Below are 72,089 nucleotides of genomic sequence, written 5' to 3'. Positions count from 1 at the left end.
CCAACATATCCAATTTCTATTTTAGGGGATATGCCCAAATCTTATGCAAATAATCATCAATGAAAGTCGCAAAATACTTCGTGACACCTAACAAAAAAATGAACAAGAGCCAAAGGCTCACTCATGTATGTAATGCCAGACTTCTTATGAGAAATGTGTTTGCTTGCCATAAAGACAGTGATCACATGAATCAAAACATTTGTAGTCAATGGGTGAAAGATACTACAAATGAGAAAGCATTTTCATTTCTTTTAAGGACGTGTCTAAGGGGACGATGCCATAAAGATACATAAGGTATGTGAATGCATAGCCAAAATATGGTCAATAAACCTAGATCGAAGCAAGGGATAGAGGATATCAACCTTGACACCTCAAGCAAAGACAACATTTCCACATGTAATAATTCATGCAGAACCACCAAAAGATACATGATATCCTACATCATCCAACTATCAAGCACGAGCAAAGAGTTGAAGAGAGTAGGCTTTTGGTCAAAGCTAAAACATGGCATACATCATGCAAAACAAAAGTGCAATATGACATCACCAATGCCAATAATATCCAATACCAAGCCATTTCCTAGTGGAATGAAACCAATCCCTATGCAAGGTACATGAGCAGCCCCCAAATCAAGTAGCCAGCACTGAGAAAATGTGGGTGAGGGATCAATCAACTCACTAGCATCAAGAGAAGAAGCTACTAAGATGTAATTATCATCTAACTCAAGCTATAGTGCATTTATCTCTTCAATCTTTACATTGGACTTAGTAGGGACAACATTGCAATCATCTGACGTATCCTACATTTTATCCATGCCTTTCTCCTTGTACCTATCATCACACATCTCATGGCACTATGGCCTAATATGACCCTACTTCCCACAGTAATGATATGTAAGAAAGGCCTTACAACCATTGGACTTCTTGTGAGATTGCCAATGAGATTGAGACCTCTGTGAGTCTCTATCAAAATGGTCATTACTACTCATACCATCATGTCTACCATTCAATGCATGAGAAGAATGGGCTCCATCCACATTTTTTAAAAAATATCCTTTGTGAGTAAGGTACTCTCAACATCATGGAGTTTCAAACCATCCTTAGCTATATTAGTACACATGGCAATACATTAAAGTTTTCCATGACCCCGACATTGTCACAAGCAAGAACAAGGAAGGGAGATTATCAAGATTATCCTTAAACTCAATGTCTTGCAAAGTTAACTGGCAAAAAATAGAATGAAATTCATTCAAATTTACGGATACACTAGTCCCTTCCTTCCTGCAACGATCCATAAGTTGTTTCAACAAGTATATCTATAAAGTGTGACTTTGCTTGTCATAAAGATTGCATATCTTTTTCCATAACTTCCAAGCATTATCCTCAAGTACCACAATATTGAAATGAACATGTATTGACAATCATAGGATAAGAGTGGATTTACATAGCTTATCCAATTCATCTCAAGTGTCTTGATCAATGCCTTTGGGCTTTATGCTCTTGTTTTCAAAGGACTTTTGAACCAATACCTACCATATCTATATCATCCAATAGGTGAAATTTGTGCCATCAAGCTTTCCAATATTAAAAATAGTACTATCATTTGAAGAACCATCCATAATGATAGTATACCAATGTAAAATCCAAGAGAATGCGTTGCCGTAAATGATTGTAGATCAACCCATAAAACCCAATCAAAACAAGGGAAAAATAGGAGGGAATACCAACCAACACAATATTAGTGACTTTGGGAATCTTCCAATTTCCATTTTTTGAATACTAAAAAGGTGACACTCGAATAACATGCCCATAAGTTTCTCAAAACCATATGATGTGACCTATCATTGGAAAGCGCTAGAAAAATGGAATCTATTGAGCTATAGAGCGCTCAATTTGGAGTTATACTATTCAAGTTATGACAAATCAAAAGATTTGTCCACGTGTCCCAAACTTATGGGAAATGCCCATATTTCCCAATATGGTGTTAACATATAGAACTATCCACCAACTACTATAAGCAATAGATTGCCAAAGTACAATGTCTGCTCTCCAATAGAATAGTGAAAAATGTAATCATAACAATGCTAAAATAAAGACAACAATATATGTAAATCCAAAGTACAATGTCTGCTCTCCAATAGAATGGTGAAAAATGTAATTATAACAATGCTAAAATAAAGACAACAATATATGTAAATCCGACTAGGGGCAACCGACTAGGGGCAAATAGTCAAGAAAACAAGCTCCCACTACCAGGGATATCCAAGTAGCAACCACGATACAAAGAATGCAACTAGCAGTGACTAAGCATAGACCATTGGTACCAAAGACTATCACAAACTCAAAGTGTCAATAAACCATACATCCCGTAAGCACATACATCACTAAAAAACTGCAAATAGGGGTAAGTGCCGATGTCCAAAGCATACAGAATCAAATCAGTCCCCCCCACAAGCATATGTAATTGCATCTAATAGCATACAAGAGAGCATATACATGAACCAAGAGTCCCATTTCCTCAAAGAACCAAGCTCAATTGCATAAAGGATCCAAAGCTCTAATGCTAATAGCAAGTAGCTCCCATTGAACCAAATCAAAATTCCAAGTAAGCAATATAGGCTCAAGACATCAAGTACATGACCATTCAAAATCCAAGCTACATCTAGAAACATGAAACCCAACTCTTCAAACCCATATATCAATGAATAAAGCAACTAAAGCATAAAGTCAAAGCTCCAAATCATCCAATGTAGCTCAAATTTGAGTGGTAAAGCCATCTATAATCATATCCAGGTCCAAGTATCAATGCTAGACATCAATGCATGTAAGTAGCATTCCCAAATAGCATCAAGCCTCAATAGGCATAAATTTACTATTAATAACTTTTTGCCCAAACTCTTATTATAGTAATGAAGGTTTACAAATTTAATATAGCCAAGATCTAACCAATCCAAATAGTATCCCAAAGCACAATCATAACATCTGGGTGGCAAAATAGCATCCTCAAGGCATTAAGCATGCATAATGGAGCTTATTGATTGTTGTCCAAACATGAACAATTATGTTCTATGTAAAATAGAGAACTAAAAACTACACGAAATAAAATGTCTGAGTGCTCAAATTGGTAGCTCTTTTCTCACTCTTCATTTCTAGCTATAGAATGCCTAAATCCAATGTCGTATGTAAAAGGTATGGCCAAAATATGAAAGTGTTGTCAAGCTAGCATAGCTATCACCACAACTTTCAAAGCATACCCTGTATCCACTCAAAATGGATAGAATTGTTACTCCTCAACTTGATAAGCACTCAACAAGGCTTAGCTAAGCCTTAGGAAGCTCCTTGGCAAGCTAGGAGAGCAAGTTGAAATAAGCGAGGAGAAGAAAAGACTCAATGCATATCTCAGGAGAAAGAGATAATGGCTAGCATGAAACCTTGAGCTAAAGCTTTGAATACATGCTAAAGTAAGGGATAAAGAAGCTCCTTGAACACCCATTCTATTACTAGTTGAAAGATAGAGCCCAAGTGGAAGCAGACAAGCAAAAGCAAGAGCTATGTTGGATGGAGCAAGAGAGCAAGGGAGAGAGAGACACCATATGTGAGAACTGCAATAGTCACAATGTGTGACCAGACTTCCCTTATTCAATAGTCACTAAAAGAATAAAGTGATAGTGATGGGTACCTGCCACTTGCAATGTACACGTGTGTGATTACTATGTGTGAAGTAAATAGAGGGTGGTGTAGGTATAGGGGGCTTTACCCCCAACAAAATGGAGTATTATCTAATGGCTTTGAGCTTCACAAATCGGTACAAGGATGTTTGCAAGCTTCACTACTTTTTTATGCTACCACAACTAACCCCTCCTAGGAGCTCTCCGAGTTAGAGCTAAGTAAAGTATGATCAAGGGAATTAGGTTGCTAGAGACAACAGCATCTTCATGGTGAAAACATTCACCAATGATAAGACAAACTCAGTGGAGTCTTTTGAAGAATCAACAAGGAATCATTTTGTAGTTTATGATTTTTTTTCTATTGCTTTAGACTATAGTTAGTGAAGCTAAGACCAAGTTAATTCATCTATCTTGGGATCCCCCCCCAACAAGTTGGTTGACTACTATGATGTCGTCGTGTTAAGGGCTGAAGGTCTACCACCAGGGCTTTAGTGCAGAAGAGGAGTTTAGGATTCAAAGTTCAGGAAGGGGAAATAGATTGGGGTTTAATAAGATCTGGGATTTAGAAATGATTTAGGTACGGAAGAAGAATTCAAGCTTTTTTTTTCTCTATGTATTTAGCATACATGAACGGAAGAAATAACTCTATCTTGATTACATCAAATGCCTCTGGATACATACATCATATCATAAAGGATATTTTCAGATTCTCAATTCAATTATGAATATCAAATGCAAGTTCTAATGGCTTTTATTTCAAGTACATAGATGGATTTCAACCCTTTGGAACAAGTATTATATTGATAGACTCAAATACATTCAAGATTTGGGCCAAAGAAACATGAAATGAATTGAAGAAGCATAATTTTAGCTTCAGTCGTGTTTTAAAACAGAAAATTTCCAGCCCATAATCAAGCTCAAAATGAGTGCATAAACTCATGAAGAAGCTCCTCTAATCATTAATGAACAAAGTCCTGATAAAAAGAGGTCATTTCTTTCCATTACAACCACATAAATTTCTTATTTGCTCATAAAAATGGACAATAACAGTGGGGTGCCCTGTTTATGACTGGTTATTTTAGTCCATAACAGCCCATATACCTTCAAAATCCTCACCCTTTTCTTGCCCCAAAGTCACTCAAGTACTTGGGTACAAGTCGGGCTTCATTGGACCAAGAATAAGGTAGAAAAAATGAGAGAAGTCGTGCATAAGAGCAGGCTGAATACTTTTCTCTCAGATTTTCCCCTTTTATAGACTGTTTCAACATGCATTTTTGTCAGACCAAATGGCAGAGAAGTGGAGCTCTCACCGTGTTTACATCTTCAGCTTCTGGGCTTGTTGATCTTTAGTTTGCATACTCCACAGCATGCACCATAGCTTCAGTTTTCTCCAGTTGTGCTCAGACTGTGCATCCCGCATTTTGCGCCGAAAAATGCAGGCTGCTCCCTGCTCAGGCCCAGGTCACTTTTTGACCTACCCAGGTCACTTGCTGGTCGCTTAAGTCTATTACTTCAGGTCCCCTGTGAACTTAGTGGACTTTTGGCATTTTTCTTGAGTTTTGACCATATTTTTGCACCTGAATCAATGTAATTTATCCTGCAGACTGTCAATTACTTCCAGTTGACTAAGTTGTAGATTCCCATAGACTTATTTTTCATCAATATACATGGTATAACTGAAAAGTATATGCTAAATACAAAAGAACTTATGTAACTAAGTTGGTTATTGGATAACAATGTCTGAATTTTGTATGCAAACTCCTCATATAACTCCCAATGAAGTTCTAATGTGTTCATAAGAATCCCATGATTTATATTATGAACAGTAAACTCTTTGACATTCACCCCCTCCTAACATGCACATCCTTCAGCATGTGCCATTTCATAAGATTATAGGTCAAGGAGGGTCTTCTTCTGATATATCTTCATCTTCATTCTCTAAGTCTTTTTCTTCCTGCATGTCTTCAAGTAGAGGGTTCATATCTAAGTCATCAAGTTCATAAGTTGAAGATTCTCTTCGTTTGAAGAGTTTGATTCGTTTCCTAGCTATTGGTATCTTAATCATGGTCCCATCCATTTCAAGCCAAAGAGTAAGTAGCATTATTATGTACTACTTTTACAACATATGGTCCAAACCATCACTTGGTTAACTTCCTATGAGCACTATATTGATTGTCCAGGCTGCTATCATAGACAAGTACCCAATCATTCTCTTGAATAGCTCTTGGACAGAGTCGATGATGCTCATCAAACCTTTTCTTATTCTTTAATCTTGCCATTTTCAGCCTTTCAATGGTTGTTTTGACATCTTCTGGCCTTCTTTCGAGTTGCCTTATGCGCAGAGACAACAACTCTTCTCTATTCATGCCTTCATCCCAAGGTAAGATACTCCATGTGACAATGGATTCCTCAATAGGCATAGCAGGTGGCTATCCATATATAAGTTCAGCCGGTATATATCCTGTTACTGCACTATGGGTAGTTCTATCGGCCCATAATGCGAATGGTAGCATTTTAGGCCATTCCCTCATCTTTCCTTTGCATGATTTTGCTAAAGCTTTAAGAATTAGTTGATGATCTCTTTCACTCTTACCATTGCCTTCAGGGTTGTAGGCTGAAGTAAGAGATAGCTTAATTCCCAATTGAGCAAAGAAATGGCGAGCCTCATCAGCATCCAATTCTCCTCTATCAGCAGTTACTTGAGCAACACATCCATACCTGCAAAATACTTCTTCAAGTAAAAATCTACAAACAGCATAAGTAGACTTTGTTGTCAAGGCTTTTCCTTCCACTTAATTTGTGAGATCTTCTCTAGCAAGTACTAGATATCTCATGTTCCAAATTCCTGTAGGCATGGTTACTAAATCAATAACCCATCTATAGTGAATGGATAAAGGATAGGTAGGCTGAAGCCCATCTCTATGCTTTACCATAGAGTACATTTGACAAACATGACAAGACTCAACAAAATGCTCAATGTCTTTATACATGTTTTGCCACCAAAACTTCTCTTTTATTTTGGCAAAAGTGCCCCATATGCCTCTATGACCAGCCAATAGGCTTTCATGAAATTCTTGCATGACTTGTCTTTGAGTCTTTTTGTCACCTAAGACACGAATAGGCGCCCTTCATTTCTTTTTTGCATGCCTCCAAAGGTAACCATCTTTAAGAAAAAAACCATAAGCTTTTCTCTTAATTATCTTGAACTCTTCATTAGTCCAATCTTCCTTCTTTGTCATAGTGCTCAAAAATTGGCCAATTTTTAGCCAATCATCTGCATAATATTCTTCTTTAAAGTGTGAACAAACCATAACAAAACACTGAACATGTTGTTTACTAGCTGTCCATTGTCCTTCTTTGGTTGTTTCATCCTTCCTTGCTGATGTAAAATTTTTTTTAGCAGTTGAACCTGTTGTACTTGCTGTAATCTTTGTTGTACCTACATTAACAGCATCATTTATAAACTATGATTCTTCTTCATCCATCATTTCTTCTTTATCCCTATATCTGGCACGCGAAAGCATGTCAGCAACTGGATTATCTCTACCTGCAATATGTTTCAAGTCAGGATTTAAGGATTTAATATAGGCTATCCATCTTAGCATGGCTATGTCGAGAGTGGAACAGTTGGCGATCATGCCCAAGAGTGGAAGGCAATCTGTTTCAACTATAACATGTGCACCCATGAAGTACTCCTTGTCACATTTTAATGCAATTACTACTCCCCAAAGTTCTCTTTTAATTTGAGCATACCTTCTTTGTCATTCATTAAGAACCTTCACTCCAAAGTGGATTACATATCTGTTGCCTTCAAGGTCATCTTGACCAACTGCCCATCCTATTCCAATAGGACTTGTGTCTACTGTGAGTATAATGGGCTATCCATTAAAGTAATTAGCCCTCTTTAAAGTGGGGACTGAAATCAGCATTTTCTTGAGTTTCCGAATAGTCTGAGTATGTTCTTTTTCCCATATAAACCTTTGGCCCTTTCTTAGTAGCTGATAAAGACTTTTAGCAAGATGAGCAAAATGTGGTATCCAAATAAGGTAGAAGACACATGCACCAAGAAATCTTCTCACCTCTGAAACATTTGTATATTCTTCCTGTATTTTGCTAATAGCATCTATTTTGGATGGAGAAGGCTTTTGGCCATATGGACCACACATATGTCCGACCACAAGGACTTCTTCAACTCCAAAAATAGATTTAGCTCCTGAGAGAGTAAGATGGAATTCTTCTAATTTAGACAAGATTTGAGCACAATCATTAATATGATCAGAAACAAACTTTCGACATCCAAGTTCATTGAGTTTTTCATTTTTCTCATGAATTTCACATCCTTTGATTGGAACATCATCAAGAAAATGAAGAGTTAATTGAGGAATATAATCCCTCAATACTTTATGTATAGCATTCATCATGTGAGCTACTGAATTCATAGCCCCTTGAGGTAGAGTACAAATGCGGACTAGGCCAAGAGGCATCTTCATTGTGGTAATGTCTCGGCTTTCCAAAGCAAGCTGAAATTGGCTGTATCCTGAATATAAATCTCCCATGGAATAGATTGCCCTACCTGCAAAAGCTTCGGCAAACTCATCAACAATTGGCCCTGATCCAACATTTCTAATAGTGAATTTATTGACAGGTTGTAAATCTTGAATGAATCGCAAAGACCCATTCTTCTTAGGTACGGTAAACCATCGGTTGGAATATGGAGCTAAAGATGGCTCCAATATTCGCATTTTAATCTTTTCATTTAGAAGTTCCAATAACTTAGGCAAATGAGCCCTTGGAACCGGAATTGGTTTAAGATTCCAAGGAACATGTGGGACCGTAAAAATCACCATTGGTGCCACAATGCTTGGATCCACACGGTCAATTTCATGTGGCTGAAATGAAAAGGCTTTGCCATGATTCTTTAACATCTGCATGAAGATTTTCTTTTCAGCCGGCAAGAGGAAAGAATCTTCACCAATTTTCAGCTTTTGTAGACTTTCTGCTGTAAATTGGTGGCCAATTTCTTTAGGATCATGAAGGCTTGGTTGTTTGGATACCCTTTCTGCCAGTCCTTCGCTTTCAGGCAGTAGAGGAGTAGCTATCGGTTTCACATTTTTATCAACTATTTTATACTTTGTTTCTACTCTTACTTCATCCTTGTTTGGTAGTTCAAAAGCTTCATAATCTGCAAATTCTTGAATTATGTCATACATATCCAATGTACATATTGTCATACATATCCAATGTACATACCTGTATGGACTGATTTTCAGCTTGATTTTTTGCATGAACGGCTGTATAAATTTCAGCCATTGTATCATTATAATTCAGCCCATAAAATAGTCCTGAAATTTATTCATCTTTAGGTAAAACATCAATTTGCTTCAACTCTTGTTCCATATGACACAAATACTTTCTTTCAGCCCTGTTCATGGCTGAAAACTGTTTATAACAGCCCACACTATTGGCTATAAAAACCTGCAAATCAGCTTTTGGCCTTGCCTCCTTTATATGTGGAGGCAATTCTTTGTGACATGATGCACTGCCATAGCCTCCACTTATAGCAGCGCTACCTGAAAACCCTTAAATTCTCGGGCATTAGGAGGAACACGATGATCTCTCAATCGATCCCTATTCCGATGGTGATTAACACAGACGGTCAGGAATTGGACAGCTTTGTCATTATCCTTACTTCTTATCCGAGCATATGATGAACCATCATCAAGAGCCTTTGTCTCTAAACGAGACTCAGAAATAAATGGTTGTCCAAGAATGATAGGATAGCTGCAGGAATCTTGAACAAATAAATGAAATTCGTCTTTTACATTACCAATAGTAACTTGTACATAAGGACATGTTGCATAAAGATCACCAGAAGAGTTATTGGCTGCCTTCATGCGCCATCTTGGGTCCACATCAATGGGCCATCTGCCATTCTCATAAAGACTTCTTGACATAACATTAATTTCCGAACCATGGTCTATAAGGGCAATGCATGGAGTTTCTTTTTCACAGATTTTAACAACAGTTTCAGTAGTCGCCCTTGCCCAATGGGTACGGGATTAGTGACTACTAGGAATAAAGTGAGCTTCACTTTCTTCTTGCATGTTGTGAAGAAGAGCCTCTTTCTTACGCATGGGCTGCACTTTAGATTCAGAAATCCCCACCATAATGGTTTCTTCAGTTTCTGCTTCATAAATGTCTTCATCTTTGGCTTCTATGGCTACAATCAATTCTTTGATTGCCTCCAATCGAATCCCTTGAGTTTTCAGCTTCTCTTCATCCTACAAATACACATGAAGTACTTGCAAAAAAGCATGTACAAATTCTTCAGTTTCCTCACCAACATATTGTCTTTTTCGTTTAATTACATCAATTATTACATCATGAAATCCTCGTTTTGCAATACCGAGAATTTCACCTAATGTAAATTCAATTCTACTTCTAAGAATCCTTTCTTCTAGGATCCGTTTAAGATCTGTTGCAGTCTCTATGTCAGACTGCAACTTGTAACTGGGATGTTTACTTTTTCTTTTTTATTCTATCTTCTTTGCTTGAGGGGCATCTCCCATGTCAAACTCTGGCGGTGGTAATAAAATACCTGAAACTTGGGCTCAATTTGAATCCGTCTTTTTAAAAGAATTTCTTCCTGAAAATGAAATGGAAAGAAATTGGGAAGATTGGGATTATGTCAGACAAAAGGGATGACCCCTACTGATATATTTTGAGGAATATCGTGAGGATTTTCAACAGCCTTCTGTTGGTCTGGTTTACTTCTTGTTATGCATTTAGTCGGTCCTAAAGAAGAAGGACCGGCAACATCTTCTTCTATTCTTCTTTTTTCTTCTATCATGGCTTCTTGATTATTAATTTCAGCTAACCGAGCAAAAGTTGAAAATGAATCCACAGGTTCGGTCCAACCGGTTCTTCCTCGAATACATTGACTGGCACTGGTTAAATCATCTTTAGTTGCCTTGCCTTGCTCCATGCGATCCAAGGCCTGCATCCACACTTTAGATTTTGCATTAGTTTTACATGCTTTAACAATTTCATTAGTTGGCTCAATTTGCAGCCCATAGGTTGCTACATCAACAGCTGCATAGGCCGTTCTTGTTGCCAAATCCTACAATATTTTCTTCATGCCACCGTTGCCGAAGTTTGGCTCAAGAGAAAGCCCGGTTTCGGTTGCATGAATTTTACCATCCTTCCAAAATACTAATTTTTGTGCTTCAGCTTCACGGAATGCACCGCACTCCCTCTTGTCATGCTGAAGGCTATCACACCAAATAGAGCGTCTTTTGAAGCCTTCTCGTACAGGCCTTTGGGCAGTTGACCGACCCCTTTCTTCTACTTTTACATCAAGCCTTTCCACTTTAGAATTAATCTCCGTTAGATTAAGATGGAGATCCCGCATGCTTTTAATTAGCTTGTCCATGACATCCTTCTTTGGAGATGGAACAACAGAATTTATTGGTTGCTCGGCCATAGAGACAAAGAGGTCGAGAAACTGGAACAGGCTCCTTCATAGATTCAGTTGTTGCAGGGGTTGATCCCCATCTTAGGCGCATTCGCTCTCTTCGAGCAATCATATTAACTACTTCAGTGACATCACTCCAAGCAGTCTTTAATCCCGTCTCAGAGTCAATGTCTTCAAGTCGATCAGTTAATTTCTCCTGAAGAGAAGAATTTGCAGCCTTTAGAAATAATTCAATTTTTTGACTTTCCATACCTTATTGGTCATCAGGATCTAGTTGGGCAAATTTGCTTTCAAATTCTCGATGAAGAGCAGTGGCGGTTAGACCCTTATTGGGCCTTTCGACCCATTCGATGAAGACTTTCTTTGTCATAAGGCCAGAATCTTCAAGGAAAAATTCTTCTCGAAGAGCCTTCTTGAACACAGTCCATCCTGCACATCTTTTTGGAAAAGACCATGAATTCGGTCCTGGAGACCATGCACAGCCGGACGGGCAAAATAACGGCTCCAGGCATGTTGAGGGACTCCAAAGAAGACCATCTTGTCAGTATAAAGGTGGATAAAAGAGGATACATTTTGCCCATTAAATTGCTTGAGCTCTTGTCCAACTGCTTCTAAGGCTTTAATGGCAGCAGCATCAATCCGCTCTTCTTCTTATCTCCGTTGTTGTTGCAAGTGCAACTGTTGCCGAAATTGCAATTGTTGTTGTTGGCGTTCTTGCATTAGATGAACCAACTGTTGCAAGGCATCTCCTCCCGAACTTGATGATTCTCCCATTGGACTTCTTCTTCCACAGCGGACCTTCACGTCGGGTTCACCACTATCATGGTGTTAAGGGCTGAAGGTCTACCACCGGCGCTTTAGTGCAGAAGAGGAATTTAGGATTCAAAGTTCAAGAAGGGGAAATAGATTGGGGTTTAATAAGATCCGAGATTTAGAAATGATTTAGGTACAGAAGAAGAATTCAAGCTTTTTTTTTCTCTATGTATTTAGCATACATGAACGGAAGAAATAACTCTATCTTGATTACATCAAATGCCTCTGGATACATACATCATATCATAAAAGATATTTTCAGATTCTCAATTCAATTATGAATATCAAATGCAAGTTCTAATGGCTTTTATTTCAAGTATATAGATGGATTTCAACCCTTTGGAACAAGTATTATGTTGATAGACTCAAATACATTCAAGATTTGGGCCAAAGAAACATGAAATGAATTGAAGAAGCATAATTTTAGCTTCAGCCCTGTTTTAAAACAGAAAATTTCCAGCCCATATTTAAGCTCAAAATGAGTGCATAAACTCATGAAGAAGCTCCTCTAATCATTAATGAACAAAGTCCTAATGAAAAGAGGTCATTTCCTTCCATTACAACCACATAAATTTCTTGTTTGCTCATAAAAATGGACAATAATAGTGGGCTGCCCTATTTATGATTGGTTATTTTAGCCCATAACAGCCCATATACCTTCAAAATCCTCACCCTTTTCTTGCCCCAAAGTCACTCAAGTACTTGGGTACAAGTCGGGCTTCATTGGACCAAGAATAAGGTAGAAAAAATGAGAGAAGTCGTGCATAAGAGCAGGCTGAATACTTTTCTCTCAGATTTTCCCCTTTTATAGACTGTTTCAACATGTGTTTTCATCAGACCAAATGGCAGAGAAGTGGAGCTCTCACCGTGTTTACATCTTCAGCTTGTGGGCTTGTTGATCTTTAGTTTGCATGCTCCACAGCATGCACCATAGCTTCAGCTTTCTCCAGTTGTGCTTCGACTGTGCAGCCAGCATTTTGCGCCGAAAAATGCGAGTTGCTCCATGCTCAGGCCCAGGTCACTTTTTGACCTACCCAGGTCACTTGCTGGTCGCTTAAGTCTATTACTTCAGGTCCCCTGTGAACTTAGTGGACTTTTGGCAACTTTTGGCATTTTTCTTGAGTTCTAACCATATTTTTGCACCTGAATCAATGTAATTTATCCTGCAGAGTGTCAATTACTTCTAGTTGACCAAGTTGTAGATTCCCATAGACTTATTTTTTATCAATATACATGGTATAACTGAAAATTATATGCTAAATACAAAAGAACTTATGTAACTAAGTTGGTTATTGGATAACAATGTCTGAATTTTATATGCAAATTCCTCATATAACTCCCAGTGAAGTTCTTCTGTGTTCATAAGAATCCCATGATTTATATTATGAACAGTAAACTCTTGACAACGAGCTTCAAACTCATTCATCCAAGCAAAGTTTTGGCACACCCAGGTTTCCATTTTCATATGGGCATAACCATGGCCCAACGATTTGAGTAGCTATATGGCTTCTTCAACATTGTTAGGTTCAAGCAAGCAATCATTGGAGATAAATGGGCCACCGTTGATGATGCCTAGTTGTTTTGGGCAATAATTAAGGTGTGTCTAATCAGAAGGATTTTGAATATTAGAAATGGTCTTTTGCATGGGGTTGTCAAATTTGGCAAAGATGATATTGATGGTGCTTATGATAGATGTCTCCAAGACATCAATCATTTGTTTTATGCTCTTAAATACAGTGCACATGTCTACAAAGTGGCTATTAGAGCCTTTCAAGGGCACACAAGTTCTCTATTCAAGTTGTACATATTTATAATCAATTAATATAACCACATGTTTGCATTTTGTTTAAAAATGTCATGGTATTCATATTGGTGCATGGAGTACTTTGTGTTATAATTTGTAGCTATGTTCAACTATTTGGTTATACATTTGTGATAGTGTCTCAAATACTTCTATCCTATGAGCTTTCGTGGTTTGTTCTCAAAGATATTATACATAGTATCAACATGTTGAGATGATTTTTCAAAATCAATTGAAAATCACACATGCAACTCAAAAGAAACCAATCAAGTATACACAACAAAAGCATATGAGAACTAGCAAAAATACCAAAATAAATAATTAAAACTAACCACATCACCATGAAAATAGCCATAGACCAAGATGAGCACCACAATATGTACCAATAATATTAATAATAAGACTTTACACATGTGTGCTTGTTACAATTCCACATGCATATGGTGCTTATATATAAGCATGACCTTGTTGCTTGAGAAAAATCAGAGTCATCAAGTATGAGTTGTCTACAGTATACCTTCATCCAAATGAGATCAAACTAGTGAAAATTAGTGCCAATCTTAACCTTGAATTTTGAAAGTAGCTGCTTGCACTCGTACATGAGTTTAAAGACTATTTTTACTAGCATCAGATTTCTTTGAAGCTGAATGTAGTCATAGTGCAGATGTAAAGATAGAAAATGAATCCCCATATGGAAAAATTAGTCAAAGAAGAGCTAGATTGCCGACTCCAAGTGGGACTTATGTAGATCTATGCAAACTACCAAAAGCTTAATGCAAAAATTATTTCAGATCTGTTTTCTTTATTCTATTTAGACAATCTATTGGATGAGGTTGCAGACAATGAAATGTATTCCATATTGGATAGTGATGTTCCGCCAACTTGGTTAGAATTTTGCATAGACTTTTATTAGTAAATTGGACCAATCCATTCACTTGAGAAAATTAAGGGGAGAAACTCCTATGGATCACCATTAAAAAGACATCAAACATTTAATCGCCTTATTAATGAAATGATTTCCTCTGTCACTCATGGGCTCAACTAGATAGCCATATTGAGTCACAATATCCTTTAAGAGACAAGAGGATATGGAATTGGCAGAATTGTCCTTTAACACCCATGCCTCCACTCCACAAATCCCTTTAAGGACCTATCTATAATTTTATATTATACAATGTGACATGGCTAAAGTTCTACCTTAGAATTTAGAAAGTGAAGTTATTTTTGTCTAAATAAAAGAAATATTATAATCAAAATGGAAAATATGTCTAATGAGACTCATAAAGGTAAAGAAATTTAAAAGTTTTATTTTCAAATTAATAATGGTAGAATTTTCTAAACAATAGGATAGCAAAAGCATAGAATGAAAGATAGTTAAACCATGTTACTAAAAAGAAAATAATATGACTAAAGTAAGGTAAATCATGAAATAAAAAATTATCAAAGCACAACCTTGTTGCATAGATTATATATTCATAAGATACATTGCAATATTGACCTATATTTTCAATTGAAGAGCATTTCTATTCATGTTTATTATATACAAAGAACATGTCTCAAGCTTGCCATCTAATTGCACTAGGTACTTTATTATTTTCATCTAGGTTGTTAAAGATGTATTTGGTACTGTTGACCTTGTATTGACATACACATCTTAAAGTTCTTGATGCAAAAATAACTTTTGTGATGAAGAAAACCTCTCAATAATCTAATGCAAAATCGATAAGTGAAAAATGAAGATGAAGACTAAATAAGATAGGCTTTACGATGCATGCAAGGACCTATTAACCTAAACCTATCTCTAAGTTTGTAAATGATTGAGAATGCAAGGCCATCAAGAGCTTGATGAACTCTGATACCATGTAGTGAAAGTGACAGTGAGAGAAAGAGGGAGAGACAATGAGACAATGAGATGGAGAATGAATCGTACACTTGTACTCACTTGGATTGTAATAGCTAAGAGTACACATATATATACAAGAAATTTGTGGATATGGTAGGTTCTCTTATACTAAAGTATCCTACATATGCTCAAGATCCATCTTATCTAGTTCTCCTAAATATCTAGATATTGTCTTCCTAGATATCCTTTTACATGTCCCTATGAGTACATTCCATTATTCTAGCATGTAGTGAAAATGATGGTGAGAGAAAGAGGGAGATACAATAAGACAATGAGATGGAGAATGAATCGCACACTTGTATTGCTCACTTGCATTGCAATAGCTAAGAGTACACATATATGTACAAAAAATTTGTGGATATGGCAGGTTCTCTTATTGAAGTTATCCCCAAGATCCATCTTATCTAGTTCTCTTAAATATCTAGATATTGTCTTCCTAGATATTATCTAAGTACATATTTGTATGAGAACAATCCATTATTCTAACAAAAGGATATACTTACATAATCTGTAACAAAAATACGTTAAATTATTTTTTAAATGTCAAGTCCCAACATCGAAATGTGCATTGGTACAATCTTTGGCATCAACGTATAAGAGTTGAAAATACCATCAAAATTATCATCAAAAGAGTCATCGATTGTATACTAATGCATATTCAAGTATGTATATGAAATAATGTGTTGCCTATATTAACAAATATAAACAAAAAATGTAGCATGGATCTAGCCCTACAACTATCCATATTTGCTATCTTGATAGATATGGACTACATGTTTCCTTGACAAAGATCTTAAAACCTAACAATAGTGCTTTATCCATTTAAAAATATAGAATATGCAAAGAGGATGATTACACTATATGTACAAGTTCTTTTCCCACCATCTAAGTTCTTCAACTTTAGAAAGTAGGCATAACAAGATTACACTTACATATATTGCCAATGTTACATGCACCTTGTAAGTACCCATGAGGCGCTCACTCTCCTAGAAGTGAAAGTCATGTAGCAAGATCCCCTTGCAAAGAGGTACACGTAGTACGTGGAGTCATAGGAGTCCCCTCCAAGTGGAAACGTTTCTCCATCTATCCTCCACCAAGGGGGATTAGCCCAATGATTACATACACTAATAACTACGCCTACATCTACATAGGAAAACACACATGCAACTTCATAATACTAAACTAGATACTAATCATTTAGGATAAGTGTACACTAGCCATACACTCATCATTTGCTAGGCATAGACTACACTAGGTGTAGGCTAAATATCACTACACTAAGGGTATGCTAAGTGCAGACTAAACATACATTAGGCCATGTGTAAGTTAGACTATATTAAGGGTACACTAGGCATAGACTAAGCATACCTTAAGTGTATACTAGGCATAGGCTAGGCTAAAGGCACACTACACTAAGTTATAAGCTAAGCATATGCTAGTAGGCTAAGGGTATGCTACATTAAGGCATAGGCTAAGGGTACATTATAATAAGGGTATGCTAGCCTAAGAATAAACTAAGGCATAGGCTAGGGGTACATCGCAATAAGGGTATCCTAGCCTAAGGATACACCAAGCATGTGTGAGCTAAGGATACACTAAGCTTAGGCTAGTGTATGCTATGCTAAGGCTAAACATATGCTAGTAGGTGTAGGCTAACAAGCATATGCTGGGCACACGTTAAGCACATATTACTTGTAGACTAAGGATATGCTAGGCTTACTAGTATGTCACGTGTAGCCTGAGTGTATGCTACGCTAAGGTACCCTAAGCATAGGTTGAGTGTAAGCCGAGGCTAAGAGTATACTAGGATTACTAATACGCTAAGCATACATTAGGGGTATGTTAGTGTATGCTAGGCTATCACTACAAGATATAGGCCTTATACCGACGTTAAAAGCGACGAAAATGTAAATAACAAAATTTTTCCCCGTCGTCGCAAAAAGCGTCGTTATTGGTGATGCCATAGAACAGTCGGTATTAGCGTCGTTATCAGCATCGCTATTTGCGTCAGTATCAGCATCACATTTGCAACACTAGATAATGATGCTTTACGACGCTAATAACGACGCGTGCACGTAAATTTGCGATGCTAATAGCGACAATAACAAGGAAAAAAAATTTGTGCCTTTATTTGGGCCATACAAAATAGTTTCTACACTGTGTACAATGCTTGTGCAAACAAAAACAAAGTGTACTAAAAACATAACACTGATACATGAAATTAAAACAGGATCGCATAATGAAAGCGACTGGTACAATCATGACAAGATATCACTACTACATAGAAAATGTCTACACAGATTAGGCGACCAAAAAGAAGGGTGTAAAACACTACACATCACTCCACCATACAATAATGCATTCTAATTAACATGGTAACTACGGACAAGAAAGATGAGTGACTTACAGGGCCCTCGCGTCTATACAATCGGTCGATCAATGCAGTGAGCCCGTGCATCTCTGCATATCGAGTCTCAAGGCTTGTCGGATCGCGATTTGTAATGGAGTGCCGCAAAGAAAACAAAATACTAACTGTTAGAAACATGATTGTCAGTACAAAGGATATTGCAAAAAAATAAGCAAGCAAAACAAAAGAAAAACTTACAAAGTCCTCCAGATATGTCCTGTGGCCACCACTCCCAAGATGATGGACCACTCCGGCCTCTAGTCATGCCCTTGCCGCCTCGCGCTGCTGACTCCAACATCCTTGAGAATATGTAGCCTCCTCCCTTAGTCGGTACCAGTCGTCCGCGTCTAGCCCCTCGGGCTTTGCAGCCCCACTCTTAAGTGCCTTGCGTGCGTCCATGGTCTGTGTGACATATATGCATGCATGCAGTCCATCATCCAACCTGTAGAAAATCTATCTGTTGTGACTAGAACTAGAAACTCCTCATGCAAGGATGCTACTATGTAGCCCTTGCTCCCCTCTGGTATGTTTTTCCAATAATCTAAGACGCTGTGCCGAAAAACTTGTTGGCACAACTCTCTCATGCGAGCCATCACCTCCTCCCCTCATCATTCATGATGATGGCTCCTGACCTATCATCGACAAGATAGGCATATCCCTCTGGGATATGCCTAAGATGGGTCCTCTCCCACCTGTGTCCATGCTTCTGGGCATATCTAGGAGACCCTTGTACATCCGATGTACCGACCGGGGTAGTATCTATTAGAGTAGCACCCATAGGGGTGCCACCTGCCAGCCAGCTGAGCAAAAGCCGAAGTAACTAGAGTAGACGTCCCCAAAGGTGTGAAAAATCCTGGAGGCGACACAACTCCAACAGAACGACGAGACGGAGACACCGCATCCGTGCCTCCACAGCATCCACTTGAGTCACGCTCCTTGGAACCGCCACGAGAGCGAGGAGTCGCACCTGTATCCCGTGCCGACCGTGGGCTCACTTCATCCATATCTCTACAACATCCCCCTAACCCTGAAGCACTCCTTCCTCTGATCCAAGTCTGGAGCGTCGACCTTGTCTGCTCGGAGCTGAAGTATCTGATCGCACCGAAGTAGATCTAGTAGAGCGGCCTGACGATGTTCGAGATAGCTCCTGGTCCACCATGTCTCTGAATCTCACCATCTAATCTGGAGACATGCGCCTGAAGATATCTTGCAACTCCTCATCACTCATCCCTCGACTCATCCTAAAAAGGTCACCTACACAGACAAAAAATGATATTAGCATAATCAATTTAAATCATACAAAGCACGGTAATATAAATCCTAAAAAAATGATCTCACTTAAAATACATATCTTATATACCCTTATAAGTGATTAGTCAACGAATTGAGTAAGTGGATGCTCCAAGTATGAAGCATCCTATGGTCCCATGTCAATCTCTTGATACAACTCCGCATATACTGGAAGATCGATAGACATGTCACCACAAAAGGATGAGTCCACCTTGTTCTCAAAGAATTCTTGGACTCATGTATTTCCATCATTGTTAGCCGATGTTGGCTCCTCTACATGCTCCAAGATTTTGATGGCCTCCACCCCTTGCAATATCAACCCCTCTATTTGTATACTGTCCTCATCTATGCTTGGAATATGGCTTTGATCATATACTCTCGCACTTCGGGGAGCTAAAGGTATAACATACCACCATCGAGGTTGTCGAGGGTTTGGATAGAAGATTACCTGTTCACAAACACGTACAAGAGAGGTTAAACTATTGTGACATGTACCATGTCGTAATACAATTAACAAACAAATGAGTTCATACATCTGTTCACAATGAGCCTACAACACAAAGGTGTCACATAAATCCATCTTTTTTTTTTCAGAATCTATTTCGAGAAATCCAAATGGACCTCATCAAACTGTTGTTCCAGCTCCTTCAAGTACCACTTTGAATCATTGCACATTGAATAGTATCATGGAGAAGAAACGGTAATCCACCGTAACAATACTTTGCAAGTTCCCAAAATACTCCATCTCATCTATAACTGTGTTTGGATCCATTGCTCATCGTCGGCTCTCCTACTCGAACCTTGCCATGATACCACAGTCCATTATGGAGCGCATTTTGTCAATACACTCCATGCGAAAATGTCGTCCGCGCGACCACGTTGCACTATATATTTTGTACTGTACATTGAAACACTCAAATTAGTTGTCGCATATAAAATATAGATACGACAAATCCTAAACACATCATCACCTTTGGACTACATCCCCTCAAGAATTCCAACTCCTCCATTGAGACCTCAGTCCCTTCGCGAGACGCTGTGGTTAAAGCTCCATGTAACCATCGCGTTGACATGAACCGCGGCATCTCCTCCATGCCCTCAGGATATCGAAACGGTTGATGGCACGTACTATGTCAAAATTCAGATCGCACTTTCTCTCGATCTTGCCTAGTGATCTGGTACTTGGCGAGCCACGTCTCCATAGAGGCATGGTGCAGCATACAAAAGCGATTCACCTTCTCCTCCATTACAGTATCCATTCTTTTTTTTTGCCCCATTTCCAACCACCACATCTCCGGTCAGTCTATCATCGTCCTTCGGCAACCAAAGCATTTTGTTGTGTGGATCCACCGTTGGTAGCCATTGTGAAATATGCACTAGCGCCTCAGACACCAACCAACCTTCAGCCATGCTACCTTTTGGCCGAGCTCGTTGTCGCACAAAGCCTTTCAGGGTTTTCATGAAGTGCTCCAAGAAGAACATCCATCGTGTATGGACAGGTCCAGCAATCTCCACTACATCTATAAGATGCACAAGAAGGTGGATTTGTATCGTGAGCATGCTGGTAGGCAGGTATTTCTCAAAGAGACAGACCATCTCCACTGCTCCCCGCCTCGCGAATTCAATAGAGGACGTCTTAATCTCCTTCTGTGAGATCCATTGCACCAAAGTCGACAACCTGTAAGTGGCCCCACGTATTTCTAGAGTAAGGTATCCATCGCGATCGTTAGTACAAACCGCCACAAATGAGAAAGCATTATGAAGAACGGCTACACTCCAAATAGCAAAATGCGCACGTCAATTACAATCCATTCATAGTACAAACCTAACATATCTTATGCCAGTCATGGGATTTTAGCCCTGATAATTGGTCGTCTTTAGAAAATGCAGACTTGAGAAAACGCATCATACCCGTCGGAGTGCAGATAGACTTGACTACTTGCTTCACAATGCGCTCTTCTTTAGTAGACAAAACCCAAGAAGCATGAGGTAGCTGCATTTGCGACCATCAGTACTCGACTACAGGGCCAAAGTGCCTCCATCTTGCCTACTTCCTTCAAATCCATTCATACCCCTATAGTGTCTCTCTTTCTTGTGATGTGGTCCCATAGCAAGCTGCCCACATTCTTGAAAATATGCATGGGATCCAACAAGTGGTTGATCTATAAGTGGGTCCAATATGGCAACTCGTAGAAAACTGTGAACCGTCGCATTCCGTTTGGATGTGACTCCGCGTGGACCATGTTCAGCTCGTACCAGCTTGCGGCATTCATACGTGTTGGAGGTCGTCCAAGAAAACCTTCCCTGATTTCATGACCATCTGGCAAGAAAGTGGCGTGTCCTTGATATACCATCTTCTTCATGGTTCGTGACCTTCAGGAGTCTAACTGTGGCCCACGCAATGGATATGCATAATAACCTGAGGTAACCAAACCTACTCCAACACCTCTATCCAGTGAATACAAACTTGAACGAGATAAAATATAGATGTTACCAACGAGAATGGAAGCCTATTTACCTAAGTACTCTCCGAATCTCGGAAAGTCATGCATCATCCACATGAGAATGGCTCAAATATTGGCGGACCGTCGACCATCGCACTTGCTCGTATCTTGCACAGTGACCCCCTCCTCCCACAAAATCTTAAGCTCGTCGACTAATGGATGAAGATACACGTCCATATTTTTGACTTTGTAACGGTCAGGGACGAGTAAGCTAAGGATGAGATGCCCTTTTTTCGTAGAGAGCCATGGAGGGATATTGTAGTTGACAAGGACTATAGGCCACACATTGTAAGAAGTTGAGCACAGACCAAATGGGTTCACGCCATCCATTGCAAGACCGAGCCGAAGATTCCTTGGCTCTCGGGCAAAGCCTGGGAAGGTAGAGTCAATGTAGCTCCGTGTGCGTGAATCCACTGATATTCGTTGAACTCTATCTATGGACTTATTCTGCGCATGCCACATTGTCAAGCTCGCCATGTCGGACGTACGAAAAATGTGGTTTATGCGGGGGATAAGCAGAAAGTAAGAACTTTTTGAGGGATGGTTTGCCCTTGCAAGTCCTGTCGATACCTGTGAGCACCACACTTTGGACATGTCTCCATAGTCTCGTATTCTCCTCGAAACAGTATGCAATCGTTGATACATACATGGATGCTGTTGTAGTCCATGCCAAGCTTTCGTAAAACATATCATGCATCATCACGAGACTCAGACATGGTATTTGCATGTGGTAATATATGATATTTTAATAACCTAAAAAAATCACAAAACACCTTGAAAAAGTATAAATGTTTTTAATAATAGTGCCGAAAATAAATCAACGAAGCGTACGTACAAGGTACTTGAACAATTCGGTCACATTCGCATCACTCCACCCGTATTTTGCTTACACACTTAGGAGTGCAAGCAGTGTCTTCAGGCGAGATACTCGGCACCCATCATATAATGGTATGGATGCTTCCTCTCTAAGCGGATCAGAAGTCTCGACATCCATGGGAATCAATTCATCGATCATTGCCTCCATCTCAGGCTCCAAGATTGTAGGTAGGTCTGGAAGGTTGCATATCTCCTCTAGTATTGACAGTATAGATTGGGTAGTGCCTTCCAAGTGGTGGATTGGCTCATGCACTCCATCCATCGCACGCCCACAAACTCTAGAAAAGAGATAGGGGGAGAGAGAAGGATTTAGGGAGAGCATAGGAAGAGAGAAAGAGGGAAGATTGAGGGAGAGAGAAGGGTTGAGAGAAGAGAGAGGAGAAAGAGAGAGAGATCCGACTAGAGCATTTGACACCCATAGCCAACACACCGTGGAGAACACAAGCACAAATTGACATTGACTTATGGCAAGAAAATCCACCACAAAATGATAGTTATAATACTCGAGGTAGGATTTCAAAGTCTTACTGATTTCAATCGGTCATGGATGCCATACTATGGGTAGGTTGCACTCACTAAGAATAGAATTGTCTTTTCTACCTCATCTTCTCTCCATCATCAATAGAATTCCCCTTTACCATTTACAACTCACCCACCTTCTCTCCACATTATTGCACGCTACAATCTCTATGAGTGCATGAGATTGGGATCTCCACAGATACCAAAGCATAATCTCTAGGTTGATGGTTGCATATATACTACTACTACTCATGGAAGAAACCTTAAAATAGTTATTATGCTCAAATATATGCTTGTTAGAGCAGAAATTTGTTCCTAAGACTATTCTAAGGATTAAGAGGGTTAATGATAAAAGAGTATCCTTCCTTGCAAGTGATATTATATTATATTTTTTAATTAAAATTGATAGTTAAAGATGAATTTCCTAAGAGATCTTGCGGTGATGAACATAAGGAACAATCTAGAAGTTATGTAGAAAAGAACCTTTACTACCTAGGCTACTCATCACCTAATGTACTACCAGGACTAGTAACTTTAAATAATGTAAGATAAATAAAGTACAATGATATACTTGGGATGGAATTGTTTATCTTTAGTACTAGTTATTATTGTACTTAACATAACAAGGGTAAGTTATTGTGGATCGCATCTTCTTTTGTGAAGCATATGAATGATGCTGTTTTAGTTTTTTGTATTTGTCTTTTTAAGAAGAGATTGATTTTTATGGAATATGCAAAGTTATTTTTAGATTTACGTTATAAAAAATGAATGTTTTTCTAACTGATAGGATGATTGCCTTCGTTGTATACTTCTACAAAAGTTCTTGTGCCCTCATAGGTGGATATTTGGTTACACACTAAACCTCCCCCAAGGTTAGTGGCTAGATCCCTTCACCAAGGGGATAGTTTGAGCGTGGTGTAGGCTAGGACAAGCCCCATGTATGAGAGGTCTCTTTGTAGGAAGGACATTATACTAGGAGGCGCAAGTGTGCCAGGGTTCTCTAGCCATATATCCCTTAGGTTTGTTGAGGATCGGCCTAACCCCTATGAGCCTAGGATGAGCTTATTGTAAGGTCTTATTTCATTTTCTCTCTTTCTCTCCCTCTCTCATTTCCTCTCCCTCACCCTCACCCTCTCTTTCTCTCTTTCCCTATTAGGTTTAATGATTTTTCTATCTTTTTCTCTCTCCTCTCCCTCTCTCATTTTTCTCTCTCCTCTCCCTCTCTCATTTCCTCTCCCTCCCTCACCCTCACCCTCTCTTTCTCTCTTTCTCTATTAGGTTTAATTATTTTTCTCTCTTTTTCTCTCTCCTCTCCCTCTCTCATTTCTTTTTCTCTCTCCTCCCTCACCCTCTCCCTCTCTTTCTCTCTTCCCCTATTATGTTTAATGTTTTTTCTCTCTCCTCTCTCTCTCTCATTTTGTTCTCTCTCCTCTCCCTCCCCCTCTCTTTCTCTCTCTCTCCCTCCCTCTCCCTCTCTTTCCCTCTTTCAATGTTTCCCTCTCCCTCCCTCCCTCTCCCTCTCCCTCTCCCTCTCCCTCTCTCTCCTCTCTCGCTCCCTCTTCCTTTCCCATTTCCTCCCTCTCTCATTTCCTCTCCCTCTCTCAATACACACGAATCATACCAAAAACAAGTAAAAGAGAGAGAGAAAACTCCCTCTCCCCCTCTCATTTTCTCTCTTTCTCCCTCCCTCTCCCTCTCTTTCTCTCTCATTTTCTCTCCCTCTCTCAATACACACGAATTATACCAAAAACAAGTAAAAGAGAGAGAGAAAACTCCCTCTCCCTCTCTCATTTTCTCTGTTTCTCTCTCCCTCTCCCTCTCTTTCTCTCTCATTTCCTCTCTCTCTCTCAATACACACAAATTATACCTCATTTCCTCTCCCTCTCTCAATACACACGGATTATACCAAAAACAAGTCAAAGAGAGAGAGAGAAAACTCCATCTCCCTCTCTCATTTTCTCTCCCTCCCCCTCTCCCTCTCCCTCTCTTTCTCTCTCCCTCCCTCTCTCATTTCCTCTCCCTCCCTCTCCCTCTCCCTCTCCCTCTCTCAATACACACGAATTATACCAAAAACAACTAAAAGAGAGAGAGAAAACACAAAAGCAAAGCAAGAATGGACAACGCACTCACCATAAAGACTCGAATAAGGGTTTGGTATCTCCTCTTCGCGACGGCGGCTCCTCTTCGCCCTCCGTACACTAGATCCTCCTCTTCTTCGCGAACGACGGCGGTGGCGGTGAGGAGCCTTCTTTCTCTCTCTCTCAGCAAGATGGTCCCTTTCCCTCTCGTTCTCTCTTTCGTGAATGCGCGAAAAATGGCATGCTTCGGCCCGTGTTTTTTTGCTATGGGTACCGTTGCTATTTGCGACGCTATGACGCAAATAGCGACGCCGCTATTTGTCGTTGCTAACACGTGTCACTATAGCCTCATATCCTTGTAGTGTATGCTAGGCATAGGCTAAGCATTTGTTAACTATGTGTATGTTAGGCAAAGATTAAGCATATTCCTAGCATACTAGTACTTATGCATATCATATGATTATCTTATGCCCAACACACACTAAGCGTATGCCAAGCATATACTACGCATCCTAGTAGGCCTAGCATACCCTTAACCTACACATAGCACACACTTAATGTATGCCTAATATACCCTTAGTGTAATGTATGCATAGTGTACTAGCAAGCCTAGTATACGCCTAGTCAATGTGCATCATACACTTAGTATATGCCTAGCATACCCTTAATGTAGCATGCATCTAGCATACTCAAAATCACACAAAAAACTACCAAAACCTACCTCATTCCATATATCTACAAATGCCCAACACGCACTAAGTGTATGCCAAGCACATACTTAGCATGATAGTAAGTCTACCCCTAGCCTACACACAACACACACACAGTGTATGCCTAGTATACCCTTAGTGTAATGTATGCATAATGTACTAGCAAGTCTAGTATACGCCTAGTCAATGTGTAGCATACACTTAGTGTATGCCCAACTTACCCTTAATGTAGCATGCATCTAGCATACTAGTAAGCCTAACATATCCTTAGCATACGTGTATCATACACTTAGGCTATGCCTAGAATATCCCTAGCTTAGTGCATGTCAAGCATAGGCTAAGTGTACACTAAGCATACACCTAGCATATGCCTATATGCCAAGTGTAGACTGAGCATATGCTAAGGCTCTCTCTCTCTCTCTCTCTCTCTCTCTCTCTCTCTATATATATATATATATATATATATATATATATATATATATATATATATATATATATATATATATGAGAAAAATTAATTTCGTTATTTTTACCAATGTCTATATATTCATTGTGATATTTGTGTTAGAAGTTATTTTTAAATTACATCAATAGTTGCATCAAAATTTCTTTTGTTTTGTACCAATAGTCACATTGAGAGAATGCAAAATTTTTGCATACTGTTTCGGAATTCAACATTGGTACACCCATCATCCCTTATAGTGAGGTGCCTAGAAGCACATGCACAACAACATAGCATGTTGATGTAGGATTGACATTAAGATTTCTCGAAATTGTAGCAATAATATTTATACAATGTATACCTTGAGAGAGTAGGTGCTAGGAGTAGTGCATCTATAATAACACACAACATTTACATAAGATTATGAATAGTGTGTCTAAAAATATCTAGAATCAAGTTTTTAGACCAAGGTAAGGTCTTGGTTTTTAGATCTGTAAGAGATGGTTTAGACTAAAAAATAAACAACACTAAGCTACCATCATAAAAATATTGAGTCAAATAATCTCAAACAACATTCCCAATCTAAATTTTGAATATCATCTAATTGGATTATATGTACTCAACAGTGTAACTCATTCCATCAATATAAATATTAATGAGTTAACTAGCCTAAAGAGCAATGTTAACAATGAATTACCCTTGTATGCTAGGTAATGCCAACCATAATGTTGGTTGTTGTTACTCGAGTAGCCCTATCCACAAGTGTCTGTCAAAGAACTAGCAAAGCAATCAAGATTTCACAATGAAGAGGCCAATGTATAGAATATTTCCTATTAAGTATAATTATTGTAATGAATCTTTGTAAATTTACAAGATCTAAGTCCACCTTGAAAACCACAACAATCTAATGTCATTTTTACTTATCTAGAGGAAGCTTGTGGAGGTAGGTAGAATGGAGGCTTTGATACTAGCAAGGGGGCACAACCTAGGTAGAGCAAGAGCAACCTAGCCAAGTAAGGAAAAGCTCACTACTCTATTATCAAGGATAATTGAAAGGAAGAAGTATACAAAAGATAAGCACACATGCTTCAAATGAAAAATAGTAAGGAACATATAAGCATGAGGGAAAAAACTTCTTAAGGTGGTCCTACATGTGTTTGCACATTACCACCATCATATATGTTTCAATAGATTTGCAAATGGTAGGGTCCACTTTGTTCATACCACAAAGCAGATTGAGTTATAGGCTAGGGGCTGCACAATGTGATAAACCCTAATAATTCATTGATATCCTCTACATAGTGCACTCCCAACTTTTATTTGCTTAGGATTTATGTCCAATGGCTATACTATTGTGGTAAACCCTCACAATACCTTGATAGTTAGCAATATTTGATTAATCCCTAGTTAATTGTATTTGTCTTATGCATAATGCCTCTACAATGCAATCCCAAATTTTCTTTTTGCAATATGTTACGAGCACAAAAGGTTGTAATTGTTTCTTGTTTTTAGATCTAGTTGGCCTTCCTAGGGTTGATACTCCTCTAAAATAGCTATCCTAGTTGGTACTAAATGTCACACTAGTTTGTACTTTCTTACATTTTGTGAGTTTCATGGTTACCTCTACACTTGAACTTACATGAATAGATCAAATCTCTCTAATGTTGACGTTATTAGTAAAAGTGGTTCATGAGTTAGATTGGTTTGGAACATGCTTTTAAAGTGACAAGAAGCTTCATAAAAAGGTGCTTGGTGTTTGTGACATCAAGGAACTCCTTAGTTATGCATGAGGCTTGGGGTATTGGAAGAAAGTCAAAGCCTAAAAGCCGTTAGAGAATGTGCTACTAACAAATGGTGTAGAGGTTCAATGTTACTACTATGCCCTTATATGGTTGGAGTAGGGGAACAGCCAAGAGATAAAGAGATGTTGCCTCTTACAGCCACAATGGCTTGTGAATTGCTTTGAATGTTTGGTGCAATTTTAAAGAGTTTTTTTGAAGTTCGAGATGCTAGCCAAGTGTGGATAGAACCATTGTCATGTGGTCTCTTAGTGAGTGTATGTGCAAGCTCATGATGGCAAACTACATGTTGCTTAGGTCTAGGGATATATTTTGGCCCATGAGAGATATTTTGATTGGCTACTTTAACGTGGGAAGGTTTTCTTAGATGTTTGATTTTTGGGTTTAGCTTAGTGTTGGAGAATAACATTTCAAACATTGACGATTTTCATGTTTTATGTCTTTTGTAGCTTTGGTCCATGTTTACTAATTTTGAAGTTAGAGAAACCATTTTGGTAAAAAATAATTGAAAATTGACAATTTTTTTGACACTAAGCCTTAAGTCTCATTATCATCGTTGCTATCCACTATATAACGAAGTGCCTATCTTGGGTTGATTTTGCTTGGATGGACACCTTGCTATTTAGAGGCACTAGTTGGCTAGGTTTGAAGCGGCATGTTTTGGAGGAATGCTTTGAGAAGGCTTTGATGTGCAATGCCATGCTCAAAGACTTGACTAGACCTTCAAAGTAAAGGAGGCAAAAAGATGATGATGCCACAACATGTTTCTTTACTCATAAGACTCTCACAAAGTCTCGTAAGGCTGGGGGTGGTGACACCCTAATTGGTATGCCACGAGCATTGAGACAATTTTCATGGTGACCATCCTAATCATGGATGCTTTGAAGGAAATGGGTAGAAGTGGGGCTTTAGAGCAGGGTCTCAATCCAGGCAATTGGTTGGGGAGCAAGGCGAGCGGTGTGGGGGATGGGTGGGGCTTCAGGCCGGATACACACCAGGCTGTGGACGGACAAAGGGTGGAAAAAGAGGCGTTCGCTGCCCTATGTGTCAAAAGGCCATTGGGCCCGATTTTTGCGGATGGCGGACACTGCTGGGCGGAGGATCTCCCCCATCCCGAAATTTAGGTGCGCCCAATGTACAAGACCACAACACCTTTCTCCAAAAAGTGGCCTGCGGGACTGACATGAATTGAACCCCCACCAATCCCCTCACACCTCTCAATTGTTACCATTGGGCAGTCCTTTTGGTGAATACATGGGCGCAGTTTAGTGTGTAAACAAAGTAATGGACAACTTGCACCTCCTGTCCGTCCATAGCCCCGGTGTGTAACCGGCCTCAGAGCGGGATCTTGATCTAGGCAATCGGTTGGGGAAGCGGTGTGGGGGAGGGGTGGGTGGTTGGTGTGAACAGGGGCTATGGAGGCCAGGCACAGCCGCCTTTGGAGGGTTGCCATAAAAACCATGAGATGGGGAGCACATAAATGTTTTTTTTTTTTGGAAAAGGTGGCGGCCCATATTTCTTTTTTGAGAGGATTTTAAATGACCGTTAATGACAGCCCCTAAGTAAAGGAGGCTGCTGACACATGTCACGCTCCCATTCGGCAGCTCCTCCGTGGCAGGGAAAGCAATACACACCTGCACGAGAGATCTCGGCTCTGTCAGCATATCATTCTCTTTCTTCTAAATAAATATTAAAACCCGGTTAATTACGGAATAATTAAAATCTCTGAAACTGTCGAATAAGCGCCATCACCCTCTCTCCATACGACGCGATTAGGCGGGTTTTAATCTCCCTCCTTAATCATGCTTATTTTAAAGGGCTCCATTCTTGAGATTTGCCCTAACCGTGTTTTGTCTTTCCCAATGCCGGTAAATAAATATTTATTCAATCCATTGGTGGGTGGGGCTTTTTATATTGCATTGCCAGAGATAGACAGTACCATGGGTTAGGAGATAATTGATTATTGGATGTGTGATGATTGCGCTATTCAATCCTTGCCTAATGATCACCAATATGTCTTCTCAAAATTAGAGCTTTACAAACACATTCATGGTGATTGGTGACCTAATAGATCCCCGTCCTATGAGGATCTACATACATGCTTCCTCATCTATCAACCTTATCACCAACCTTCGAACGTTGCAACAAAGCCCACAACTTGGAAAAGAAGAAATACACAAGGTGTGGAGAGCCACTCCCTCTGCGAGGGTAAACTTGACATCATGGAAGGTGCTGCTACTTAGTAAACTAGCTACTAGAGAAAGACTTCATGAGTATACACGTGTTGCACCAATGTGCCCCTTGGGTCAAAAAGAAACTGAAACTATTAGTCATCTGGTATGGGAATGCAACAATGTGGAAGGAGATTAGCAAGTGGGTTGAAAAATATGGCTTTCACGGCAATCTCAATGAGCAATCGTTGGCAATTTGCAATCTAATCAAGGCAACAATTATTAGGTTCATTTGGAAGCATAGGAATGTAGTGGTTTTAGTAGAAAATCATGTCTTCATTCGCCCAGAATCATAAGTTGTAAGGAAGAAACTCCGGTAGTCTTTGAGGGTCTTTCGAAGAAAAGTTCACTAGTTAAGGGAACATATAAGCTCTTGGCTAAAATAGCATGGCTATGTAATGTCCCCACGCCAATGGGTTGATATAAATACACCCATTATTATTATTATTATTGCAAATCTCGCATTATAAAAAACCTTGCAAATGAATTTACATTTGGTCGTGATAGCTCCTAACATATGGCTAATAACAAGTTCAATAGTTTTTGTGTATATCACATAGGCTAATTGAACAAGTTGAAAATGCCCAAAATTGGAGGATATTCAACTTTGTGAAGTTGGGCTTTAGGAATTCAATTAGAAAACTCAAATATAACTAGTTAAAATGAGAGAAGATATTAAGTTAGAAAGGGTATAAGGCCCACTCTAAGGGGCTTCCAAATTTTAAGGTGCCCACCCAATCTTTAGTGCAATGTATGACTTGAGAAAAGAGGTGCTGTCATCATGTCTTGTGTGATATTTTGGCGTTTGCTGAAGCATGCATTCATCGATCTCTACATGAAATGAAATTTATAGTCCATGCATGCCGCCTCTATTAGTTTTATAAATTCAACAATATTAATGCATTGATGCAGTGACCTTTGTTTTATAGAAACATTGTTAATGCAATGATTGGCTTTTGTGATTTTCTTATGTGACCACAATATTGGCTTCCCTACTTTATATATAGAGAATAATGAAGGGTATTAACCTTATATGATTTGACTCACAACCCTAAACTTGAGTCTCTAGTCAAAGGAGGTATCATTTCTTATTGCAACACTAGATATTTTCAACCTCATCTCCAAGCATATGAAAATGATGGGATATGAACAATCAACAAGTCTCATTTTCTACATGAGAGTTGATACCAATAACGGAATGAGAACAATTACCTCATTTGAGCCACCAAACCAATAGTGGCCATGAGTGGCAAATAGTGTGGGAAGGAATCCCTATAATAGAATAATTAACACCAAGAACGAGTACTTCTAGAAAGGAAGGAAGGATATCCCATGGGTTTCTTTTGCAAGTAATAGATCTCAATTTCAAACCAATTACATGTTTGTTCAACATGCAGAGTGGGGTGCAAGTTTCTCCCCTTTTGCCTAGTTAGCACATGTGAGCATTTATGTTTAATTTCAATCGTGCAACACCTAACTTTGTCTCCCCCCCTTAGTAGCAACTATGTGTAATATGTAAGTGATGAGAAAGAAACTTGCTCCTTAGTAAGGTTGTCCTATAAAAGGAAGCAATTTAGGAATACTATTAGTGAGGAGAGGTTGACACCACCTAAGCAACATACTGTAAATAAGAAAGTCTTTGAATCGGGAATGGTTATGCCTCATCCATCACTTTTTGTGAACTAGAAGTTTGGGAAAAATCAATAGGTATTTCCAATCTTCTTCTATGATGTTTTGATGAAAATGAATAGAAGGATATACTTAAGTGTTTACATGCCAATAGATTGTTGGTCATGAACCATGATATTTTTGTTGAATGTTGCTAGTATTCATATCATTATTCAATTGGATGCTTGCCCTTATGAACAATTGATAGCCATAGTAAAAATCCAAGGCCTTTGGATGCTACCCTAATCCCCTCTCATTAAGTACAACGGTACCCTCCACTAGTTACCTAGCACCTATGACCTCACTTATTAGCACTTATAAAATGGTACTTATAGTCGTAAAAGGGTTATAAAGCTTCCATTGCACGAGTCCCAAATCAACTTTTACTTCAATGGTTGGTTAAAGTCAAACATGGATATGTGTGAAGATAAAATCACAAGTATGTGTTGATCAAATTGGATGAAACATCCCCTCAAATGGCTTGGTCTTTGTTAATGCATTGATGTTTAATGGAGCTAGTAGAACATCCTCAATATATGCATAAAATTTGAGAGGTTACTCATCACATTTCAAAATCAAGGTGTTCACAATATCCTTTAGAAGGGCCAACAAATTTTGATTGCAAAAAAGTGGTCAACAATTATAGTTGTTTGACCTCAAACTTCAGAAATCTTAACTAATTTGTTAATAGGGTTGAGATTTTGATCTTAAAGAGTGATCCAAGAATTACAAGTTGTTTCATCTTAAACTTTGCAAATCTTAGCTAATAGTTTAAATGGCATGAGAGCTAGAGATGAGATATACATTTCTTGCAAAACTTAATTTCTTAGTGTTGCGATTAGATTTGGATCCTATTGCTATAAGGATGCAAGTTGTGTGTTCTCCGTTAGCTTAAACTGTTTGGGATTAGAAAGGATAGGAGAGTTTGGAGACTTTCACTTAAACATGTAGTTCCATGAATAATTGAAGCAGTTTTCTTGCTAAGACTTTCACTATGCAACATATTTGATTGTGTAAAGGGTTACAGACCCCCTTTACTTAGCTTGGACTCCTATACCATGGGGCTCTAAGGTAAGAGGTAGGTTCAACATAAAGGGTATTTTATTATTTAGATTTGAAGCTAGTTTTAGAATTTGAAAGCTAAAGGTTTTTAAACCTAAGTCAATTATATAATCCAAAATTTAAAACAAATCTCTCGGGCATATGTACTTAATCTTTTTTCCACTGGTGTGAACCCCTACTTCCATTCAATCAAATCGCTTGGGCACATGTTGTTGATCCTGTATTCGCCGGGGTGAACCCCTAGTTCCATTTATAGATCACAATTTCTCCTTCTGGTGACCCAACAGGCTCATTAGACAAAATTCTTATGCGAATTCTAAAGAGAACATACACACTCCTTATGGTTACCAAGTATGGGCATAGGAACACTGCACAAACAGTCTCATTATATTATTATTCCAAAAAGAGCATACATAAACTAAGAAAAGAGCACAAATTATATCTCTCATCTGACTAGTGGAATGTTTTCGTTGTACTTTGGGCGTCTTGATGGTCGCCGCTTGTCAGATGAGGGAGGGGATATTAATCATTAGCCACCCCTCTCCTGCCCTACCGATAGAATATAATAATAGTATTAATAATATAGCAGCAGCAAATATAGATAAGTGATAATTATAACGATAATAACATAATGCATGTATGATTTTCATAGCTCATCATCTGCAGCTGCCTCTGATGCAAAATTGATTGCACCCAAAAGGGGAGGACTCTCTCTCTCTCTCTCTCTCTCGTGTCTGTGTTGCGTCGCCGTGTTTTTTCTCTCTCATTATTAGTTATTAAATAATAATAACTTGATTTTCTAATTTAATAATAGAGTGGGTTGTCTTTTTTAAGCCAATCTTGAGGAGCTGGAGCCACAGCCAAGCCGCCACTTTGAGCCCACAACAGAAAAATTTGGCTCGAGATTCTTCCCTTTCTGCCCCTCTTTTTTCTTCAAATTAATAATTAAAAAAACCAGGAAAAATTAATAATAATTAATTCAAAATGTATATTAATTAATTATTTTTTCCCCCCCTTTCACATTTCAATCCCCTTATTTATCTTCTCGAATCTTGGCTTCTCCTGACTCCTCATAATTGAGCAAATCTAACACACGCAATCACCATGAAAGGGAATACATTCTTTACTCTTCAAGTAATTCCTCACATGCACACATCCTTTCCCTTTCTTCTGAACCGCCGCTGGCTATCCCCCATGGTTTGATAGACAGAGAGAGACAGAGTGAAGAAGAATGAACCGATAGATACTCTAATTTCGCTTATTTTCTTTTTGCCTCGATATTGATTTTGCATGGGGAGAGAGGAGACCTCGAATGCCTCACATGTGATCTTTCGTTGTTGCTGCAAAACTAGCAATGGGTAGCAGTGTAGGTTGAGAGAGAGAGATAGAGAGAGTGAGGAGCCTCAGCTTGGGATGGACATGGGTTCCCTTCTGCATTAGGATTATCATGTGCTTCTGCTGCCAAAATGGGTCTCTCTGAAGGTGGTGACGTGGAAGCTGATCAGCACTTGCATGCTCTACACGGATCGCATTGAGGAAAGCAGTTCCATTGCCTGATCTTCTGGAGAGTCTCCATAGCTCACTAATCCAGCTGCAAGAAGAAGAATAAGAATACGAGGAGGAAGAAGAAGAGGGCTTCAGTTATCTGCTCTTCCGCAGAGTTCAATCCATAGTTACTCAAGCTGCAGGTATGAAGGGTGAATCTTTTCTCCCTCTTATTCCCACCTATCTATCAGACTTTTAATCATCCTCGATCATCGTCTCAGGAAGTATAATGCTCTCGTTGCTCAACGGCGCTTCCCTTGACTTAGTTGATGCCTCTTCAGTTAAGCACCTGCACATTGATTCGATTAGACTTGCATTCTCATATCAATTTAGTAGGTGTGATACCCGTATCATGTTTTCCTGCTTTTCAGTGTATTTCTAGCTTTCCATTCTCAACGCAAACTAATGCACCTCTCGGAGTCACTATGTGATCCTCTATATGCTCTTTCCTAGCAGGTTGCTGGGTGAATCAACCCACCATGCTCTCTGTGGGACCACTGTAGGTAACTTATTTGGATAGTGGACCGGAGGCCCCCACAATTCCTGCAATGGTGCAGCCTGGTTCATCAATTCTTCATCTAAACATGAGCTTCTCAGCAGCAATGCCAGCAGCTGGTAGACAGGAGACCCTTCTATCAGCTAACTCAGGTACTGGTCAGTCTCACCGGGCAAAAACTCCTGAGGAACCCATCTTCTTCAGCACTAATCATGTTTCCGTATTGATCAGCTGTCAACAATGAGCTCATGTACTCTGAGTTGTGGCACGCCTGTGCTGGTCCACTTGTTTCCCTGCCCTGCAAGGGAAGTCGAGTGATATACTTCCCACAAGGGCACTTAGAGCAGGTCAGCTCCACCTCTTTTTGATCATACATTCAGTATGCTAAACAAGAAGTTTCAGACAACTCCTACTACAATTCCCACATTGTGAACCGCGACAACATCATGAGCTTCTGTGAGGCGGGGGCCTGCATACCCAGCAGCTCCCTACCCCCAACCACTCCTAGCTAGGTATGTGGTCCCTCCCTCACAGATGCTGATGATGTTGAAGAATATGAGGAGAAACATTGGAAAGGACCCCCCTTTTCCCACATGGAAAATGCCTAAAACTTCTTGTGCTATTGTAGGCATCCAAAGCAAATAAATGGTTGTATGTTAGGCAATGCATAATAACAGAATAAGATGAGGTCCCCATGGTTGATATGAATACAGGTAGCTGCATCCATGAAGCAAGGAGCTGAACAGCAGATGCCCATTTACAACATTCCTTCACAGATCTCATGCCGCGTAGTGGACTTGACACTTCATGTAATTGTTTGGTTTTCATTCCTATTTTGAGTTTCCAAGACTTATTATTATGTATGGAGGCACATGCTTGTCAGTTAACACTAAGTGTTCATTTGAGAACATCAGGCTGATCGAGAAACTGATGAAGTGTATGCTCAGTTCACACTAGTTCCTCTACCTGAGGTATTTGTTATCTGCTCGGCTGTCCATCTTTGCTTCCTTTGCATCAATTAAATGTTGTTTCAGTGGTTTGGTGTATGTGTACTTTGTTCTTGGGCAGCATCTTGAGAAAACTCTGGAAGCTGATCTGCTAGCTCCTCCAAAGCTTTCATCTCACATGTTCTGTAAGACGTTGACGGTATCAGATACAAGCACCCATGGGGGATTCTCAGTACCAAGGCGGGCAGCAGATGAATGCTTTCCTGCATTGGTACACAAACTTTTTTGTGCAGGCGGTTGCCAATGCTTAGTTTGGAGTCTTCTTCAATTCATTTATATCTCCCTCTACTCTAATTTTGAGAATTTCCATGTCTTATGCTTATTTCTAGTGACTGCATTCTCTTTCAACAGGATTATTCTCAGCAACGACCATCCCAAGAGCTAGTAGCCAGGGACCTCCATGGGGTTGAATGGAGATTTCGGCATATCTATCGTGGTATGTAATGCAATAGACAGTGTTTGATATGAAGGCAAATGTCCCATATGATGTAAATGTTGTTGAAACTCAATTGATTGCTTGGATGCCATGTTTCTTACACACTGCAGTTATGAGGTATACTAGTGTCTAACTTTTCGTAAGCCTTACTCATGCAGGTCAGCCTCGCCGGCATCTGCTGACAACTGGATGGAGTGTTTTTGTTAGCACCAAAAAACTTGTTGCTGGCGATTCAGTTTTATTTCTGAGGTAGCAAGTTACCACTGGTTTATTGAACATCTTAACACACACACTTTTTTCAGGCAATTGACCAGTCAAAAATTGGATCATTGGCAGGGGGGTAAATGGAGAGTTGTGGCTAGGTATTCGTCGAGCAGCACGCCCTCTAAGCACCCTGCCTATGTCAGTTCTTCCCAGTCACAGCATGCACATGGGTGTCCTTGCAGCTGCTGCTCATGCTGTGTCCACAAAGAGCATGTTCAATGTGTATTACAACCCACGGTACCCACAAATCTTATTTTCTGATGTGTATTGCATGTATTTTATCTGTCATATAGTTTATTCACAAGAGCTCAAATGTGGCAGATGGTATTGTTATTGTAGGTTCACCTTTTTGTATAATTTCCACTAGAAAGTTTATGGGAGCTTGCCTGTCCTGTTTCTCTTCAATGATGTTTTTGTGCAAGCAAATCTTCACATCCTTTGCAGCCTGGTCTTTCAATCATTGGGATGTGTAAGCTTGGAACACTTGGGCTTCTATGTAATTAATAGAAATGTCCTTTGAAATCGACGATTCTATTATCCGAATCATCAGTTGTAGGACATTGTTTTAAGCATGTCACACTCATTCAATGTATTGGATACTACTGCCCCCCCTCAATAGATTCAATGCACATCATTGATTCCTGGCAGTAAGGGAAGATGCAGTGCTAATTTTATAACAGTGATTTGCAATATCCTAATTATGCCAGGAAGGTCAAGACAAATCAAATGTTAACATTTGGGCCCATTATTTTAAAGATAAGTTGACCCAAGAGGTAGTCGAGGGTCTGCATTGGAACTGTGACCTTAATGTGATGTACTTGGGTCTTAAGAAAGTACATCCCGCTGCTCAGAGTATAGTGCAATCAAGAGCGTCAGTTGAAATGTTGTTAGGATTATTCTGTATGGGCCAATCTTCAAGCTTTATTATGCCTTTGAGAACTTGTAGAGGGATTTAGAGATTTTACATGCAGGACATTTGAATTTTAAAACATCATAATATTCAGTTTCCATGCCAGTGGGAAGGAAACTCTGAGATTCATCACATATTTGACTTTTTGGAGTGAACAGGTAGGCCACTCAGAAACATTAATTAGAATGATGCCTGTGTTCCAAAAGTTGATGGATTGCTTTATGCTCTTACAGATGTTGTGAGAAGTACAAGATTAATAAGAGAACATCTTTGAAGGATCTGTTACAGTTACATCTCAAAGTTATAATCCTGCAATTAGCTTATACGGTTTCCCAAGTAATGATGGCTGTTGCTGAGCTCACTGAACTTGTCTTTGCATGTATGTATTTTAAAGGAGAAACCTGTGTCTTATGAATGTGTTCTTGAGTGGAACTCCTGAAAGATATTTTGAATCACATTAGAACTTAGCTGCCCTAAAGGGTGCTGCAAAGAACACTGCCAGTGACTGATGATAGATGTTGTCAGACTCTTTTGGTCTCATTATCAGTCCTGGGTTTGCTAAGTGGATTGCATCTACCATTGTACAGGCCTGGCTTCAACAAGATGAAGGCAGTACGTTGTAGCTTTTGGCACATTCATGCCTGAGCTGGGCAATGCACATTATCAACCAGTGAACCAGTCTTTGCTGCAAGTTAGTCAGCATCAGGATTGAGCAATGCTGGTTTTTGGCATTAGATTGTGGCCTTTATGGATCATGTCTTCTACAACACTGAAAAGGGTTACAATCCTTTGTTCAAGGGAATTTCTTTGTTGAGTTTGATGTAGCTGGCTCAGGCTGTTCCTAGAATCAGGGAATGATTTTCACCATGTGTAGGTGCTCACATTCTGTAAACTTGTTAACTTTGCATGAGGAGTAATAAGATTGGATGTTATCCCTTGGTTAGTGGCATGCCTATCAGGGTTATTGATCATAAATGTAGTAGTCTGCAATCATCTGTATGCCTGTTGAATGCCTTGCAATGGATGCTACCTGTATTATATCTGGTGGCAATGTTCATCTCAAAGTGGGATTCTCATCTGGAAGTGTCCTTGCAGCTGGATTGATCTAAGTGTGCTTTGATGGTTGGTGATGACATTGCATAATATCCATTTTGCAGGCAGTATATGCTTTTAATTGAACTGAAGTACACCATTATCACCTTTCTTCTTGAGGTTATTTGGGGTGTAGATTATATTTTTATGTGGTACTATTCTCCAGACTAATGTTGCTCACATAGTGGAATAAAGAAAGTGCAAGTTACTTGCACCAGTAGCAGGATAAGTTAGTGAGTATTAGTTCCCAAGCAGGGATCTAAGGATGAGAAATCTAATTCCAGATCAAGTTTTGATTACCTTAGCCAGCAGGCTGTTAACCAATCGTCTGGCTGATTGCCTGCCTTCAATAGTGTACATGCTGGCATTGGTTCATGAGGATCTAGCCAATACCGATCATATGAAAGGAAAGACTTAACTCAGTTCCAGGTCAGAGGGGAAGCTCATAAGCTTCTCCATCAAATAATCCTTGCCAACTTAGAAGTGGTGGGGATGCTGGTCACAGATGCAGTGGAGATATATGAGAGATGAGCATTGGCTGTGTTATACTGGGGTCTCCTGGGTCTTATGCCTTCCCTTGTGCCCAGCTTCAGAGTTCTTTCATTGGTCCACAGGATTCAAGAAAAGTTTTCATGAGGCTGGATGCTTTGGATTGGATTCTACTGGCCCAGATGGTTCTGAACCTGTTCTTTCACTGTTTGGGAGTCCAGTTACAATTCCATCTTGTCCAACTTCTTGTCTGCTGTGTCATGGGGGCCTTGGAAGAGCTGGAAGGTCTGCTCTTTTCCAATTTACTGTCTTTGGTGTTGAAATATCACTACATCTGCGTAATAGTTCAAGCTGGGGTCCCAAATTAAATTATGAGCTTCTCTTTGGATGAGAATATTGGTATCTGCTGCCAACATAAGTGAAATCTTTCATTTTAGTGTCTCATTCATAGGTCATTTAGAGCTTTTTTGCTTACAGAAGTGTATCATTTAATGAGGATATTCACAGGTTGAATAGAAGGGTGTCCTTCATTAATGGTAAATTACAAATAAGGGGTTTTTAACATATGTGATAGTAAGGCCTTGAACATGTGATAGTAAGGGTTTACATATAGTGGGTTCCCTGAGGTATCTCAGCATGTGGTTTTGAAATAATTAATCATGGGGAGCTTGTTGACATGTGTACACTCCTAGCTATATGCTTGGGTTAAGATATTTTCTTCCCAGTGGTCTGCAGAGATTACACGGTCTACTTGCTCCTGTTTACTGTCGCATTGCCTTATTTAGTCCTTATTGCAGTAAATTGCCTGTAGTTTGGTCTAGGCATCAGCAATTCTGCCTTCTGGAAAGACCTTAAGAAGGTGGATATTGAAAATATATAATTGCACTTTAATACCCTTCTCAAGAATGTTGCTTATATGGCTTCATTGTCACTTCTGCACCAACATTCTTTCCAAATTGAAATGTCGAGAAGTGTCATGTTTTGATATGTTAATGAAGGTTGTAAATTTGAGTTGTTTAATGTGTGATAGATGTTATCAGCTCTGGACTGTCTGCAAGGCAAGTTTTATAAAAAATGCTGTGACTGATTTTGGGCCATATGTGTAGGACAAGTCCAGCAGAGTTTGTTATTCAACATCAGAAATATAGAAAAGCATTTGCTCACTCTTTATCCGTTGGCATGCGGTTCAAAATGCGATTTGAAGCTGAAGATGGGACAGAAAGAAGGTATTTCAGATGTGCTTTATGGATACTATGGATGTACGTAGGTAATGACAGATGATAATGATTAATTAGAAGATTATACTTCAATACAGGCATACCGGCACCATAACGGGAGTAGGAGATGTGGATTCTAGCAGGTGGCCTGACTCAAAGTGGCGCTCATTGAAGGTGATCTTTCGACCTGGGGTCTCTTAGCTCGGTTTAATCTTAGACATTTAAAGAAATGCAAACTATGACATCACGAATTACAGGTAAACTGGGATGAACATTCTGCGAGTGATCGCAATGAGCGGGTGTCACCATGGGAAATAGAACCCTTTTTAGCTACTAGTTTGGATCTTCCAATTAGTCCTGGATTGAAGCGGTTACGGTCAGGCTACCATTCTTCTTCCATGGATTTCAGTGCCACTAGTATGTGTGGACCATTTTGAGATATGTATAACAAGTACTGTTGAAAGTTTTCAATGTCTAGTTTGTTGCTCACTGCTGATGCCACCTTGCAGGCATTGTAGGGAGCTCCTTGGACACTCTGAACTCTTTTAGGCTTACTAAGGTCTTGCAAGATCAAGAATCAGTCCCTATGGGCATCTCTTCAAGAGAGGATTTGTTCAAGGGAACTGTTAAGTCTTCCATACAGGACTTGAAGGTCAATGACCCTGTTGTTGAGCTCCAAAGATCCCTTCGAAACAAGTCAAGCATGTCTGTGCAGTCCGGAAGATCAGATTTTGGCTTGTCTAACCTGCTTTATGGTGGTTTTAATGACTCATACAGTAGAATGATGCCATCGGGTAATAAGAAATCAGTATCATTGGATACACAGCCACTACAAGCAAGTCTCTTGTTACAACAACAACGACCTTGCGAAGCTGCTCAGAGCATGAAGTCTGCTACCGAGGACCAGTCACCAAATTCCAAACCTTTGTCAGTTTTGTCCTTGCTAAGACCACAACAGAGATCAGAAGCTAGTTCAAACATGTCGAATGTGCCCGGATCATCCTTGATTCAAGAGCAGGACAAGTCAACTCAGCTGATGTCATTTTGGCCAAATCTAGTGTCTCCTAAAGCAGAACATGTCACATTGAAAAATCAGGCACTGCCAACAAAATGTATAGCATCTGAGCTGTCAAGTGCTGCTGCAACCAGCAGTTCAGCTAGAGCTTCTTTCACAAAAAATTTGTTGCGTATCAATTGTGGTGGTAATGATACTGCTCTAAAGAAGCAGCAGTCTCAATCTTCTGATCTTGTAAAGGAAAATAATTGCATGGCTTCTAATCAGGGGACTGAAAACAACCTGAAACTCTTTGGCTTCTCTTTGAAGGAGAATTGTGTGATGGTGGTTGGCGGCTGCACTGCTGCGTCCAGTTCAATTGAGAATAGTTGTGATCAACCAGTAGTGGTAACTTCTGGGCTATCTTCTTCAGACTCTAAGAAAGTTTCCAGTCACAGCATGGGAATGCAAATGCCTGCTTCTGCATCAAATGCCGAAAACAAGGTCCGCAAGTCTTGGATGGATCAGTCTGATGGCAATACGTCATCAACAAGACATCGAATCAAGGTGTGAAAAATTTAAGCCTCAAGGATGAATTGAAGTTGTCCTGCTAGAAGAGCTGGCATTAAATCATTGCTACTTTTTATGCTTAGGTTCACAAGAAAGGGTATGCTGTAGGGAGGTCTATTGACCTCTCAAAGTTCAATGGTTACTCTCAGTTGATTGATGCTCTTGAGACACTGTTCAACATGAAAGGGGAATTGAGTGATCCTGGCTTAGGTTGGCAAATCACGTACACAGACAATGAAGGAGACATGATGCTAGTAGGCGATGATCCATGGCAGTAAGTATTTCTTTAAATCAGTGCCATTAGTTCCTATTCAGTGTGTCATGCCATGGAGTTCTTTAATCAGGAAAAGTGGGTTGTTTTATCTAATAGATAGATGCTATTCATCAAGTTTGTCTACTATGATTCTGTGCCCCTCATTTCATTCGGGCTTTTGGATGATGAGCCCAGAGCAGCTACTATTGAACTACAAGATGATAGCTTTGTGTCATGTGTCTTGATATGTTTTGCTCATGTGAATGGCCAGGGAATTTGTTGACATTGCCGGGAAGATCTTTATTCTCACACGTGAAGAGCTGCAGGCAGTGTCTTCAGGCGGCACTCTTGTCACCACAGCCCATAGCCAGTCTGAAGACCACAAATCCTCAGAGCACCAAGATTCTTCTTCCCCTACATCACTGACTATGGCTGCCTGAAAGAAAAGAAAGGGGCAGTCCCTCACATTTTGAAGGATTACCTTAAAATTTTCCATTTGTATAAGACAAAATTTTAAGGTCATCCTTCTTATGTGAAAGAAAACTAATATAACAACCTTCTTTTACAAGAAAGATCCTCAACCTCCCATAGGTCCATTTGTCAACCTCCCACAAGTCCATTACTTGGTTCATTCAATTATGCCTTATGCCTTCCTCTACAAGCTGAGCTTTTTTACTTCACACACCACTCAGTCTGTAGTACTAGCTGACCAATTACCCAACCAAAAGAAACATGTAAATGCGGTCCTTGTGCGTTTGGGAAGTCGACTTGTTTGCTTTTACATCTTATTCTTCAAGTGAACTATGGTCAGGAGTCGTTATCTGGCATTGAACAGTCAATAAATTAGCAACAATCCATGAGAGAGAGAGAGAGAGAGAGAGAGAGAGAGAGAGAGAGAGAGATTATTTGGCAGCATTAATGTTAGGATTGTCACCTGCAAACATCTAGGAAGTGAATATGCTGCCCGTTATCATTTCTTGTTGGGTCTTGTAATCTATGTAACCATTTCAAACAATGAAGGAGCTATGGCGCAACGTTGTCGAGTGGATCCTTAAGAGACAAGACCTCCAAATAATATCTATCGATGTTGACTGTCATCGTTGCAATGGTATAAACAATGCTAGCAGCTTTTGAAAGATGATAGGGCCAAGTCCACATCATTCCAAGAGCTTGATAATAAACATCCAGCCCACTAGCCAAAGCCCTCGACTAAGCAGCTCCATAGCATGGTAAATGCCTTTGCCACTGCCATTAACAGCTTGGTCATCTTCATTGGTGCCATTGAGGTGGTGATCATGCCTGTCATTGTGCAGACAATTCCATTGAGGTGGTGATCATGCCTGTCATTGTGCAGACAAATCCAGGCCTCTTACGCCCACAGCCACCGTAGGTCCTCAATTGTCTTGCATGGGTTGCATGCTGGAGGTTTCATTGGGTCATCCAGAGCAAGAACGCTGGTCTCTACCAGATTTGTTCCATTTTGTAATCCAAGCAAGAATGCCGGTTTCCACTAGATATGTGGTTCCCAATTATGCATTTCTGTTCTCGATTGTAGGATGAAAGATCATTGGATGTTTCTTGCTTGGCCCTTTAATTGGAGGGCTCTAAACCTGTATAGAATGTGCTCAATACATTTGATGTCTCTTGACTCCTTTACTCAAAAGTTATGTACATCATGCACATGCAAAGCAGATATTTCATACTTTGGTGAGTGGAACGTCAACTTCTTTGCCACTCTTGGGATGTATTTCATTTGATGTTGCCAAAAATGCTAATAAGGACCAAGACGTCAATGGAGCAACATGGTGTTAGGGGACAAAGGGATGAGAATCACAACCATAGGGGTTTCAAAAATAAGGATGTAGGGTAGTGGTTAAATTAACCATAGGGGTTTCAAAAACCCTGTGAGCAGTTTAACTGTCCTATTGCATACCTTGATATTCCTGGCTCTAGATTTCGATGAATACGAACTCCCTTTTCTCTAATTAAGACACACCACTTATCCTTGTTGATGGAGATTACCTTCCTCATCTTTCTCTTTAGTATTGCTTGCCATATCTTATTGAAAAAGGTCTTTATGCTCGATCCCACTTGGACGATAAAGCTTAGCTCTCATCCTGCCTACGTAACTTATTTTTTTTAAAAGAAGAAGAAAAAAAAGAAGAAAAGAAAAGAAAAAGAAAATAAATAGATAATAAAATGAACAAGAAAGAGAAGGAACGATAGACGAAGAAGAAAACAAAAGAAACCCCAATGAATCGTAGCTTACCCCACATCGGCTACACTGATTGGGTCCTCAAGTTGGGTGCGTCCGGTGGCTTCGGTCGATCAGCTCCATCCCTAACCCCCTAGCCTCATTTGATTCCCCCACTCCACGCTTATTAGGGCACATCTAGGCCAGGACATACCTAGGGAGGTAATACTTGCCTATGGTTAGACCTGTCACCCTCGGCTACACACAATGCACCTCCCTTATACACAAACTAGGTCCTCAAGTGAGGGACAATGCCCATGCTTGCATGTTGACCCAACTCCTAGTCCCACTAGCACGAGCACAATGTACTACAAGGCAAACCAAGCACACCCCTAGGTAGTGCACCTTTTCTTTCCAGGTACAAACAAAGGTTTCAACCACCAGCTTCGAAGGCCCCATCATCCATGCAATGCACTCTTGGCCTCTGCCACCTCAATTGGGTGATCTATTCTTCCCAAGCCCAATTCCCCTGAGATCCCATCATTATCGGCTCACACATCTGCTCTTTCTCGTCAAGCCTTCATCGGCTCCAAACCAAAAGTGTCTTGGAACTAGCACCCACGAGAGTAGAATTTAAAGCTTGGCAAAGTGTGGGAAATATGCGGAGAGGAGCAAATTTAAGACAGAATTTTGAAATGGTGTCGGTGTTGGTCCCCCTCCATTTAGCGACGATTGTGGTGGAGGCCCATTGGAGCTGAAGAACATCTACAACACATTACACCCAGGAATTTCTTATTTCTCTCTCTCTCGATCGCCACCTCCTGCTTGTGCAATGGCTGTTTGGTTGCTGAGATCACAGGATGCTTGTCTGATGGGGAGCGGATTGCTTCAAGATTGAAGGGAGGATGAGAAGCAATGTCCAGGGCAGTTGGGAAATACATGATGGATTCGTTGGCTGTCTGAAACATTTCATAAAAAACATGCAACACACAAATAAGCGGTATGCTAAAAAATTTTCAAAGAAAATTGCAATGTTTTGATGTTTGATGGCTTTAATGATGTGCGCATCGAAAGAAATTTTGTATGAATCATGTTTGAAGTATGCTTGAGGGTTGTACATGAAAAAATGCAGAACCCGTAGACCATAGTTGCAATTAATAATTTAAAATTCGAAATGCATCTTAAATGAAGGAAAATGACAATTTTTTTTGTTTCAGATTGGAAAATGGGATGCATATGGGATATAAATTGGTATGAAAATGATGCTGAGTGTCCTTGATCAGTAAGAACTCATAATGTTGAAATATCTCATTTTTATGAAGAAATGGATGGAGAAAAATAGGAGAAATAAGAAAAATTTTATTTTTATTTTTACACCTCACGTGGCTAGGTTTTTTATCATAAAATGCTTGGGCACGAGATGTGTCATTCACAGTTGCATTATGCATATCACATGGTAACTCTTGGATGCATAGCAATTGATTGCCAGTTACATGACCTATGCTGAGTTGTGAGGAAACCCAAGTTGTAGGCTAGATCAAATCTTTGGAAAATTGTGGAGTGAGGAAATTTTATATCTTGGAACGCTTGAAATAAATGAGTGTGGAGTGTGTTCATATGTTATTTATGTCAGAGCAACGCATCGAGAGGCCAATCCTCTCGGTGTAGGAGAGCTGCAGTGGGGCCATGACATTTAGCCAAAGAGGTGTCTCCTTTATGTTTGTGTTACATGGTATATTATACAAAGATGTATGGGATCTTCCTTTGAGGAGTAGGGAAGGACAATCATTAGACTACGTTATACTACAAACACAATATCTACATTAGAAGTTAGGGCATCATGCCCTTGGATGCTCTTCGCCGCGAGGCCATGTGGGAATGTCTTTTGAGTGTTATAGAGGCCCGGCTGGCTAGTGCCTATAGCCAATGTCAGGCTAGTTTTAGGTCTTGACAGGTGGTGCGTTTATCGATAGTTGCTATTAAGTGCTGGTTTTTGAACTTTAGTTGGTAAAAAAGGGACTTAAAATTTATAACCCTGTCTGTTAGGAATGCACTAAAGTATCTATAAAATGGGGTTTGTCTGGTGTTTCAAACACTTGCCTTTCCCTATTCAAAATCTCCTAAAGTAGACCTAGTTAATTACATGGAGATTGAATCCTCTACCAGAAATGATTTATGTGACGTGGAAAGTATGCATTTAGCGGCTAGTTCGTCCTCCAGCATGATGGAATGGGCCAAGGTTCACCTTGGTGCGGACGGTCTCTATTCAAGAAACATTGTGCATAACCATTCATTAGCCTAGAGGATATGCAACAAGCACATTGGAACCCATGGCAAATTTGGCATCGACCAACGATCATGCTAAGGCTGTAACACCATGGGATAGTAAGGATATACAATGGAATTTTCTTGTGGTTGAAACGTCCCATGTGATGGATTGCCATGCTAAAATATTAGACCCCACAAGGACGTTAGAAGCCTTGGTTGTTAAGGGGAAGCCATTGCTCAAAAGGCTCGACTCACAAGCTTTAAATAATATCGATATATCAGTTTTTGATGAAGGGCAAAAGCTCTTGCATAAATCCATTGTGGAATGGCCTTTCATGGGCAAGGTATGGAAGATCCTCTAAGAAAGGATCGATATGATACGCTGAAAGCCATAGGGCTACCTAGACCACTCTATGAGTTGGTAGAAAGGGAAGTCCATGGAGCGTGTGACCTTCTTACAGCAATAAAGGTGGAAATGGAAGAGATTAGGAGTCCTAAGATGCTAGAACTAGGTCATGATGAATATGAAGTTTAATGACCCAGTGCTGATCCAGAAGGAGATGACTATATGCCCTCCTCCTTATAGGGATCTCCTAGTGTTTCATGGGCTAGTAAAGGAGGATCCAATATTGCACTTAAAAGAATATAGCCTAACTTGCCTTGCAAGTGGGTTTAATGATATACATCGGATGCTCGTATTCTCAAGAAACCTGAAGGGAGAAGCTAGGAAATGGTACTGGAGCCTCCCAAGAGGGTCAATTAAATCCTTTGATGAGCTATGTGATAAATTTTTAGATGAATATGAAAAGAAAGTGCCCATGACCAAGATTTTAGGGCAGCTTCTATAGATTAGATAGGAGTCTTACCCTTCTGCTAAAGAATGCGCTAGAGCCTTTGATGATATTCTCAAGCTTTGGCCAAGATGAGCCACTATGTTGCTAGAGGATGTGCTATGTGAGCTCTGTATTAGTGGTCTAGTGCTTGATACATAAATCCAAGTGAGGATGTGAGATCCTAAGTCGTTAACGGAGGCTAAGATGCGTGCAATTGACTATGAGAAATACATTCAAAGATGTTGGGAAAAATTTTGGAGTTTTCTCCACTCACTGCAAGTGCATCCTAGTATCTAGCCAAAATATCAAAAGAAGAGCAAGTTTTGACTCTATCTAAAGATACAAATTACAAAGGTGTGTAAAGAGGGGTTCTAACCCCTCAATAAGAAAAGGAAAAGAAGAAGTAGAAAAATGAAGAAAATTCCTCCAAGCAGTTGATTATTGCCTTGCGGAGGCTTGGTAGGTTCATGGGGATGAGTCAAGACCCGGGGCCGATGCCTTGTCTTCCTAGGGGTCGCAGCTAGTTGAAAAGACAAGACAAGGAAGGTTGGAGCGAAAATAAAAGTGAGCGCTAAAACTAGATTAAGTGTTGCCTTGCGAGAGCTTGGTAGGTGCTTGGGTATCGAGTCAGGACTGGAGGTCGATGCCCTATTCTCCTTGGGTCACTATATGCTCAGCTCTCTCCTTTTTACATGCCCGAGTATGGAAACCCTAAACGGAAAATGTATTACAAGAAAAATATGATGACTAGGTTATAGGAGTCCTCGCCTAGTAGGAAGTCTTGGTCCAGTTGTCCTAAGTTAGGTAAGTAGTTCATACCCTTAGGATGACCTCTTTGATAGGCTTTTTTAGCCATGAGTAGTTGGTTAGAGATGCTCTAGATTTCTGTCATATTATATTGGGCCTCTCCCTTGTGGATTTTCATGCCTTGATGTTATCAGGGGGTAGGGTGAGAGCTGTGGCATGTTTTATTGTGTATTTTTTGTATCAATTTGATGCTAGTTTATGATTATGCATGTGCCAGATTAGTTCATGGGATTTGACGGGCTCAGTTGCCCTATCCCGTGGTCGCCAATGAGAGCAAAATTTAAAGCCCGATAAAGTGCGGGAAAGACGCGGAGAGGAGCAAATTTAAGGCGGTCTTAGAGTGTTTGGGGTCGAAAGTCTACCACGGAGGTAAGAGACATTAGGGTGAAGGAAGATTCAGGGAGAGGAGTAGACGGAAGAGAAGGGGTTCAAAGAAATAGAAGATGTAGAAGAATACTCACAGAGGTGAAGCCTGTCAAATTATTTTTGCATTATGAGAAGATAAATCTCTTGTAGACAGAAACGTGCATAAAACAATAACTTCCTCTATGTTGCTCAAACCACCAACCTAATGCTTCCATTGGCTCTGAAAGGGGGATAAAATACTAGCACACCTAGCCGGAATTCTCCTAGATCACTCCTCCCAGTTCGGAGTGCTATTCACTATCTGAAAACTGCGATCGTGTATCGTGCGATTTCGCCAATCTTCCATATTCTCATGTTCATGCTCAATATCCAACTCCTTCAACTCATATGCTAAAGACTCCCTATGTTTAAAGAGCTCGATAAGATTTTCAGTGGAATCCTTAGAGTTGTCCCATCCATCTCATTTAATGCATAGGTAGCATTATCAAAAACAAACATTACCACATATGGACCAAACCACCGCTTTGCCATCTTTTGATTGGCACTAAGCTGATTTTCCAAGCTACTATCATAAACCAACATCTAGTTCCCTTCTTGTATAGCTCATGGTCGAAGTCTATGTCACTTGTCAAACCTCTTCTTGTTCTTGATCCTTGCAGTCTTCAGCTTTTTCATGACAGTCTCAATGTCTTCAGGCCTTTTTTCTAATTGTCTAATGTGTAGGAACAACACCTCTTCTCTATTCAAACCCTCTTCTCATGGTAGCAAGTAGCAATAGTCTACTCAATAGGCATGATTAGCTATTGTTCATACATCAATTCCGCTAGCATATACCCTGTAACTACACTATGAGTGGTTCTATCAGCCCATAAAGCAAAAGGTAACATTCTTGGCCACTCTTTCATCTTGCCCTTGCATGACTTTGCTAATGCCTTAATGATAGGGTGATGACCTCTTTCACTTTTGCCATTTGGTTCATGATTCTAGGCTGAAGTTAAAGCCATCTTGATACCCAATCGTGAAAACAAGTCACGAGCCTCATCCGCATCTAATTCTCCTCTAGTGCAACCACTTTACCAACACAACCATACTTGCAAAAGACTTCTTCCAATAAGAATGTGCAAACCACTTGAGTAGACTTTGAACTAAGAGCTCGACCTTCCACTTGATTTGTCAAGTCTTCTCGTGTAAGCACAAGATATCTCATATTCCATAAACCTGTAGGCATGGCAACCAAATCAAATATCCATTTGTAATGCATAGGCAATCGGTTACAACCCATCTCTATGCTTTACCATGGAATACATCTGACAGACATTGCATGATTGCACATAATGCTCCATATCTTTATACATGTTTTGCCACCAATACTTCTCTTTAATCTTGGCAAATGTGCTCCAAACTCGTCTATGTCTAGCCCATAAGCTTTCATGAAACTCCTGCATCATCTGTTGTTGAGAAGCCTTATCTCCGAGTACACGTATTGGAGCTCCTCTCTTTTTCTTTGCATACTTTCATAAATATTCGTCTTTCAAGAAAAATCCATAAGCTTTTCTTTTAATCCTTTTGAATTCAGCTTCAGACCACCTCAGCTTCAAACCACTTAGCCTTCTTTGTCATGAGGCTAAGATATTGGCATATTTTTAGCCAATCATCCTCATACAACTCTTCCAAAAATTGTGTTCTCACAGAAGCATAAAACTAATGATGCTTTCTCTCTAGTGCCCATATCTTCTCCATGGTTGTAAGTTCTTGTGTTACTACTGAAATCCCTGTTACAACAGTTGTACCTGTAGTAATGGTAGATGCATACTCATTCCCTATTGTCATAAAGTCATTTTCAACACCTATCACATCGTCCTCTTCATCTTTCACCATCTCCTCTTCATCTTCAAACCTTGCTCATGAAAGCATGTCAGCCATAGGGTTTTCTCTACCTGCAATATGTTGAAAATCAGGGTTAAGTGACTTATGTAATCCACTGTAACATGGAAATATTGGGAATTAATTTACTATCATGCCCAATAGAGGTAGACAATCAGTCTCTACCACTACATGAGCTCCCATAAAATGCTTCCTATCACACTTAAGGGTTGTTACTACACCCCAAAGCTCTCTTTTGACTTGAGAATATTGCCGTTGCCATTCATTGAGGACCTTTGCTCTAAACTAAATGGCATACCTATTCCCATCAGCATCATCCTGACCCACTTCCCAACCAATGCCAATTGGGCTTGTATCCATGGTGAGAATAATAGGCTACCCATTCTTATAATTTGCTCTATTTAGTGTTGGGGCTGAAATCAATAAGCTCTTTAACTTTTGAATTGCCTTCGTATGTTGTTTACCCTACCAATTTTTTTTCCCTTTTCTCAAGAGCTGATATAAACTTTTAGCCACATGAGAAAAATGTGGAATCCTTATCAAGTAAAAGACACATATACCCAAAAATCTTCTCATCTCGGATACATTCAAACATGTCTCCCGCATCCTGCTTATGGCGTCAATCTTTACTGGTGAGGGCTTTCTTCCATAAGGTCCACACATGTGCCCAACAACTAATACTTCCTCCACTCCAAAAACTGACTTTTCTCTTGACAGAGTCAAATGTGTTGAGAAACATAGATCTTGAACACAGTTTAGCCATGGAGGCTTGAACTCATAAGCAAGAGACATGAAGACTGATGACTAGACACAGACTTTCACTCAAGTAAATTAGGTTCCACGATATACTAGTTTGGACTTATAAACACAATTGACATGTGTTTAGATGAAGAGTAGGATAAAGGGAGGCGTCTCCAAACTCAATCAGCCCAATCCAATAGAGAGACAGGGGTAGAGAGAGTCCATCCAAAGCTATCCAAAGAGAAATATATTTGTCTTGCAAAGCCGCACGGAGTCCCAAAATCTATGTATCCCAAGATTTATATAATGGTTCAACAAGTCATGTCAATTCACATCAATGTACCTATTTGTATCCATCTCAAACTCACAGAGAAAAAAAGAACCTTACAAACAAGACTAGAGCACAAGATAATGAAGAACAAGTCAAAGATGAAAAGCATGAAGAAAAGACTAGGAAGATCAAAGACAACAATATGAAGACCAAGAAGATCGATAACATCACCAAAGGATGTGAAAGAAGCATGAAGAAGACAAAGTACTTTCCGCTGCTACAAACAAAATGTTTTGCAAAAAATTTCCCATAGTGGATGTAACAAACCCTACAAAAAATGTAAAGTTTCAAGCTTGACCTGACTAAGGTTGCCAAAGAGCTAGTCTCCTGGTCCATGTTCGCATGTAGGGGGGGGAAATGCTAGCAGGTGTAAGAACTCGTCATTTGAGGGGGGGTATTGATAATAGCAAATGATGTTTTCCCATAAGTGGCTTTGTATGGAAAATATGAGAAAAGATGTATGCTCTAGAATCTCTAGGAAGAGATGTTCAGAATCCCATATGCATAGTGAGGAGAGTGGTACTTTCCAAAAGCTATAAAGGCACGTACTTGGTTGACACTAAAATGGGGCAATGGAACTATCAGTTTGAGTTACTCAAGATTGTGTTTATGAGTATCTATCTTGGAACCTAATTCACTTGAGTTACAATTCCTCATTATGATAATGTATCGTGTGTTTGATTTGCATCCACTATAGCCAATCTAGATCTAGGTTCATGTTTCTCAACAAGAATGGCATTATTAGCTATTGCAAAGCTATCTCTACAACACCTGCAATGGAGAGTGCAATGATGCACATCAAGAATAGAACCATCAATAACTTAAAGGCGGAATGCAACCTCCAAGAAGAAAATATCAAAGCCCAACAATAGGAGATAGAAAGGCTACAAGCAATTGCAAATTTTGAGGTAGAAGCAAACATTGCTTGGCCCTCAACAAAGGAAATAAGAACTAAAGAACATAGAGGATTTGAAGGTGGACTATGGAGGTATGAAGAAATAAATAAGTCATATTAGGTTAGGAATCTCTTATCTTACTATTCTGTGCTTTTTTGTTATTATTTCTCCTTGCTTTACATTGTCCCTCTTGTTTAGGGATGTGCTACAGCCAAACAAGGAAAATCGTAACCCCAATATCAACCTTGCAAAGTGACTTAAGCTACTTGTTAGCTCAAAGATTGTAGAAGAACTCATACAGGAGAAGAAGTTCAAGGTAGTACAGAGGCAAGTTGTTGAGCGATTTGTGAGCCAAAACACGGTTTCTGTGGAGGGTATATAGAGCACCATGGATGAGAGTGGTATAAGTCGCAATGGCTATGGTTTCTTACAGAAAGAGGTTACAAGTTCATTTAAATCACATGGTATTAAGCCAAAGCTCATGCCCACAAATCCAACAATTTGGAGACTTTGGAAATATCTCAACTTAAAGCAGGAGGAGTATGTTGCAAAGCCCTATCACATCAATGGAGAGTTTCAGGCAAAACATGGTCTGGTTGTATATGATGAATGCAACAATATCTTCATGGATTTGGGGATACTATAGGTTCAAATGGTTGAGTTTTACAACATCTCACGTGCAGAGACAAATGTCATATTGAAATTTACATTAAAGATGGATGAGTGTCTGATTCTGAAAGATGTTAAGATAGAGAGAGTAGCCATTACATTGATGGACAAGGGCAATGGAAAACATGCCAAGGGATGATCCTTGTTACTTCAATGTACAGGCTTGGGACATTTTTGGTTGTGTTAGAGAATTATGAAGCATTGGAATGGGTCTTTTAGAAGACGACTCAACTACAAGATGTTATTAATGCTCAAATGAAAAGATAGATGACACTATTGGTTCCAAACAGGAGAAACTTTCAAGTTACTTGGCAACTTGCATTAGACTTGAAGACTTGAAAGTGCTTATGTAATTGTAACATACACCTAGTCACCCTTCCTTGCCTGTATTGCATGGAGGATGCAAAAACACTTGATCAAAAGTGGTGGAAGAAGGTGCCTAATCGTCACCAATTCAACAAAGATTTCAAAACAATCTTATATATACCTCTATCGAATGTACATATATGTGCAATGCATGCACTTTGTTGGGTGATTGAGAAGCTTGCAAACCTATATATTGGATTTGCTTGGAAGATCAAGAACCACACATAACAAAAGAAGAGGATTGCCACTCTTGAGATGTTATTGGTAGACATGAAGCTTCATGGAGGAGAGATACAAATCGTGCAGGATAAAAAAAAGTCAAATAACGAAATAGACATACCAAGAAAAGCTTCTCTTGGAGGCATGAAGGCAAGACAGTTCCTCTCGAGACCCATCAACAATAGGAAACAAAAGCTTACCAAACATGGAAAGTATTACAAAAGGACGCATGTAAGTAGGATTGAATTTGAGCAATGGAGAAGGCTGCACAACATAGTAAAGGATCAGGAACCTCTTTTAAGACATGAAAAGGTAGAAGTGTTGTGTGCTGTGGATATCATATTTCAGATGCTGGATAAGGAGACATGGACAAATACAAACAAGAAAACATTTCAGACTCCTCTAGATCTATTCAAGAAAGACTTCCTAAAAGCATGGGAAGACATCAATTTCACACACTGCATGGTAAGAGAAGTCGTTGGTTTCATACATGTTAGTATAAAATTATCCATGTCTACTAAACACTGTTCAAAGACTAACCATTTATCTGCAACACATCATATACAATCATATGACATATTTCATTGAAAAGTATGAAGATCCAAGTATTTGGAGCACACATGGCATGGAAAAGTTGCATTACATAGCACACAATATGTATTTCCGGCATATCCAACATGGTCGTGGTAGTAGAAAAGCCAACAGTCTTTGTGAGCTATTCCAATGGTTTTACAAAAGGATATTGTAGATACTATGGAAAAAAAAGGAATTAAAATCATCAGACATTGCACAAGCAGTACAAGATGCTAGGATAAAGAAAGACAAGAAGATAAAAGCATTTAGAAATTCAAATGCACTTGAAGGACTCGCAAAATGGAGGCAAAGTCGACAATATCACAATCATTGTTGGGTTAGAATACAAGAGGAGACCTCTCAAGTCGATGATACACTATAAACTTGATAACTATGATCACTCCAATGTATAACACATGCTTTTCAATGATAATACATTTGATGTTCTGGAGTTAGTGTCTCCTGCTTTTTTTAATCAATGAGATGATTCTCTCCCCCTCCTACTCTACCTCCCCCTCTATTGACTCCCCTGGCACCATGGAGGGGATCGTGTCAGGTCAAGGATAGCCTCCATGTCATCCCATGCTACTTTTTCTAGCTATTCTCTCCACTCCCTCTTGACTGTCCTTCTCATGCATACAAACTCCTCCACCTCTGCTTGGTCTATTTCAAATTGCCGCATAGCCTCTGCATGCCTTATAGTAGCGGCATGATTTAGTTCTTCTTGTTGCACAAGGTGCTCCAGTTGTTGGTGCTCATTAACTTCTCGTAGCACTACCTTCTCGGCCCATCGATTGTCAATGCCAGCCAGCATACGCTGTTGAGTGACCAGGGTATATCAACGAGTGATAGCCGAGTCACTATAATAGTGATTGGAATGTCCTTAAAACAAAGCAACACATGCACCTTACCTATCAATGCACATTGCATACATGTAAATAAACATGAATAAGTCACTCTACTTATGTTAGGAATACCAAGAATTTACCTACATAAAAGTAAGGCATTCAGAGCAGTTCTCCATCCACAAGAGAACACATCTAACTGGATGGGCACCACTACCCACTGTATTTGCATCGCATCCACTATCGTGCCGCTATGCCCACACTGTGTAAAAAAATCTAGAGTGTGGCTTTCTTATTGATTTAGAGCCAATGCTATTTTAGACATTAGTGTTAGTGTCCATGGTTCAAAAATATTAGATTTTAGCCAATTTTTGATATTTTAGATATTATCTCGTAAAAATCCATAAAATTGTAGACAACTTCTAGATTAGGATGACATGTAAAAGAAAGCATGTAGCTTTCACCCAATTTGAGAGGATTTTATATAAAAAGAGAGATTGACAAAATCGTGTGACACGTGATCGCTGTTTTCAGGCAATGAATAGCACTCCGAGAAGGGGGAGATGAAGAAGGAGTAATCTGTTCTGGCCAGGCATGCTAGTATTTTACCCCCCTTTCAGAGCCAATGGAAGCATCATATTAGCAATCTGAGCAACATAGAGAAATGTATTATTTTATACACATTTTTGTCTATTAGAGTTAAAACTTCTCATAATGATGAAAGAAAGTGACAGGCTTCTTCATCTCTATTAGTATTCTTCTTCATTTTTTATTTCTTTTTGGGAGTATTCTTCTACGTCTTCAATTTCTTCAAACCCCTTCTCTTTCGTCTACTCCTCTCCTTGAATCTACATTCACCCTGCTGTCTCTTACCCCCTGTGGTGGACTCTCGATACCAAACACATCGACACCGTGTTAGGGGAAGTTTATGCTATCATCAAAGTTGGAAGCTCTATCAACATCTTCAAGAACTTGGCTTGAAACCTTCAACCCTTCTCTTATCTCTACCATCTCTGGAGTCTAAGCTCTTGAACCCCCATACATTCTTCTCTTACCAAACCCCTATGGTGACCAACCCTACGCACAACGACACCGCCAGCCTCCCCTCCAACACTAGATGCTCGTACATCATCACAATTTTTTTTGCACAATTACAAAGACACCTTGATGTTACAACAAATGGGTTGCATAGAATGAAATAACTGAATATAGTGTTGAGGTTACTCACTGTCTATAACTCGACTATGGAATCCACTGGATCTACCTGGATTTGCTAAAAATATTGTATTCGTCTTGATCAAATACAAAAACAAGCTCCAATGCTCACTAAGTTAACATGGAAAAACAATTATTGGCAGCATACTCACCCAAGGCCTCTTAAAGATATTCTTTAATAGTCACAACATACCTTTGATTAGAGGCCATATAGATGATTTTAGCGTCACCCAACCTTACACGCCTAAAACAATCAAGCATTCGGATAAACACTTTTGCATCGTTGTGCAATGCAATGGAGAACAGAGGGTCAAGAACAAAAAAATTTCTTTGATTCTCCTCTGCTAGAGACGCCCAATTGAACCTATACTGATAACAATTGGGCAAGTAAGACTCAAGCATTTGATCAAATACTTATTAAATAGAAGACAATTGAATAGAATACTTACAGCATTGCCACATGTACTACTATGTTCGTGGTCATCTGGCTTTCAAAATGCTGCATGCACTTCACGTTGTGCAAGTCCATCGATAAAACCTCTCTGGTCCCTAGAATGGTAAAGCCACAATTTATAGAAGAAGAAGAAGTGGAGTTAGCATATTCTCGTAATCCTAGAGGCTGGCCTCCACCTCCGCACTAAGCATGCTAATGATGCACTCATCATTAATATCTTGACGCTCTTCAGAGGGGCCGACTCCTAAGTCTTGTGGCTAGGTCATGGGGTCTGGCTCGGTGGGCCTGGGGCTCTGAGTATTGGGGCTCCAATTGTGACTGGGACTGGGGACTCTAGCTGTTGGGGCTTCAAGTGGGGCTCTGGCTCTAGGGCTGGGATTGGTCTTGCAAAGCTTCCTTAGCAAAAATCTACGATTCATACCCTCTCTGCGACCTTGTATTGAGAGGGTGGGACACTTGATATGGTTTTGTGTTATGGCGCCCTGGATGGACAGGAGGAATTGCAAGGATGTCATGTATGCAAGGGCCAAGGATGGGAGGAGGCTAAAGCAGTTGTTCATATCTATAGTGGAGCCTCCTGTTACTGTCAAAGTCTCTTGCCATCACAGTAACCCTGTGTGCATGTGTAGCAAGCGTGTAGGAATCCTCCATGAATTCAAACAAGAAATTTTCAAAGATCTCTTGGAGGGTAAGGAGGGCAAAGGTAGTCCACCGCATCCCTATTCTATGATGCTCACAGATCTCTCTGACAATCCTCCTCTATTGCAGGTTGCATGTGGCGCAAAATGCGCCTAAGCTCATCAAGAACTCCCTTATGCGCATCGTATCTTCATCTCCTAGATTGAACTTGTAACATAGCATCACCTTGGTCTAACGTGAGGCTTTATTGTGGTTGGTATTTTCTTCATGGCATTTGCAAGCATATGACAGTCCTTGGGCCTTCCATCAGACCACGAAGGTCCTTTAGCCCTGCATCAGACCATGATGGCCCAGGAAGGGGAGGTCATCACGGGGCAAGGGGGGCGCAGTCGATGGATTGAGGGGCCTCTCTTGCACCATGATGGCCCAGGAAGGGAGGTCATCATGGGGCGAGGGGGGGCATGGTCGATGGATTGAGGGGCCTCTCTCGCACCGTGATGGCCCAGGAGGGGAGGTCATCATAGGGCAAGGGGGGTGCAATCAAAGGATTGAGAGGCCTCTCTCGCATTGTGATGGCCCAGGAAGGGAGATCATCACGGGGGGAGGTGGGCGATGTCGAGAGATTAAGGAGCCTCTCTCACACCATGATATCCTAGGAGGGGAGGTCATCACAAGGCTGGGGGGGGGGGGGCGCGGTCGCGATAGATTGAGGGGCCTCTCTCACACTGTGATGGCCCAATAAGGGAGATCATCATGGGGCAAGGGGGAGTAGTCGAAGGATTGAGGGGACTCTCTCGCACCATGACGACCTAGGAAGGGAGGTCATCACAGTGCAAGGGGGACAAGGTCGATGGATTGAGGGGCCTCTCTCATACTGTGATGGGCCAAGAAGAGAAAAAGCGAGACAGAGAGTAATGGAACCCTACTGCAAAGAAGACAACCAAGCTTGGAAGATGAGAGGCTTAACATACCTTGGTAGATGAGAAGCTTTGCATTCTGACAATGACCAACTCGAAGATGTAGGGACGAAGCGGTAGGGGACCAGGCAAGCAATACGAACACGAAGAGGTAGGGGAACGAGATGAGCAACACGAACATGAAGAGGCAAGGAAGGGGTGGCAATACAAAGAAGTAACTTACCTTGTGCCTACTGTTATAAAATAATTAAAATAAAAAATCCACAACCACTCATCAAACGACAAGCCCAAAACCAGTCTTTCTAAATTTCCTATACCTGCAATGAAAAAATAATAATAAGGAATGAGCTGTCGCCTTCAACGAAAAAAAAAAGTCTTCTGCAGCAATCTTGGGATAGACTTTGCCAGTGCTAGGTTGAATCTTTGTGACATTAGGGTTCCTTGATTCTCTTTAGAAGGAGAAAGGGAAAGTTTGCTCATCATGACCACATCCTCAGCTTCAAGCTGATTAGCAAATTCAGTGTCCATTTCTTGTCTTTTGTCTACAAACTCATCCTATTATGTGCTTGTTCTGAGCCTATTATGTACATTCCATATTGGGTCTGATTCCTATTATGTGCTTAGTTCTGAGCCTATTATGTACACTCCATATTGGGTTTGATTCCTATTACGTAGTTGGTTCTGAGCCTGCATGCATGGTTAGTATGTGTTGCTACTAAGAGTCTTGCCATGGACTTTCCTCATGGCACTTTGTAATTTATTTTTTTCCTTTTAATCAAATTTTTTTTCTCTCTAAAAAAAAAGGAATGACCTTCCATCAGGGCCATGGCCCGAAACAAACTTGATGCGAGTCACTTCAAGTGGCGTTAAATGTGAAGAGTATAGACACACTTCCTAGTAAATCAGTCTCATGAATAGTGTTCCTCCGTCATCATTGCTCACATAAAACAGTCCTTTAATGTATTTTTTCCAAGCAAGATTCTTAAAAGACCGGTTGAAATTGAAGCTCGTCTTGATGAAAATTGGCTATTTTTTTGCATTTTAGTTATAAAACCAGCTACTTCCCTCCCAAAACCGGTTAGGGTCAAAAGCCTGCTCCTTTTTTCCATTGGATTGGAACAAAGTTTCTCGTGAGCACTAGTCCGCGGTTGGCTTTGACGAACCTCGCGTCTTCTCCTTGCTTTCTTTCCTCTTGCACCTCTTGTCTTTTGCTTGCTTTTCTTTCCACTTGTACAAGGTATGCTTAATCTTCCCTTACTGGTCACAATGGTGTACAACAATGGCCCCTCTCGCTTGCTGCCTCTCATCTTCTCCTATCACAAACCCAAAGCAATCCCTCCTGCACCTCTCGTCTTCTCCTTGCTTTCCTCTGTTCGTCTTTAGGTCATTTGGGGGATCTTCACCTTTAGGTCAAAACATTTACACCACCAGACTAGGAGAACTCTCTTGTGCAATAAGGGGACCAATTAGTAGTCCTTGGGCCTTGCGCTAGTTAGTCCTTGGGCCTCACTCATGCCATTGTGGCCCATTGGCCTTCAACACACCCAACGCGATCAACATGGGTCACAATGGTGCAATAGAGGCCCCCCTAGGAAGGTCCTTTTTTTTATTTTCTTGATTTTTTTTCTTTGGTTCCTATTTTCTTGATTCTTTTACTAATCTTTGGTTCCTATTTTCTTGAGCCTCTTTTTTAGGAGTTGTGATCAAGTGATGGCCCGAAGTTCCCTGTTCAACGTCATTCTTCTTCCACATGATGAGATTACCTAGGAGCTTCCAGAGGACAAGCTTTTTGAAAGTTTTTACAAAGCAGGTGCTGTGCTAAGAGCACACGAGCTCTCTTGTATGTTTACGACATATTTTCCATTAGAGCAAGTGCTAGCATTCAATGCCTTTAAGGACTATGAACGTGAGTTCAAAAGTGTGACTGCGGCGACTTATGTCCATCTAGGGCTTTGGTCATTAGATAGAGCAAATGCAAGAAATCTTAAAAGGGATTTGGAGAAGATCCCCTCTTGTGGCATAGTGTGCCTAGATAGTTGTCCCTTGCATTTGAAGAAATGTCGGCTTGTTTAGTACAAGTACTGGTTTTTAAGTTTTTTGCACCTTTAGCTTCGAGATGATGCAGAAGCATAGGATTCACCCACCTTTGGGGCACTCAACTAGAAAAGAATGAGGATCATGATGAAGAGATACCCATTGACTTAAAGGAAGAGCGAGCCTTCGCAGAGATAGCAACCCTATGGTGCTGGGATTTGATGTGGATGCCCCGGGGAAGGGTAAAGAGATGGAGGACGAGCCTCAAGGCCTTCTTTTATCATGCCTGTCAAGCTTCAAGATGGGCCCAAAAAATGAAGAGTTTATTCTTTTAGTGGACATTATGAAACAACTAAATATGCGTGAGGACTATTGTCTCGCAACATTAGTTGAATTCAGCGATGCTAATATTGGCTTTGTTGCGGATGAAGAAGATAAATATTTCTTGGCCGACTAAGAAGTCAAGGAGGGGGATTACAAGATAGGTAAACAACTGATCACACAGTTTTTTGAGGAGGTTAAGTCACAAAAGACCCAGTTTCCCCCAGAGAGAGGGATTGCTCAATCTGTAGAGCATTTAGGAGTGTTGGACATGAGAAAGACCCAAGAGAGAGAAGCAATGCTAGACATTGGGGGGACAATCCTGCTATCGTCAAGAAGAATGCTAGAAAATGATGAGAATCATCTCGTAGTGCATATTCCTTTTGTTCTGTAATGTGTCCACCTGTTCACTCATAGGACACATCTTAGTAGCCCATCAGGAAGATAGTCCAGAAAGCACCGTCCGGCACTCCCACGGAATGTCACGGGGTTTGCGATCTAGGTCTTCCCGAGTCTACCACGAAGCGGAAGCATTCCAGCTGTTCCCACTTAGGACCGACCTGAATCAGGGTTTTCCTAGTGGTCAAATTCCTAGAACGGTAGCTAGCGTCGAACCCCAAGTGAACTACTTTACGCAGAAACGTCAAGGTCGAAGCGGTGTCGAAGGGTTTTGAAAGTGAAGTCGCGACCACAGAGGACCTTGACTAATTTCAGGATTGAAGATCAATCAAGTGGGATCACATTTAATTACAACCCTGTTCAACATCAACAGCTTCAGCTTCACAAAGGAAACAAATCTGATTTATAAACTGGTTATTCAAAAACTGAAGTTCTTCACGTCCCTTCTTGCTATTTCAAAAAGAAATCCGCTGGTTGGTACTGTATAAGAAGCACCAAGATAATTTGTATGCAGAAGACTGGACTCTTGATATTTTAGAGAGAAATAGCATTCCTATTCAGATAGGATAGCATTCCAATTCTGTAATCAAACTGTCATCAAGTTTTCTATATGTTTGCAAGTAGCTCCAGAATTTTACAAAAGATTCGTGGTTCATAATTCAGCATCAATCCAGATAGGCATTGGGTCATTGATCTTTAGTTGATGGAGAAGTTTACAAAGAAGAGCTCAATGGATTCCTGAAAGCCCGTCTTTCCCTGCCTAATAAACATTTGAAAGCTCATATTTTGAATTGTGCACAGCTTGAATTCTGTACACCAGGATCTCTGTTCGATCCTTTGTCATCATCAGCAAACACACATCCGATTCAATACTTCGAATTCAGCAGGATGCACAGGTCCTCTCAGGACAGGAAATCTTTTTCATCCCTGTAACTTAGGCTTCCCAGCATGGCAACGATCTTCTGATCTGAGTTTGTGTTGTACTCAAGGTATGTGCGTTTTCATCTATAATCAATCTGCTTTACGCTATCCTCCCTCTGTAGATCCTCTTTGTCACCTTTGCATATTCAAGCACCAGGTTTGAGCTTCCTGGATGATCTCTGTTGCATCTTTAGGCGAACTCATGAAACTAGGCATGTTCTCCCAAGACGCACACATGAAGAAATCGTTTGACACCATATGCTTCTTGTCACCATCTCAATCAAGTTGCAGGCCATCCATGTGACTACAATCGTCTTCCCCGCTGCTACATAAGCACAGTCGTCCTTCTCTGACGCTATGGCTGTAGTCCTGTTGAGACGGTCTTTTAGCTGCTTCTTTGATTGCCACAAACGTTTCAGCAGACGAACCCCTGTGATAATTGCACCAATCGGTCTTTTCCTTCTTTGTCCACAGCTCTAACTTCTCTAACACACTTACAACTTGCCATTAGTTGCCCGCTTAAGAGAGGCAAGACTGTTTACCTTCTTCTCTCCAATAGTGCAAGTTATCTCCTTCCTCCACAGCAGGCAACCGGTAGGCATCGAGGTCTTCGCGTCGTCTCCTCCTCATCCTCGTCCTTCTTCACCTTCGACCTCTCTATCGCAGTAGCGTCCTTGTCCTTCCTCTCTATCACTCTAAATGCAGAGCTAGCACCCTTCCAGACCAGACGACCATGTTGGAGCTATCTTGAGCCACTCGGCCACTCCAAAATCATTCAAGACTGTGCACATCCTCGTCAGAGGGTAACTTGTGGATGCAGGGAGTCATTGGTATTGCAGATAGGAGGAAAATTCTTTTCTTAGTTCTCATAGCAGGAGTTCGTCGTTGGCTTCCTTCTTTGTCATCGATGCTTCATCGCTGCCTTGGCTCTGATGCTTCGTCTCCTACTGTCGTTCTTCTTCTGCCGTCTTTGCCATCACTCTAGGCATTATCCGAGAAGCTTATCAATCACCGAAACGTCCTCCAGTGCCGCAACAACCTTCCATATGAAACAAAAGTCGTATTTTTGCTCTTTAGAGCTTCAGCATCTACCCACTCTCTCTCTCTCTCTCTCTCTCTCTTTGTGGATCTCTGAGAATTGTCTATCTCTCTCACTCCCTCAGTGGGTCTCTCGGAACTCTCTGTCTCTTTCATGCAAGCTTTATCCCACGCTCTTCCCTTCGATCCTCTGTTCTCCAGCTCATTATCCCAGACTTGCTTTACCGATAATGGAAACAGATTTCACATCAGGTTTGCACCAATGCACAAAAATGGGCTCACTGCTCACTCATCGCCTCCTTCTTCCTCGTTGCCATCATCCTCCCTGTTTTCTTCCGCCTCCTCCCCAAATTGGCTTCCCTCCCAGAACTAGAAAAGCACCCCTGGTCCCAGTCGCAGAATTCCGAGGAAAAGCAGCCCCTTTTTAGCCACTCTTCCTTTTCATAGCATACCACATGCAGAAAAGCGGCCTCCACCTTTTCAACTTCCCGTGCATACCGTAATGCTTGCAAGCCTGAAGCTGCCAAGGCATCCATGGTTTTCTTCTCACCTTCCTTTAAAAATGGCTCTTCCTTCACAGCAGTAACTTCAACATCGTCCAGAGCAGCCTGTGCCTTCATGTCTTCTTAATCAAAATTCCAGCCGCTAACACCTCGCTTGTACTCATTCTGAGACCTCTCTTCTTGCTCCCCATACGGCATTTTCTTTTGAGCTAGACGTGCGGCATCTTTCATCTTCAAGTCATGCACACGTTCCCAAAGAGGAGGAAGAGGATCCAATATTGTTCGAGCAACGTATTCAGCAGAGCGAGCATGCTTGAAGAAAGAGTACTTGAGCAATTTCTCTACACTTGGACGTTTTGTAGGATCTTTCACCAAACACATTGCTATCATCTCTTTGAATGACTTTGAAAACCTTTTGTCTCTCTCATAGTCAAGCCCTGGAGGGGCATTTTGTAAGGTCATCAAAAGTACCTTCATAGGAGGGTACTTCGAGAAGGGGGCATGCCCATGTGTTAGCTCCAAGGCTGTGATCCCAAAGGACCAAATATCAGCGTTGAAATCATACCCATGAACTTGCTCCATAACCTCAGGTGCCATCCAGCATGGGGTTCCAACGAAAGTGTTCCTTGATCGTTATCTGTCACCAGTATCAAACATGCAAGCAGAAACACCAAAGTCCCCAAGTTTCACAACACCATTTCCATCAACAAGAATATTCCTTGCCCTGACATCTCGATGAATATGTCCATGATGATGAAGATACTCTAAGGCCTTCAAGGTCTCTTTCAAAAAGGATCTCGTCATCATCTTTTGCAACAGTCTCTTTCTCTTCTCCTTTCTGCTGCTGCAAGCTCTTGATCCCACGAGGTGAATCTGCACTATCTTGATCTGGGTCATCCTCGAAAACATCAAAGCCTCCAATATGCTTGGGCTCCTTCTTCCCAACTCCTGGATGTGGAGGCTTGGTATCATTAGGTATTTTTGATGTAGCTGGAGAAGGAGAAGGCAAAGGTCCTGAACGAATACGTGTAACACGTTCACCAGCATCAGTTGTGCTTTCCACTTGACCTTGCTCAACATAGGCTGAAAGCATCTCATCATGCTCACCACTATGCCTCCAACTCCTCCCCACTATACTCATACGCAGAAAATAAATGTAAACACAACAACTAAGTATGTACAAAGTATCAAATCACACACAACTTTTGGGTGGTTTTCACACCTCAAATACGCAGTAATACGACAGCGGATCCATGCTGCACTTGGTTCAAGGAGAATGGGAAACGAGAGGGATGCAAAGCTCGACCTCTCTACCCGTAAGGCATAATCCCATTCCGTTCCCCTAAAACAACATAAATCGGAACTCTTGTATCCTAGATTCTAGGTCATCGTTCCTTGCTATCAATTTCCTTCGAGAAAAGTTCCCGGCCAACTGGGACCACCCTTCCATAAGACGGACCCATGGTCACATCCACCGCACTTTCCTCGGGATTGCTTTAGTTATCTAATTACCTACCACATTTACTTTGACACGCAAAAATAGCTTCCTTAATTAGCCAAATTAATCATCGACTCCTTCACATAACTTAAGCACTAACATAGAAAAACAATGCCAAACAAGTTCCTTTTCAACAATTGATCTTATTTATCAGTCTTGGAATACATCATATAATCCAACGCGAAGGCTCATCCATAGTCCGCCCGAAGGCAATTCCATAATCCACTCGAAGGCAATCCATAATCTGCCCGAAGGCAATCCAGCAATCCTCAGGGATTACTAATCCAAGTTTCCGCCCGGAGACTAGTATGCGGGCCTCGAGACCCAATCCCGAGTCACGTCGGCCTCTTGTGTAGGACCTGGAGGTAAGGGATTTACGGCCAGAGCCCCCCTGGCACCCAAGCATCCTCCTGCTCCAAGTAGCACCCACGGAGAGACCTCTCACGGCAGGTTTGGTCCACGTACCCAGTGTGGCTAACAACCCCCTTGGATAGGGTCAAGCAGACAGTCAGGGGTAACTGATGCTGCCTCTCCCTCAAGGCCTTCAACCTGAAGCATTAATTATTTTTCCATCTTTAGTTCCTTGAGCAAAGCAATACAAACAGTGCTCCTAAGTATACAAACACAATCAATCTAGTGGTCGTTTGTTTGGCCAACTGCTAAGGTGTGAATCCTTCTCTCTGAATGCATCCAGCATTCGATTCGGGATCAATTGCGACTTGGCAAGATCCCCAAGGGTTTTGTTGTTTGTTTACCCTCTTATCCTTGGGTTAGGGTGTATATCATATTAACCCAAATTAACAAACACTTTAGGTTCCTTAAACTAAGACAGTAAATCCTGGGCAACCTTATCGCCCTAACTTGATTGGTCAATTTCTTGCTAGGCAATTCATAGTTACCCTAACTCGGCAACTCAGCCTCACAGAAGGTGATGTAGCAGGATGACTACTCATCCTCTTGCAAATTAACTTGTACTTAGAACCTACCAACCCTTGTTCTAAAGAGTGGCAAATCTATATTGTGACTTAAACACAAAGCCATGTGACATTGCAACTTGTTGCACGAGACAAGTGTCACACCTAACTTGTGGGATCATTTCTCCCATCAAACGACATTCCTTGGTCAAGAAATATGTTTAGTCAAGATGTAGGGTTTGGGAGTCCTCTTGACCCAACCCAACCCTAACCATACTAGGCCGACAACGTTTGGCCCTAGGGTTTCTAAACTCAATCGGAAGTCTAGTATTAGGCTAATTTGCCCTAGGGTAAAAACCCTATATCGTTATTGTATGGGCGTCTAACTAACCCTAACATTCCGTGAATGTGGGTAGGACCTTTGAGGTTGGACTTATCAAGTCAGTTTTTTCGAGTGCGATACTAAGCAGAATTTTAACACAGCTTAGCTCTACCTAGCACATTGAAGTGATCATCATTTGAGTTATGCCCTTACAACGAATTACCTAACCGATCCAATTGTCTTGCGACAAGAGGTGTTCTTTCCTTAGAAGAGATGAAAATTCTTTTCCTAAGAGATGTAAATAATTGCAAAACATAACATTCCATGCAAATATGCGATTCATAGACTTTTCCTTCTATGCAGCTAAAAAATTTCAATGATCATTTCTTTTCCCTTGCGCTAAAACTATTATGATGCAATGGAACCAAGCTTTAAAGATTGACAATTTAGGACTAACTTGTATAGAAACCTACGTTGAGTTTTAACAAGAACTATACCTATAAACCCTTTTTCCAATGCATTGAATTCATGATTTAATATGAAATGCATCTTCTTCTAAAACAACTTCGATAAAGAAGTTCATGCATGAGTGAATATCATAGGACTATTTATTGACTTAATCCGTCCTACAACATTTGACCCGACTTAAAATGCAAGCATCCTCGCATGCAACAGGTAAGTTCATGGTTTCCTTTTCATGCAATGCAATTCTTTGGATGATATTCAATGGCGTCTAAGATTAACCTTTATACGAATCACGTCCATGGATTTAAATTATAAGTGCAACATGCAACAAGATCTATCCTTCTTAGCACGATCTCTCTTCTAATTTATGCATTATACATTCAAGGAGATTGCAACTTGGAAGTGCGAGCAGCATTTTTTAAAGGCATGACATGCATTAACTTCATAAATGAATGGATAATTGCGTTTAAAATTTCAAATTATATTTAACTCAACTACGTGTATTAAAGACATGCTTAAATGCATTCTTTCCATGCAAAATCAATTTCTAAGAACCTGGACATTGAGGTTCGAAGTGTTATCCACACGGAACTTGGAGTAGAAACTCCCGCATGTGCGCCTCTCGCCATTTTCTTGGGAGCCATTGACGACGTAAATAATTTGATTCAGCAACTCTCTCTTGGGTTACTTCCGTGTATTGACTCCTCTCTGCCCGGGATCTTTCCTTTTGCGCAGGACATGGCCTTTACGGGAATGGGGTTTTAAGACAAACCCGTAATGTATGGGAGAACAGGCTTTATTGAAGCCTAAAATTAGAAGCTTCCAAAGAAGCTTCTAATGCCTCTCTGTCTCTGACAGAAACGTGGGGAAGAAAACGTGATGATGGAGTGGGAAGGAGAGGATGACGACGAAGGAGGTGAGGATGATGATTATGAAGGTGATGGCATTGGAGATGAGGTGACATCAGGCCAACATGGGATAGCAGGCGTGAAGGCGGCGATGGCGGGCTGGGGCACCATGACAGTCTCCACTCTCTCCCCCCTCCCTCAAGCTCCAAGGGGGGTTTCATATAGGATAAGGGGGGGGGGGGAGATAGCCACCCACGTGGCTTCACATGCCTTCTCCCTCCCCCATGCACTCCACCACTACACCACTCCTCTCACAGTCCCTCTCCCCCTGCCATGCATCGACTGAGGGGAGGGGTTAATAATAAAAGAAATTTGCACAAAATTTGACCATTATCCATTTACCTTTTTCCAAGAAGGGTGTTCTCGTGTGACCTACAGGTTTTTAGCCTCAGCCTCCTACGCTCGATGCAGTGAGGTGTTTATTGAAGCACACGGGGTAAGTACTTAGCCACCAACATTATTCCGTTGCAGGAGATTACTTTGCACTGCTTTTGCAAGAGGTGTGCGGGGTTTTAGGGTCGATTAATATTTCAGGCGGAAATGTTACATTCTCTCCCCCTTAGAGGAATTGGGATGTCCTCATCTCAAGAAGAACTGGGGGTATTGTTGGTTGAGAGTACTTTCATCCATCCAAGTGGCATCCTCTTCAGGATAAACTTTCCACTGGACGAGGTATTCTCTCAAGGTTCTGGATCTCAAATGCCTCTCCCTAACATCTAAGATCCTGCTAGGCCGTACCTCAAGGACTCCTTGGCTAGGCATTACAACTTGTTGATCATCAAGCACATGACTAGGGTTAGGTACATACTTCTTCAGTAGATTGATATGGAATACATTATGAGCTTTTAGGTTCTCGGGGAGTTGCAGTCTATAAGCATTAGGCCCTAGGCACTTGAGGATCTTGTAGGGTCCACAATACCTTGGACTTAGCTTTTTGCATTCACCCAAGGATAGGGAACTCTTCTTTGGACGTACGTGAATGAAGACCATATCACCTTCAACGAAGGATCTATCTTGCCATTTCAAGTCCGCGTAAGCCTTCTATCTGTCCTTGGTGGCTTGGATGTCCTATCTTATTAACTTGATTTGGTCATCCATATCTTCCAGCATCTGCTTTGAGGCTTCAACCCTCAAGGTTGGATCCGAGAAGTTTAAAGGACTTCGACAATCGTGCCCATACAATGCTTGGAAAGGGGTCATCTGAATACTTTGTTGGTAAGAAGCATTGTAGGCAAACTCAACTAGTGGCAAATATTGAATCCACTTTTTGGGTTCACGGCAGCACTGTGCCCTTAGCATATCCTCAATGAGTTGGTTGACTCGCTCCATTTGACCACCATCGGTTTGGGGATGGTAAGCTGTACTGAAACAGAATTGAGTCCCAATGGCTTCGAAGATAGCCCTCTAGAAATGTGATGTGAAGAGAGAGCCACGATCACTAATTATTCTTCTGGGTAACCCATGTAGTTTGAATATTTCCTTGATGAACAACCTTGCAATGTCTGAGGCTTTATAGTTTGTCTTAACGGGAATAAGATGTGCAACCTTGGTAAGCATATCTACCACAACCATAATGGAGTTGTATCCTCCTTGAACTTGGGGTAGGCCAACAACAAAGTCCATACTAATGAATTCCCATTTCATTTGGGGAATGTCAAGTGATTGCAACTTCCCTAACATTTTGACATGTTCGGTCTTAATGCATTGACAAGACAAACATTCAGTGACATATTTGGGAACGTCACCTTTAAGCCTCTCCCAATAATAGCTCTTTCTGACTGCATTGAGGGTCTTGGCATAGCCAGGATGCCTTGAAAAAGGGGAGTCATGAGCTTCCCAAAGTATCTTCTGCTTGAGTGATTGGCTTGCCGGTATACATAATCTCATTCTATAGTAGACAAGTCCACTATTGATAGAGAATTTTTATACTTTGTTTGTAGCTTAGGGTCTTGATCCTTGATAGGGATCTCCCTTAGGGTCTTGATCCTTGATAGGGATCTCCTTGATACTTTGTTTGTAGCTTAGGATCTTGATCCTTGATAGGGATCTCCCTTAGCAATTTCTGATAGGTTGGGTCATGGCATGCCTCTTCTTTAGCTAGCTCAAGTATTGGGTTGTTTGGTATGGATATCTTTGTGGCTAGAGATCTAGTTGTTGATGGATCTTGTAAAATCAGAGAATTTAGAAATGCCTTGCGACTGAGTGCATTGATAACTACATTCTCCTTTCCAGGCCGGTATTTAATTTCAAAATCATATTCCTCCAACACTTCAATCCATCGATGTTGCCTCATATTGAGCTCATTTTGGGTAAAGATCCATTTGAGACTTTTATGATCCCCTTCACTAGGGTAAACTTGTTACCCAGCAAGTAGTGTCTCCAAAGCTTGAGAGCATGGATGACAGCTAACAGCTCCAGATCGTGGGTAGCATAATTCCTCTCATGGCTCTTCAGTTTCCTCAAAGAGTATGCTACAGGATGACCTTCTTGCATAAGCACACATCCTAAGGCAAGTGTGCTAGCATCATTTATCACTTCAAACTCCTTACCAAGGTCCGGAAGTTTTAGGATAGGTGCTGATACCAAGCTTTTCTTTAGTTTATCAAAGCTAGATTGTTCAGCAGTTGACCATACACTTGATGTTTGCTTCTTCAGTAGATCCATCAGAGGCGCTGCAATCAAGGCATAGTTTTTGATAAAGACCTTGTACCATCCAGTAAATCCAAGAAAACTACGTATTTCTTTGACTGTTGTTGGTGTTGGCCACTCCAGAACGTCTCTGACCTTGGCCGGATCTACTAAAATTCCATCCGCTGATATAATGAATCCCAGATATTCAAACTGTCGCTTGAAAAATGCACACTTCTTCTTCTTGGCATAAAGCTTGTGTACCCTCATTGTTTTAAGGACAATGCGAAGCTGGGATTCATGATCTTCTTCATGTTTGGAGTAGACTAGGGCATCATCAAAGAAGACGAGTACAAAGTCATCAAGATATGGCCTAAAGATATCCTGCATTAACCTGTTGAAGGTAGCAGGTGCATTTGTCAGCCCAAATGACATGACCAAGAACTCAAAATGCCCATATCTTGTGCTGAATGCCGTCTTTGGGATATCTTCTTCCTTGATCCTTATCTGATAATGCCCAAACCTGAGATCAATCTTGGAGAAGATCTTCGCACCCTGAAGATGGTCAAGAAGTTCATCTATTTCTTTTACTATTGGTAATGCTATTTTTTTGTTGTGTTTAACAGCGCTTGCCTCTCTGAGGAATACAAAGATGATGTAATTTAGATATTTTCTTAAATTCACAAGATATCAAAGAAGACATAGCACAATACATTATCCAAATATCTTTAACAATCAAAGAATATTATGTTTCTACATTATATCATTCAACCATACATATTCAGTAGCACATCCTGGAAATGAATACATATTATAACTATGGCGTCAATCAAGATTCAAAGTTAGGAGAAGGTGGACTTGATGACGGCTTCATCCTCTTTGGGGAGCGCTCTCGGTCATTCGACATGCTTCCTTCGGCTCTTTTAATGAACTCATCCTTGCAAACGAGAAGCTGGAAATCAAACATATCAAAATTGAAAAATGCCATAGCAATAGCAACCACTTAACACTAAGAACATGTAATATTTTCGCTTGAAATATTAATCAACCCTAAAACCCCGCACATCTCACGCAAAAGCAGTGCAAAGTAATCTCCCGCAATGGAACAATGTTGGTGGCTAAGTGCTTACCCCGCGTGCTTCAATAAACACCTCACCGCATCGAGCGTAGGAGGCTGAGGCTAAAAACTTGTAGGCTGCACGAGAACACCCTTCTCGAAAAAAGGTAAATGGATAATGGTCAAATTTTTTGCAAATTTCTTTTATTATTAACCCCTCCCCTCAGCCGATGCATGGCAAGTGGAGAGGGACTGTGAGAGGAGTGGTGTAGTGGTGGAGTGCATGGGGGAGGGAGGAGGCATGTGAAGCCACGTGGGTGGCTATCTCCCCCCCCCCCCCCCCCCCA

General features: G+C 40.5%; 1 protein-coding gene and 1 pseudogene across 3 annotated transcripts; one reads left to right on the top strand and one right to left on the bottom strand.

The window, feature by feature from the left end:
* Positions 1-34,795: 34,795 nt before the first annotated feature.
* On the top strand, positions 34,796-43,315 carry LOC148012312 (auxin response factor 1-like). 3 transcript variants are annotated; one of them, XM_087669738.1, is made up of 16 exons: positions 34,843-34,932; positions 35,011-35,069; positions 35,246-35,437; positions 35,517-35,632; positions 35,999-36,094; positions 36,200-36,256; positions 36,354-36,503; positions 36,644-36,728; positions 36,887-36,977; positions 37,065-37,229; positions 40,590-40,709; positions 40,799-40,874; positions 40,958-41,117; positions 41,210-42,261; positions 42,348-42,538; positions 42,789-43,315. In XM_087669738.1, the coding sequence occupies exons 3-16, from the start codon at positions 35,338-35,340 to the stop codon at positions 42,955-42,957; spliced, it is 2,628 nt and encodes an 875-aa protein (XP_087525864.1). In that variant the 5' UTR covers positions 34,843-34,932; positions 35,011-35,069; positions 35,246-35,337; the 3' UTR covers positions 42,958-43,315. The 3 variants fall into 3 exon arrangements, with proteins under 3 accessions (XP_087525863.1, XP_087525866.1, XP_087525864.1); XM_087669737.1 differs by lacking the exon at positions 35,011-35,069 and having other exon boundaries at positions 34,796-34,932; XM_087669740.1 differs by lacking the exon at positions 35,011-35,069 and having other exon boundaries at positions 34,825-34,932; positions 35,243-35,437.
* A 20,410-nt stretch (positions 43,316-63,725) lies between these two features.
* Positions 63,726-64,847, bottom strand: LOC148012311 (uncharacterized; annotated as a pseudogene).
* Between the last annotated feature and the right edge of the window lie 7,242 nt (positions 64,848-72,089).

The sequence above is a fragment of the Lygodium microphyllum genome, chromosome 27 (genome assembly GCF_053477565.2).
Source record: "Lygodium microphyllum isolate KBCC chromosome 27, Lygodium_microphyllum_v1.1.10, whole genome shotgun sequence".
In the NCBI taxonomy this organism is placed as follows: Eukaryota; Viridiplantae; Streptophyta; class Polypodiopsida; order Schizaeales; family Lygodiaceae; genus Lygodium; species Lygodium microphyllum.
This window is presented reverse-complemented; position numbering and strand designations above follow the sequence as displayed.

Bases quoted from the DNA above. Each gene is read 5' to 3' on its own strand.
- LOC148012312 (XM_087669737.1), top strand. From the start codon at position 35,338: ATGGTGCAGCCTGGTTCATCAATTCTTCATCTAAACATGAGCTTCTCA. The intron at 36,729-36,886 runs GTATGTAATGCA...TTACTCATGCAG, and splicing joins ATTTCGGCATATCTATCGTG to GTCAGCCTCGCCGGCATCTG. The intron at 36,978-37,064 runs GTAGCAAGTTAC...GATCATTGGCAG, and splicing joins GATTCAGTTTTATTTCTGAG to GGGGGTAAATGGAGAGTTGT.